General features: G+C 42.0%; 1 protein-coding gene across 5 annotated transcripts; it reads left to right on the forward strand.

Moving 5' to 3' along the window:
* Positions 1-11,377: 11,377 nt before the first annotated feature.
* LOC122069956 (probable apyrase 7) lies at positions 11,378-52,599 on the forward strand. 5 transcript variants are annotated; one of them, XM_042634043.1, is made up of 4 exons: positions 11,378-11,960; positions 14,093-14,155; positions 14,234-14,337; positions 50,189-52,599. In XM_042634043.1, exon 4 carries the CDS (start codon positions 50,414-50,416, stop codon positions 52,445-52,447), a length of 2,034 nt encoding a protein of 677 aa, XP_042489977.1. In that variant the 5' UTR covers positions 11,378-11,960; positions 14,093-14,155; positions 14,234-14,337; positions 50,189-50,413; the 3' UTR covers positions 52,448-52,599. The 5 variants fall into 5 exon arrangements, with proteins under 5 accessions (XP_042489977.1, XP_042489980.1, XP_042489978.1 ...); XM_042634046.1 differs by lacking the exons at positions 14,093-14,155; positions 14,234-14,337 and adding an exon at positions 43,302-43,455 and having other exon boundaries at positions 11,378-11,778; positions 11,925-11,960; XM_042634044.1 differs by lacking the exons at positions 14,093-14,155; positions 14,234-14,337 and adding an exon at positions 43,302-43,455.
* The last annotated feature ends 19,490 nt before the right edge of the window (positions 52,600-72,089 follow it).

The raw sequence follows: 72,089 nt of genomic DNA on the forward strand, positions 1-72,089 counted from the left end.
GATTTCCAGTTTATGGCCCCACTGCACATAGACATATTAGGTACAATATTAGAGAGATACAATTTTGCCACCCACCCTAATAATGATGACGAATAGGGAGTGATCAAGGTTCGTGCTCTGTATAAGAAGAGAATCGAGGCCCGTTGTGATGATCTGGATATCGGTAGTAACTTAAGGCCCGACGGTCAGCCCAAAATCCTAATTTAGCCCAAAACCCTAATTCAGCCTAGAATTGGTTTCGGACTTTATCTTATGGCACATGATATTGACATGTTATATATTAACGAATCAAATCTAAGTACTCTCCTATGGTGCGGGAATGGCATGAATAAGGATTGCCAAAAAAAAACCCCATCTTGTAATAGGGCAGATGGCCCTTCCTTGTTGACTCTGAATTTTTATAAGTGGAAAAGGATCTCGAAACCCATGCCATCAGATGGTGCTCAAAAATACGATTCTGACGATATATTGCATGTGAAAAACATACTGCCAAATCTCCCAAAATCACTCCCGAAAGTTGGAACGGGGATCGATCGAACGATTTCTTCCCAGATTTCTGGCAAGCTCATCACTTTCTCTCTCCAAAAATAGCCCTAAAATTGGCTCGAGCCCCTAGAAATTTTGATTTTTCAGGTGATAGACCTGCCAATTTTGGGCGTGCCCACCACATTCTACTTGAAAATTTACTCAAAAGTTGTTTGGGCCTGTGAAAAGTCACCATATTTGGGTGGCAGACCTGCCAGAGAATTTTCTAATTTTGGTAGGCCCTCCAAACTTGGTCTGGAGGCCTATAAATAGTGCCCCTTTTCAACAATTTTAGTGCGTGAAAAGAATTTGGAGAGATTTCCCCCATTTTTGGTCTGAGAGAGTTCAGTGTGAAAGGAATAGTCCCTTCCCAAAGTAGCAGTCCCCTCTTGCCATTTTTAGTATCCTTTTCCACCTAACCACCAACCCTTACCTTTTATCCTGACCTAGTGGACCTAATCTAAAGTTTGCCCCGAGGCTAAAGTTCTACCTGAGTGAGTCCAACTTTCGCTCCTGCACGTCAAAGTTCTACCCGAGTGGGCCCAAATTTTTCTTTCGCATGTTAGAGTTTTGCTAAATTTTTTAGAGGTCCTTGAGAGATGTGCCATATAATGCCCCGACCCTATTAGCCTTGCACAATATTTTCCTCTTTGGCCCATGGGCCTCAAGGTTTTAAAACGCGTTATGCCATGTTAGGGAGGCTAGAGGTTATCAACTAGCCCAGTAATCTCTCCATAGGTGATGTGGGACTAAAGTTTACACACCCTCATTGATCTCCCAAACCCCTTGGTACTTGCCGTATTCTTGGTGGGGACAGACACCTCACCGATCTCCCAGGCGGGTCTGGTACTTGTCGTATTCTTGGGTGTCACAACTTCCCCCCTTTCAGCATAGCATCCTTGCTGTGACCCCACACGTTGTCAGGGTCGGTTCTAATACCATTTGTAATGCCCTGGCCCCACTAACCTTACACAATATTGTCCTCTTTGGCCTATGGGCCTCAAGGCTTTAAAACACATTGTGCCATGTTAAGGAGGCTAGAAGTTATCAACTAGCCCAGTAATCTCTCCTTACGGGATGTGGGACTAAAGTTTGCAAACCTTCACTGATCTCCCAAACTCCCTGGTACTTGCCATATTCTTGGTGGGGACACCTCACCGATCTCCTAGGCGGGTCTGGTACTTGCCGTATTCTTGGGTGTCACATGCTAGATTTTTGATATATCATCAAAGGCCTAGATTATCCAAAGAAAAAGAGAGACCAACCAAGATTATTCCCACCTGAGTTGGGTTACTTTATCAGAATCATTTACGCGTCAACCAGACCCCACCCCTCTTGACCTGAAACAGGGGTCAAGATCACGTATAATTTCTTAACAGAGTTGGCATAATGTAGATATCTCATTTGATATAGTCCTTGTATAATGTTTTATATTAAATGTTTAGTCATACATGTGGGTTAAAATGTATTGGGGAATATTCGAATTCATTTACTAGGAAGACCAGTTCAACCGGGTGAAGTGGATGCCTAACACCTTCCCAACTTCATAACTTGACTCTTAGCCTAATCTCTGGACTAGACCGAATCAATCTTAGTCCATTCCTATGGAACAAGCCCACTTCCCAGGTCCTAGGCCCTAACCTTAGGTGGTGACTCCAAATTTTTATGATTCCCAATCCCTGTATTGGCCATTAGTTTATAATTGAAAAAGATCACCCAACAAAAGAGGGAATGAGCCATTTGCAAAATAGGCCCCCATGCATTATCATGAGCGATGATACGGTCCACCTTCTGTGTCAAACCCCCGCAAGAAATATTCAATGACTTCTTACCTTTGATTCCATTGCTTATGGAATGTTTTCTCAGTAAATTTGGTAAGAGGGACATTGGAAAGTTGGGTCATCCTTAGCCTCCAAGCACTCTACCATTGTCAACCAACCTTCAGAGGTGCTTCTCACTTTTCAGCTCCTCTGAATAGTAGAAACATGAACTGTATTAGACAAGGGTATCACAGATAAATTACATCTTCACGGACGGAGTAGATGAGATGCCAAGCCCGAGTCTATATGCGATTTTGATTCCGAGTCTTCACTAGTTTCATCTTCTGCATCTTCTTTCAATTCCAATTCTAAGTTAGAGTCTGATATAGATGCAAAAATTTCCTTTTGTTGTAAAGTGTCAGTGTCAGTACCTGTAATCACTTTCATTAATGCAAGTACAAATTCTATTTACACCTACTCTCCACTCCTTCCTGTTGATAAGGATGATCTTAAGATTCCACTGAGGATTTCGTTACATATTGAAATACTAAAGGAAATTAAATTGTAATCCGTAGTAGAGGAGTTCAAGATAATAAACATTAAGCTTGCTGCTTCCTCACATAAGAGGAAGTGAAACCATTAATAGAACTTAAAAAAAAAATTCAAAGAATTTTATGCATGGTCATACGATGATATGCCCGATATTAGCATAGACATTATGCAACTCTGACTACTTTCTATCCAAATGCTAAGTCGGTGAAATAGAAGCTAAGGTGCATGAGACCACAATGGATACTAAAAATCAAAGAGGAAGTTACCAAGAAACTTAATGTTAGTTTCCTGGAAGTCACTGAATATCTAGTGGCTAGCAAACATTGCTCTAATTCCAAAGAGGGACGGAAAGGTTAGGATGTGTGTGGACTTTAGGGATTTTAAAAAATCGATTCTAAAAGATGACTTCCTACTACCCCACATAGACATTCTAGTGGATAATATAACCAAATATGCTCTCTTATCCTTCATAGATGGATTCTTAGGCTATAATCAAATCAAGATGGATCTCGAGCACAAAGAGAAGACATCCTTCATTATATATTTGGGCACTTATTGTTACAAGGCTATGCCTTTTAGACTAAAGAACATCAAAGAGACTTAGATAGCAGCTGCCACCATCCTCCATGACCTTATGCACAAGGAAGTAGAGGCATACGTCCACGACATAATAGTAAAGTCTAAGGATTGAGACAGTCATAGGACAACTTTGAGAAAGTTCTTTTCAGAGAATCAGCCAGTACGAGATGAGACTCAACCCACAGAAGTGTGTTTTCGACATGACAACTGGAAAGTTTTAGGATTCATGGTCAACCAAAGAGGAATTAAAATTTGACCATTCCAAGATTAAGGCAATACTAAAAATTCTGCCTCTCATAAGGGAGATTCAATACATTAGCTGGTTCATCTTGCAACCATCCTATCTCTAAATTGCTTAAAAATAATGAAGCAAAATAATGGGACGAGCATTGCCAAGAGGCTTTCAATAAGATAAAGGATTTTGGACTTATCTGCTTATCTTAGTGCCTCTAACTCTAGGATTGGCTCTACTACTATACATATAGATAACCAAAGGAGCTATGGAGTAATGTTGGCATAAGATAGCCTAGAAGGAAAGAAAGAACATGCTATATACTACCTCACTAGAAATTCTTAGCCTACGAAGCCAACTAATCCGCATAGGAGAAGATGTGCAAAATATTGGCATGGACAACAAGGCATTTGAGACACTACATACTCTCCTTCCTAGTGACCTTGATCTTAAGAATAGATCAAATAAAATACCTCTTTGAGAAATCAGCCTTGACGGGATGACTTGCAAGATTGTTTTTGCTTTTGTCCGAGTTTGATATTCAATATACAACAAAAAAGTCTATAAAAGGAAGTGCAATTGCAGATCACTTATCAGCCCATCCCACGATTGAAGCAAGGCCTCTCAAGGATGTATTTCCTGATAAAGACGTGATGAGTTGGACAACAGAAAATACACAATGACAACTATTCTTTGATGGTGCAGCCAATTCTAAAGGATATGGAGCAAGAATTTTACAAATATCCTTTGACAAGCCGCAGGCCACATTTGCATTCAAGCTACAATTTTAATGCATCAATAGCATGGCAGAGTATGAAGCATGCACAACAAGCCTAGAAATTGCAATAGCCACATGCATGAGAAGGCTCGAAGTGTTCACGATTCTTCCCTAGTGATATGTCAAACACTGGGAAAATGGATAACCAAAGACGAGAAGCTCATACAATATTAAGATCACACCAAGCAGCTAACACTCTATTTTGATGAAATCTCATTCGACTACCTGTAGAGAGATAGCAACTAGTTCACCGATCTCTTGGCTACATTAGCATCAATAGTCAATGTCTAAATAGAAGTAAAAATCAAACCTTTTGAGGTTCAAGAAAAGGAAGTGCTAGCTTATCACATGGTTTGTGCAACAACTATAGATGGATGACCATGGTACACCGACGTCATTGACTTCATCCGAGATAAAATACCTTGAAGATGCAATAGACAAGGAAAATGATTCCTAATGAGATACGCTACCTAATTCATGGTGACCTTCTATACAAACGATTGTACGATAGAGTACAATTTGTTTGCATAGATAAAGAATAAGAACTAGAAATCATAGACCACATTCATCAAGACATATATGGACCCCATATGAATGCCAGGATGTTGGCAAAGAATATCCCAAGATTGGGTTACTACGGGAACACCATGGGGGCAGATTGCATTGAATACGAAAAGAAATTCCATATGTTAGATATATGCAAACCTTATCCATGTGCCACCTTCGGGTTTACACACTCCAAGTTCACCATGGTATAGAAGTCATTGGTTTAGTCATCCCTAACTCTTCCAATTGACCCGAGTACATTCTTGTTGCAATAGACTAATTCACTAAGTGATTGGATGCACAATCGTATTCTAAGCTAACAACCACTATAGTGGCCAATTTCATCACATATAACATTGTTTGCAGACATGGATTACATGGATTACCACAAGAAATTATCTCCGACCAAAGAAACCATTTCCGAGGAGAAGTTTAAAAGTTATGTGACTGTCTAAAGATCCAAATACATAAATCTCCACCATATCGACCATAAACTAACAGAGCGGTCGAGGCTGCTAACAAAAAACTCAAGAGAATCCTACAAAAGATGGCCATAACAAACCGATAAGATACCATATGCATTATGGGCATATAGGACTTACATTCATATATCTACCAAGGCAGCTCTGTAATTAGTATATAACATTGAGGCTGTACTTTCAATAGAGCTGGAATCCCCCCCTTCCGAGTTCTCATGGATATCAAACTCCCAGAAGCCGAATAGAAGAAGTCAAGATATGAAGAAATCAACTTGATCAAAGAAAAGAGGCTATGCGCCATGGACAATTTGAACAAAATACCAACAACGCATGGCTGGAGCCTTCAACAAAAATGTTGTACCCCGTACAATGCAAGTGGATGATTGTGACTGTAACAACCAGAAATTTGGGATCCTTAGCCCACTTTTGGGCACATTTGTAGCCCCATACTACCGCATCGCCACTCAGAGATAGTGGGGACCTATTTTATAGAGGCTCTTTCCATTAGAATTTTCTAAAAGGAATATTAATGATGATGGAAAATATTAGGGATTGAGAAACATTACGTTTGGAGTTGCCACCAAGGGTTAGTGCCTAAGATCCGATGTGTGAGCTCAATCTATATGGAAAGGGATCAAAAATTGGTCTGGTTCAAAGATAAGGGAAAGTGTCAAGTTATGGAATTGGGAAAGTGTTCGGCATCCATTCCATCCATATAATGGGTCTTCCTACTAGATGCTTAAAGAATGAATGTTCTCCCCTAATTTATATCGCATGCATGGCTAAGTTATTACTATGCTACTATATACACTACCAAATAGGGATTAAAAGTATATATTTTGCTTATTGATTTGAGGAGTTATACATGTGCTCGGCCCCTGTTGTCATGGGTGAGAACTTTAGTGTCCTCCGACTCAAGCAGAGATGGCTAAGTTCTAGATCTACCGAAAGGGAAAAAAAATTGGGTGAGAGAACACTACCTGATAGTGCACATACACACCAATGTCTGTGACCAACGGGAGGCCACGCCGGGGCAGTGTGGTCTTTTTCGCACTTGCTATGTCTTAGTGCACGTACACAGTATTAGGTACTGTACTTTCTTCCATATACATATGTACATATAAATATATATATATATATATATATACACACACACACTTGTAAAAACATACATGCAAATGAATGTGGGGACAAAAATTACAATAAGCAAACAAAAGCCACACGTGTGGTCTTACATTTATATATATATATATATATATATAGAGAGAGAGAGAGAGAGAGAGAGAGAGAGAGAGAGAGAGAGAGAGAGAGAGAGTTGATAGTTTAAATAAAAAGTTCTATAAGCAAGGGTAACTCAAAGTGAAAAACATGAAGATAGAGATTAAAGATTATATGAATAGTTGGAAATAAAATATAATCTTGTCATAGATCCAAAATTGTCCTAACTACTTAGTCATATAGTCAAAAGTTTATGTCTTTATTAAGAGAGATATGACGTGTGTATGAAATGGAGAAAGAAAGATAAGAAGGAACAAAAGACAGAAGGAAGGAGAAAGTAGTAGGTTTTCCTTCAACCAATGTAAAATTGAAGGTTACAAGAATCATAAATCAAACAACAAGAAAACATATAAAATTCTAACAAGAAAACTTGCTTTTCCAAAATATTTTTGAAATTCTCAATGGGGAAAAGGTTTGAAACTTAATGTCTAACCACCTAGATATGAGAAGATCAGCAATGGAAAGGGGGAATAATTATTGTCACACCCCATTCCATACGGAACCAGACCGGTGACCGATTAACACCTGTTAACCCAAAACTTGCTAGGATCATCTGATACAGTAACCACAACACAGTATACACACACTCTAAACCAAGAAGATTCTATATATATGAGAAGTCTTACATGTATTTACCTGTAAATACCCCAATACTCTTGATACCCAAATTATATTGCATAATACCTTTACATGTGGGCCCGTAGGCATAATATATACACAAAAAATACAATTTAAACATCTAAAGTACAAAAGGGGTAAAATTTCAAAATGAATTCGGTGTCGAAATCAGTGTTGCAGTCCCGTAACACAACTCTCGCACGGGCACTTAGCCCCGTGCCCAAAATCTTCAAGGACCCACTAGTCCTCAGCTGAAAACTCCACAGTGGGTCCGGGCTCTAGCTCCTCCGTTGGATAACCTGTAAGATCATCTCAAAATGGTGTGCACGTGGGATGAGCTCACTAGCCCAGTAAGTGAAAAGAAAGACCAAACAAGTATGCACAATACAATGAACCTATATGCGTGCAGTTCATTTTATTATCTTAGTCCACCTAGACAACAATTCTAAGTCATAGGTTATGTGTTACTCGCAATCACAATGCGCTTATGCTCCGGGTACGAGCCGTGAACCCCATCCCACGATACGCCTATAGGGTTGCCGGAGAAGGCTAGCCGTAGGTACCAAAAAAGTAAAGTGCCGACCTACGACGACATTGAAGTAAAACGGGTCTTACCCTGTATTAAATTAAAAACAGTACGATTGGCCCCATTAATATATCACCAAAGTTACCGACAGTCCTAATGATCAGTCGGGCATACTTCTAACTGCCACCTTTAGTTCACATGCTCGGGCTTCCCCCCATGATATACCTAGCACTTAAACCCCTACTGAGAAGGGTCGTAGCACAGGGATATGTCATTCCTAACCGTATGCTCCTATGTGAGATAGTACGACTGCATAGTGTGATCGCGTCCTATTCCATGGGTCACCAATGCATTCTTGTCCAAGCAGTCTATGGCATCTAGTCTAGCAAACATTAGATTCAATAGTTTAAAGTCATCCATCTCATATCACAGGCAATAATAGGCATTTAGCAATTAAAGATATCAGCATGTTAAATCATAATTGAATTTCATAATGCACACGTCAATGCATGCAATGGCACTTGTGGATGACTAGTCTACAGAATAATAATATGATGACATAGCTAGTCTACAACCAGAATGACATGATGCAATGTCCTCTTCCCACTTACCTAGTTGTGTACAAAGATCACCCTTGGTATGAGGAAGATCCGATGCGCGTTGACACTAGTTCCTAGTACAACCTATCATAAATGAAGTCATGTTTAGTATAACTCCATTTTAGGCTCATAACCATTGAGGTATGATGATCACAATGTGTTTAGAATCACTAGAGTAGGTTACCCGATAAATTTGGGCCCAAACGGGACCCGATAAGTCTGATTGGTGGGTCAACCGGCAGGTAAGGCACCCAGTAGTCCTTGCTCATTGCTCAACCTAGGGACTCTATCTGGACTGATGGGCCAGGATCGACGGGCCAGGTCACCCACCGGTCTTGCTTGCCTATCGAGCCACCAGCCTACCTAGGACAGGCGGGCGCTAGATTGGTGGGTCCGATCATTCCCAGGCACCCACCAATCGGAACTGGGATTTTGTTGTTCTCTCCCATTCTTCACTCCACCTTTTCAATCACATTTTCTACAAATCTAAGGCTCCAAATCATGATTCCAACCTAGATCTAGGGTCGATCCAAAGTCTTAAGCATGGATCTTACCTCTTTGCTCAAGAATCACCTCAAAAATCTCAAATCTCCTCTTTAGCTCAAGAGATCAACAAATGCTTCACAAATCTTGCAAGTCTTCCTCTAAATCATTCATAAACAACATATAGAACATTTATTAAACCTTAGATTCACATTCTCAAGCGATCATAACAAGATCCAAAGGATTGCTACCCAAATCAAAGGGTTTCACTTAGGGTTTCATAATGGTTTAAGGAATATGGACTTTACTCACCTCAAGTCATAGATCTTGAGATGAGGATCGTTAATCTCATGTCGGATCCAAGAGATCTGACCACGGTGACTCACAACGATCATCTTCTTCTCCATTTTCTTCTTCCTTCCTCTCTCCTCTTTCTTCTTTTTCTCTCTCTTCTTTACTTTCCTCACCCACCATGTAAAACAATAAATGAGGTGAAAGAAAGGTAATAAATGCTATTTATAATCGGGTCAAAATATCTAAAGACCAGAGTGGTAGGTCACACTGGTGGGTCCGACCCACCTATAACCACCCACCAGTTGGCCAGAACTTAGCCTAAACATTGGGATTTTCGATGGGGCTCGGCCTCGACATGTATTCACTCCTGGTAATTGATTAATATGCATACTTGACATAAATATATGGCTACGTACTTTTATTGTGCGTACATGGCCTCGTGATACGTGCAAGTGCACGGTTTGGGTACGCGAACTTCACTAGGCACTAACTCCAACTCATTTGGCCAGCCCGAGTTCAGAGTCATTCTTGCCATCATGTTCTATAAAGTATTCGAATCGATCGCTTGGGTTCAGGTCCTGCATGACCAAACCGAACCAACCAAAAAATTGTTTAGAAAGTAGGGTATTACAATTATTATCAAGCAAATTCATGAATCTATTGAAGAAAATATACACTCACTACTCAAACTTCATAAAAAAAGAAAGAGATTCAGGGATTTACCTATAATTGCTCAACCAGAATAGCAAGTTAATAATAGAAAATAAAGTTTGCTGCAACCACTTTAGATCATAGAGATCTTAGTTCCAATGTAGTGAAAAATTTCATAATCCATTGCCCAAAAAAATAAGAAATATACTATAATCCATTATCGAAGAAAAATAAATTCAAGTGAAGAAAGTAAGATTTAGAACCTCAAAAATTAGAAAAAAAAGAAGCAAAGTGCTCAAATGTCTGAAGCCCAAATACTTTGAGTGTGAATGATTACTTTTGGGAAGAAGGGTTTAACCATGAGTATTCTTGAGAGAGAGAGAGAGAGAGAGTATAAAAGGAAGATATGGTTTTCTAAGTTTGAAAAAAAATTAAAGATTTAGTTTTGATAAAGATGTTAAATGAATTAGGAAAGGAGAGAATATTTTAATAAAAAAATTTCAGAAGAGAGACTATAGAAAAATATAGATTGTGATAAGATTTACCAAAAAAGAAAGAAGGAGAGAGAATGGAGGGCATGTTATTGACAAAGAAGGTAAATGGAATTCCGAATTAGGAAATGAGAGAATATTTTACCAAAAATAAAAAGAAATTAGGGAGAGGCACTATAGAAAAATATAGATTGTGATAAGATTTATCATAGAAAAAAGAAAGGAGGAGAGAGAGTGGAGGGCTTGAGTGAAGATATATATATATTTAAGATAGAGAGAGAGAGAAACTTTTTAGAGAAATAAAATAAAAAAATAATATTAAAATATTAAAAAAGAAATTGTGCCGAAAATAGAAAATAAAGTGAAAGATAAGCTATTGAAATAAATAAAAATGGTAAAATAGTTCAAGAAAAGATTAGTCACCAAACATTAGTACATGCACTTATATAATAGTATAATATATATATATATATATAATTTGGTAAGAGACATTTATATTTGAGTGTGAGATTTTGAGGGCTGACTTACCAATAAAGAAAAAAATAAAGGATTTTTTGAGGGCTAAGAACCATAGGAATAGTTTTAATTATCTTGTGATTATAGAAATACATATTTGAATATTTGAGATTTTAGTATATTTTTACCAAATTTACAAAAAAGTATATTTTTATGAAAAAAGATTTTATTATTTTAAGGAGTCACTTACCACTAAAAGTGGGGGCCAATCACATCTTACCTAATTCCTTATAAGAACTGGATTGTCTCATTGTTATAAGGAATTAGGTAAGATGTGATTGGCCTCCACTTTTAGTGCTAAGTGATTTTGTATATAGTGTGTATCAAACGTTATTTTTGCTCTTTTATTGTTTTAAGGACATTTTTGAAACAATTTTATCAAGTGTTATTTCTATTTTATTAGATTATCCCATAGTATGGAATCGAAGATCAACACTTATATGGAAAGAACATTCTCCAGGATGGTATTGTGGGCGCCCGCGCAAAGGCTTTTCTCCCATGGCGGTGTTGGGAATCACTCTCCTGAGATTCCAATCCACGCGGATTTTGTTCCATATAGACAACCGAGACCCGTTTTGATACTCGCAAAAGCCAAAACCATCCCTCGACTCTCGTCTCTTTCTGCGTCTTCACTGAACCGAAGACGAGTTTGTCTCCTTCCATGCGAGACAAACACTTTTGATTCAATCAGATTCGACTTCTCTCACTCTGTTAGTCTCTCTCTCGCATCTTTTCGGAGGTGAGTTCGTCCCTCACAGCCATCTGCAGCTGTCTACCTGCTGAAGTGACTAGTGAACTGAGGTTTGTCCCTCAGAACCATGGCTTCCAGTCAACAATCGCCGGTGCTTCCTTCATTTCTCAGGCGGAAGAAGTAGAGCCTCGTCCAATTTATGTTCATTTTCTTTTCTCTTTGCCTCCACGGCAGATCTCTTAATTTTCGGTTAATGTTCTGCAATGCCTCCTTTTTTCTTGATCGTTGGTGACTCATTTAGCTACATTTTTTTTCGAGGGTGCAAGTCAGTGAAGATTCAGAGACCAAAGAACCAATTTCAGGTGAATTTCATACACAATTATAGATTTTGACTTGTATGCCTGTAGTGTCGAACTTATTAAGTTCTATGCGCTGTTGGCACATATTTCAATTGCTATATGGGGGAATAACACAAAAATGCAATCTTTGTTGGGTATGATTTCAATTTGCATATACCATTGTAGAGCCTTTCTGGGTAGAGAAAATTAGGGGTCTAGTACTGTAGACTGATTGTATTCACTGCAATCTGTGTTTGAAGCTACTTATTTATTAATGTCACTTAAACAAGTCGAGCTCTATTAGCAGTAACTGAAGACTGAAGAGGGCATCTTTCAATTAGTTAAAGCTTTGCAGAGCTTCAGGTTATACATATATAGGGACAGGGATAGTATGCACATCGCCCATGTGTGGCATCAATGGGGGTGCGGGACAGGTCAGGGGGGTCATTTCAAAAGAGGGGGGGAGAGATAGACATGACGCCTGCGGCCTGCCCAGCCTTTTACCATTATTGTGTATATATATATATATATATATATGGAGAAGGCAGGAAGGGTTCTTTGAGCCTAAAGCATGTCCTATGCCATCTCAGAATACAAATTTTAATTTTTATTGTTTAAGAGAGAAAAAATAATAGAAAATTGTATTGTGAGATGGTGTAGGGTATGCCTTAGGCTCAGAGACACTTTTCCCAATATATATATATATATATATATGTGTAATTTTTTGTTCTAAATAGTTTGGAGGCTCATTTGAGTGCTTTTTCATGGTGCTGAGTGTTGAGCGACAAAGCAAAACACATAAAAGAAAGCAGCATAGCCAAGATGAGGATGTTGGCATGGATGAGTGGAAAAATTGGAAGAGATGAGATGAAAAATTAACAAATTTAAGGTGATTTAGGTGTGGCCCCGAAAGTTGACAAGTTGGAGGAGAGTCATTTGAGGTTGTTAGCACATGTATAAAGGATGCCGTTGAATGTTGCATATTGAAAGAGTTAAAAAGTAGAGTCAGGCCATAGATTACTTGCAAAGTATTGGCGAAAGATATGGATACATCAGGTTTAATAATAAATGTTTCTGTAAATAAAGTTGAATAGTGAAACATGATTCATATGTGTATTGTTTGTCTCGAATTCTTGATCCGTTTTGAAGATTGACTCGCTCCGACATATTTTGGTGGTGACCCGAATGAGAATTTTTTTTCCTGAGGTCTGTGATGGTAGTAGAGGGGTTGGGCTGATATGCCCAAGCCCAGAGCCCAACACTGATCTCTTATGGGGGTGTAGGGGCGTAACCCCCACAGTACGGTACAACCCAGCTTGGAGGACTATATATATGTACTATCGTCTTGTTTAGCAAGCATTGTGAGATTTGGGGGTTTTTCGTTTTAGGGTTTATGGGCAAGTGTTCTTGCCGCAAATTTAAGTGTTCTTGGGTGATCTCCGTTGTAATCTTCTTCCAATATAGTGAATCACCTTTTTCTTCACCCGAGGATGTAGCACACCACATCGGTGTGTGAACCTTGTGATGCAGATTCTTCACCAAACTAGGCTTGTTTTATTAGAAATAAGCCTAGGGTTGGGTTCCATACATGTTGGGCCTTTGATCCCATATGTTTTGAGTGTAATAGGCCACTTTCATGGGTCTAAACTAGGGGTTCTAAGATTGAGTACGAGATTACTAGTTAGTTTCCTTTTTCATTAGTTTCTTTTTTAGTGGGGATTGATGGGGTTATTTAGTTTCTAAATCCAGTTTATTTGGTTTTTAATTTCGGTACTTTTAATTCTTAGGTTCTATTTCCAATTTTAATAATTAGAGGATCTTCTATTTTGTAAGTTTCTATTTCAGTTTTGGAAACTAAAGTTAGTTTCTATCTTATATAACCCCCATCATTATTGTAAGTAAAGAAGTGGGCTCCCGTAAAGGGGGTTAAGGCTGTCTACCTTAAGTGCGAGAAGCCTTTGTGTTTAAGTGCGAGAAGCCTTTGAGCACTGGGTAATGGCCTTTTTTTTTTTTTTGAAAGAAGAGGCTCCCATTAAGCCTCCAACGATTTATGAAAAAAAAAAAATGCTTATGCATTTTGCTATTTGATTGTGCTTTGTGTTTGATCAAATTGTTGGAATTGGTGTTCGATCCAATTGACTCCTTACGGCGTGAAGTCCAGGAGGTTTCTTCAAGTTCTTCCTCTTATTTTCAAGGTTATTGAAGGTTCCTCAAATTAGGTAAGAGATCTGAAACTATGATTGAATTCTTGTTCTGGAAATCTCCAGATTTCTCCTGACCGCCTCTACTCTGTTCAGGAGATCCAGCCAGACGATGGTCCTCCCTTTTTGATCGATTGTTGGGTGTATTAAGAGAGAGGTTCGACCCTGTTCTCAAGTCAATCAGACCAGGGAATCTTGAGGTATCTATATTTCTTCAATTTTGGCCGATTCTAATCTCTGTTCAGAATGTTGGTTTGAGTTGTTCTGATTATTGATGTTTGATTGCTGATTTATTCTTCAATGAGTTGGTATCATTAGCTAGGGATTTAAGTCCTTAAACCCTAGTTGTTTTTAGTTGCAGAATTAGTTGATTTATTGGTATCGATTGGACTGATCTTAGCCTATTTAGTTCAATTCTGTTATTGCACTATTGTTGTGTTGTTGGGGTAGTTCTTTGATGAAAAGTTCCTGCAGTTGAGACTTGGTTAGACCCCTACCCTAGTCTACATTAAGTGGTATCAGAGCATGGCAGAGAACACCCCTCCCACTTATTATACAAAGTCCTTAGCTTCTATTATGGAGATGTTACAGACTGTGAGAGTTGAACAATAAGCTCTTAGTGAAAAGGTGTTGGCTATGGAGACCCAACAACAACCTACACATGATACTCAAATACCACCTAAAGTGGAAGCCCCTATGAACTCAGTTGCTCAGTTGGCTAATAGGAGACCTAATCTTAATCTGAGAGCACCATAGAGGATTCCTATAGTGCACAACTTACTTCGGAGGAACACCTAAGGGGTTACTTTAAAATTGAACGTTCCATATATCAGAGGAACTCTAGAGATTCACAGAAGGTCAAGCTCGATCTGAAGGAGTTTGATGGTAGACATGACCCCCAATTGTTCTATGATTGGGTAGTTGCTTTGGATGACTATTTTGACCACTATGACCTGCTTGAGGAACGAAAGATTAAACTAGCTTGTGTTAAGCTAGTTGAGGCTGCTCGTGATTGGTGGAGAACCTATGAGCAAGAGTTGGAAGACCATAGTAGAGAGCCTACTACTTGGGAGGAGATGAAGTTTGAACTATCTGACAAATATTTGCCACGTAACTTCAGATCTCGCATACAAGATCAATTGAATTCTCTTCGTCAAGGGACTATGACTGTTGCAGAGTATATGAACAAATTTGATGCACTTTATTCTCGCATAGGCATTAGGGAGAATGAGAGGTAATTACTATCTCGATTTCGACTGGGATTGTGAGTTGAAATCAATAGGGGAATTGGTGTTGTAGATGTGTACTCAGTGAGGGATTGCTTTCACAAGGCCTTACGAGCAGAGGAGCTTATAGGTTTGGTTATCAAGCTGGGGAGGTCAAGGAAAATTTTCCAACCACTAAACCTAATAGGTCAGCACCCCCAAAGGCCACATTTTCTCCACGGGATTATTTCAAGGGAAAGGAACCTATGACAGGCAACAACAAGGTACAATGTTTTCATTATCAAGAGGTAGGACACTTTGCTAAGTCTTACCCACATAAGCAGAGGGTTAATGTAGTGGCTGAAATTGAAGAACCCAATGGGGAGGATGAGTCAGCTCTTTACCTATACCCCTTGGATGATGAAGATGTTAATGACTATGACCCGGAAGATACTAATGATGATGGCACTTATGGCATTCATGTGATTAGTAATGTCTTGGTGGTTGAAACCATGGAAGAAGACTCCGCTGAAGGATTCTACATTGAAGAGAGCATAGTAGACAAGACTAGAGCTGTGGAAGATGTGGTCGCGATTGAGAGCACTGCACAACAAGTCCTTGAAATCCTTGATGAGAAGGTTACCAACATTGATGACTCTATGCATACGACATTCACAGTTGGTATTGATTCAGAGGTCGAGCATATGGAGTTTGTTATGCCATCATGGTTTTTTGAAGAGAAAGCTCCATGCCTTGAGACTACATTCTGAAAGTTTACAAGCAACTAGAATTTTGTTTGGGAATGGTCAAAGCTGCTACTCACATGTTGTTTCCCCCTTATCACTGCAAAATTCGAGGACAAATTTTTTCAAGATGGGGAGAGTTAATGCAGGTTCTTCACTAAACTAGGCTTGTTTTATTAGGAATAAGCATAGGGTTGGGTTCCATACATGTTGGGCCTTCCGCCTATGATCCCATGTGTTTGGAGTGTAATAGGCCACTTTTATGGGCTTAAACTAGGGGTTCTAAGATTGAGTACGAGATTACTAGTTAGTTTCCTTTTTAGTTGGGGATTGATGGGGTTATTTAGTTTATTATTAAGTTTCTAAACCCAGTTTATTTAGTTTCTAATTTTGGTACTTTTAATTCCTAGTTTCTATTTCCAGTTTTAGTAACTAGAGGACCTTCTATTTTGTAAGTTTCTATTTCAGTTTTGGAAACTAAAGTTAGTTTCTATTTTATGTAACCCCCATCATTATTATAAATAAAGAAGAGGGTTCCCATTAAGCCTCCAACGATTTATGAAAAAAAAAAAAGAACAATGCTTTTGCATTTTGCTCTTTGATTGTGCTTTGTGTTTGATCAAAGTGTTGGAATTGGTGTTCTATCCAATTGACTCGTTGTAGTGTGAAGTCCAGGAGGTTTCTTCAATTTCTTCTTCTTTTTTTCAAGGTTATTGCAAGGTTCTTCAAATCAGGTAAGAGATCTGAAACTGTGATTGAATTCTGGTTCTGGGAATCTCCAGATTTCTCCCTACTGCCCCTACTCTGTTCTGAGGATCCAGCCAGCCGATGGCCCTCCCCTTTTGATCGATTGTTGGGTGTATTAAGAGAGAGGTTCGACCCTGTTCTCAAGTCAATCAGACCAGGGGATCTTGATATATTTATATTTCTTCAATTCTGGTTGATTCTAATCTCTGTCCAGAATGTTGGTTTGAGTTGTTCTGATTATTGATGTTTGATTGCTGGTTTATTCTTCATTGAATTGGTATCATTAGCTAGGGATTTGGGTCCTTAGACCCTAGTTGTTTTCAGTTGCAGAATTAGTGGATTTATTGGTATCGATTGGACTGATCTTAGCCTATTTAGTTCAATTCTGTTATTGCACTGTTGTTGTGTTATGGGATTGTTCTTTGATTAAAAGTTCCTGCAGTTGAGACTAGGTTAGACCCCTACCCTAGTCTTCATTACCTTGTTAAATCTCTGTGTCTTGTGTGAATGTTTTGCTTTGCTTGATGTTTTCTTTGGTGTTTGTTCTAACAATATGACAACCCCATTTTGTTGGGAAAATGCTTAGTTGAGTTAAGTTGAGAATTTGGAGCCAATTAGATAATGCTTTGATAGTGTGAGTCATCGAGTTATTTGAATGGAGACCCTATAATACATGAAGCCAAGTTCTCTAAACTTGATTGCTTGTTGAGCATCTAGTTGTAGCAGTAACAACTTTGGGAATATAATGTTTGAAGTTCCCAAAAATCACTTGGGATTATCGGTGGTAGTTCCCTAAGTGATGCTGGCTGATTATATCCATTGATTCACAGGAGAGAATATTTGCCTTCTTTAGGCTGACAACGAACTAGAAGCCAACATCCATAAACTAGAGCTACATGCATATAACCCAACTGTTCAGGCTTTGTATTCTACCAGTCCTTTCATACGAGTAACGTGTGCTTTAGCTGAGGAATGCTTAACTTCTCAAGTGCTTTGATCATCTCTAATCATTCTTTACTTCTCAAGTGCTTTGATAATCAGTAATCATTCTCTGTCTCTTGCAAGTGCTTGATATATTGAGGAGTCAGTGGTAAGGTTTTGAAGTTCTTTTTTAATCTCGTATTGAAGATATTTTTTATGCTTGAGAAGATATCTCTTAGACCATGGTATTATTAGCTTGAGCTTTTAAAGCTTAACTTCTATAGATAGTTGTGTCTATAATCATGTGCCATTTTCTAGTGGTTGGGGGGGGGTGTTAGTAGTGTTAGTGATAGCAGAAGAGATTACCCTTTCAACGACTAGCCTTTCAGCCACTACAAATTTTCTTTCAGATTTATGAAGCATCTGCAACTCAAGACAGAGAGCTGGAAACCAATTTTTGATCGGGAGAAGAGAAATCCTTTGTCCGTGTCGTGATGGTTCTGCAATTTTGGAGCAAGGGTCTCCACCCCAAGCCCTATTGATTCCAAGTGTAGTTAATCGAAACAGCAGCCATATACCAAAGTAAAATGCCTGAAATAGAGTCAGGCGGTGATTACAGAGCTGGGTGCTGGTCTGAAATGTTAGAAGATAGGACACAGCGTAGAGATCGATTGAGGAAGAAATTCTAGGGCTTTGGGTTGCCCGAGGGATCTGTATTACCCTCCAAAATTTCAGGCACAACAGATTGGGGAATTAATAGTCCAATGTGTAATCACCACAGGTAATAGGGGATGAGGGAAAGACAGGCACTATACATCACAGAACCCAAGAACAGAGGGAGGAATAGATGTGTAGATTGATAAGAGGTACAGGAAAAGGAAAAGGAAAAGGAAGAGGAAGAAATAAGGAAGAAGAAGGAGCTTCAGAAGAACTCACCGAGAGAGGGAAAGCAGGGAGACTCGTATGGCCTACTCAGGGCTCACAGCAACTCAACTTTTTCTCAAATCACTTTTTATTTTAACTGAAGTCCATCATAAGTACATGATGCACATAAGTAAGAAAAGATTCCTACGTATCTAGAACAGATTTAGAAATAGTCTCAAACTAGGAAACTGCAAAAGAGCTACCCTTCCGATGTATCCAACTTCCTAGCGACATAAAAAAAAATAAATAAAAGAGAAGATTACAGGTTATCCCCCAATATAGCAATAAATCCCACCAACCCTTGGACCAAAAATCTGGATTGCATCAGCTATGCCTTAGTGTACGCTTCCACAGCAGGTCGTTCTGGTCCATCCACATCAATGCCACTGCATCATTGTTCCAGAGACTGTTCCAGGAGCTTTGTATGCCTGATACTAGTGAATTAACTCTTCATTTAACAAAATCATCGACTCTGCTTCCATCAAAGTGCATCTTAGTGGATATACTTTGATAATCGATGGAAGGATCACCGTGCATCTAAGGGTCGTCTGTCAAATCGATTTTGTTGCTTCCATGAATTATTTGAGCTGCACATTAGAATCTTAGCATCAGTCATAGTAATTGTATTAACAATGCTAGAGAGCAAAGAGAACATTATTAAATTAGCTATTCTCAGTAACTGGAATTTACATCAAACTCAGACTTTCTGTGTTAGCAATGTGGTTTCGATGGGTTTGTTATGAAAAGCATGAAAAGTCATGACCTTAATGCTCATAGCTTGTGCTTTATTTTTTTGCCTCTTCTAAAGCTTGGGGAGTGACCTGAAAGGCTGAAACTTGTTTGAGCTGTTGCTGTGAACTGGTATAGTCTCAACACTAGTTCTCCACCTTAGGTCGTCGTTGAATCTGAGATGATTTTCTTATACAATTACATTAGTTAACAGACAGATGCAAAAGAAAAAACAGATATTTAACATTACAAGGTCTTATTTTGTGCATGAATTCTAATAAAAAGCAATGTACTTGCATTCCTCTGTGTATTCTTAGGCTGTGTTTGCTATGCATTCTTGGAATGCATTCTGGACCAAGAACGTGTTCTAAATTATAAAAAAACAATGTTTGGTATACATTCCATTCTTAAATTCTTGGAATGTGATCAAGAATGCAGGCCATTCTGAAATGGGATTTTTCCCATTCTGCATTCTCATTCTCGAGCTCGAGTTTCGAGTCACCGCTCCCACATCAACGACCATTTTCTTTTTCCTGCAACTTGTAAAAGGGAGAAAATGTGTGGAGTCACCGGTACCTGTAGACACCCAATTTTGTCACCCTTCTCTGGCTATGATGAAATAGGGATCTTGGATGTGGCTTCCGGCTTCCGATCAATAGAGATGATGATGGAAACGTTCCCCTACCCAAAACCCTGGAAACCCCACGCAGGAGAGAAGGGGGTCCAATTTTGACTTTTTATATACGAAGGAATCCGGTGAAGATGACCGTACAAATGGATAGTGTTCGAGAATACGATTCCGACGATATATGGCACGCCAAAATCAGACCAACGGATCTCCTGTAATTGTCACCAGAAAAACCCATAATCACGCGTGTAGGCCAGCCCACACGCATGCTTGCTGCCCATGGCCGCGTCCCATGGCTGCTGCCCACCCAAGCCAAGCCCTTACCCGCTGGCCATACACCTGCCATACACCTACCATGCACCTACCATGCACCACCCAAGCCATGCCCTTGCCCACCAGCCATGCACCTACCATGCACCACCCAAGGTAAGCCCCTGCCCACCAGCCATGCACCAGCCATGCTTCCCCAGCTTGTGCCCCCGTACCAGCCTACCCCCGCGCGCGCCTCACAGGCTTGCACCCCGCTCCCCTTGCCTGCACCCCCGCACCAGCCTACCCGTGCGGGCGCCGCATAGGCTCTCGCCCCGGCGCCCCTTGCCCGCACCCCCGCCCCTCATCTCGCGACCCCGCGGGCATAGACCTGCGCCTATGCAGGCACTGGCCTATGCCCATGCCATATGCCTGTGTGCTGACTTGCGGGCCAGCCCACGCATGTGTGCGCTGGCCAGCAGGCCAGCCTGCATATTCCCACGCACCATGTACTGCCCAACCTTCCCATCCAAGGCCCATGCCCGCGCCAATACCCGCTCGCCATGCGCCGCACACACATGACCCTCTCCCGTGCACTTCGGCCTAATCATTCGCGCCACCGACAACGGCCAAGATTGTTCTTCCGCTGGCTCGGTAGGCAAGGGGATTCCCCCTTCACCCACTTGAAGCCAAAAAATCTCTTTTTTGCTAGTGTTTCTCTCTCCCACGAACCCACTTTTTACCCATTGGACAAAAACCTTCCCCCACCCATTTTGGTCCAAACTCCTCTTTTACCTAGTGTATAAAGGTCCCCTGCCCCCACTTTATGCAAGAAACCTTCTTTTGTCTGACGGACGGAGAGGTTCCCCCTTTCCTATTGGCCGAAAAAACCTATAAATACCCCCTCCTTTGGATTTCACACACCAAAACCCCACCTCACTCCCTTGTAGTGAAACTCTCCTCCCCTCCCCCTCTTGATTTTCTTTGGGTCTTCGGAGCGATCTTTGTCAAGATCCGAAATCTTGTTCGGATCTTTGAAGTGTTCTTCGGGACTTTGAAGATCTTCAATCCAAGTTATTAGTCCGATCCAGTTTTTTGTCAAAAGTAGTTTGTTCTTCAACCCCCTCCTGTGAGTGTTCTTGAGTTTTACCCGAAGTAGAAACCCCCCCTTTGAGGTTCTTCGGGTCTACGGAGAGATCTTTATCAAAATCCGAAACTCTATTCGGATCTTCAAAGTGTTCTTCATGGCTTTAGGGATCTTCAATCCATTTTTAGGTTAATCCGTTTCTTTCCAAAAATAGTAGTTCCTAGCGGAAGCCCTGTCTGAGTGCCACTGGAATCTTTCCAGAAATAGCCATTCCCAGCGGAAGCTTTGCCGAAGTGCCACCTCAGCCTAGCCCTCCCCTAGCCTATCCCCAGCGGAAGCTCTGCCAGAGTGCCACCTCAGCCTAAGCCTGGAAATAGCCTTCCCTAGTCGAAGCTCTGTCTGAATCCAAATCCGGAAATAGCCTTCCCTAGTCGAAGCTTTGTTCGAATCCAAATCCGAAAGTAACCGTTCCTAGTTGAAACCCTGTCCGAATACCATCACAATCAGCATCTCTCAAGAAAGGAAGTTAGAGGTCAAGACCATCTTCCCCTGAGCCAGGAGAATCCGAAAGATAGTCCGAGCCGGTACTAATCAGGGGCCCACCCCTCTTGACCCGAAACAGGGGTTAAGTTCAGGTATAATTTCTTAACCAACTTTTCATAATGTAGACTTTATATAGACCTTATTTTAGTGTATATAGTAGTTTAAATTCAATTAATGTATATAGGTGTGATAACTTAGCCATACATGTGGATGGTAATAATTGTGGAAAATATTCGTTCTTAAGCATCTAGTAGGAAGACCGGTTAAACTGGACAGATTGAGTGCCTAACACCTTCCCAATTCTGTAACCTGACACTTACCCTAAATCTCTGAACCAGACCAAATTTCGGGCCCTTTTCTCAGGAATTGGGCCCACCCCTGGGTCCTAGGCCCATAATCCTAGGTGGCGACTCTAAACCCCCCATTTGTGTGACCCGATCCCCGTATTGGACCATCATCAAACCCCTGTCTCGAATGACGAATTTCACTCTTGCGAAATAGGCCTCCATGTATCTCTGAGTGGCGATACGACGGTGTGGGGCCTGCAAGTAAAGCACACGATACGAACCTCTCCCCTCACATGAAAGAGAAAGGAGAGAGGACGGGGTGCAAGTCCTTTTCCCCCCAAGGGAAGAGAGACATCTCATCATCTCCTGCCGCTACCCTCACAGTGGAGACTCTACTGGGGATTAAATGTCAAGCTTCTGATACTAGATGCTACCTTTAAATGCAAAAATATTTTCCACCACATTTATTTGAAAACGTGTTTGGCTAACCCCATGTATGTAATTGTATTCACTAACTGCATCATGCATCGTGCTCGAAGTGAAATCATTTGGCGATGGTACTCCCTGTCATACCCACACTCTCGGGGAGGTCAGTGCATGACATACTAAGTACTCTGAGAGCTAATGATACCCGCTTCCTGTACAAGAATGGAAGGTATCGTCAAACGGCAAGGATGTTGTAATTGTGCCAGCACCCTCGGGGAGGTCCGTGCACTTTACGGCATTCTGAGATCGAATGATGGTTACCCTATATTACACTATTGCACACAATCACTTACGGTTCCACCAACCCATGGCCAATTGCTTAACCTCGTGTGTAGTCACTAGTAATGGGCAAGGAAGTCACCCTTTGATCTCGTACCTATAGGTATATCAAAAGGATCACATACCTCGCGTATATAGATCCTATCAAGGAAGCCTTGTCGGTCTTATTGCATCCACCGTATGTTCGCATCATGTAGAAAATAGATGAAGAAGCTAGGAGTGCCACAAGCTAACTGTAGAACTTGTTTGCAGTCTTGAAAAGGAATGTCCCTATATTATATTCCCGTCGTAAAGAATTGCTTTCCTAAGTGGGTTTCGAATAATGGGTGTCCCTCCTTAAGGAAAAAGTCCAGATACGTGACTCAGGGGCAATCCCGTCAGTCACGTCAAGTCCCGAGAAAATCAGGAGGAAGGACACCTAGTGGGAAAAAGAATAAGGAAAGCATGACTTTATTACATGGAATGTCTTATAGGAATATTCTCGACAAGCCATTTGTATGAATCTCTCGCTTATGACATTGGGTGGACCAGGGGCATCGAACCCTAGCCACCGCCTATCATTAAGCGGACTAACTTTGGATGGATCATTGGTTGTTAATCTAGTGAATGTGTGAACAAGGGGTTGGGAATTTAAGAATCCTAAAATAAGCCACTTTTGGTTCAGGCACAATTCCACACCTTAAGTATTCTCCGCGGTCCCTTTGGACGCATCAGGGTAATCGATTGACTCGCCTAAGTCCAGTGTCACCTCCATCGTCTCCTCGAGATTGTCTACCACCAACTGATTACAACCCAGTTAGTATGGATCCACACGAATCTGAATCACCCGAACAAGCTTGGGTCCGTCCTGTGGAGACCTTACAAATAGAAATGGCTGAAGTCAAGAGAGGGATAGCTCAGATATTGCATGCACTTCAGAATCCTCCCAGAACTGATCCCAGGAATGAGCCGACACTGGCTAGGGGAGATGTGGATCAGAATGGGGCTACGGGTTATCGTGGGAACTCTTCTTGGGTTGACTCAGTTGAACTAGAGCAAGTTAGGCCAACCGGTCAAAGAGGATCTTCACCTACTCGCCCAAATGGTCAACGAGGGATCTATTCCAGGGTCCCTCCTCTCAGGGTAGTGATTGAAGATGAGGAGTTTGCCGCACATATCCGAATGGAGCCTCCAGAGACGGAGAAAGAAAGGAAACTCAGAGAGCAGTTAGAGAAGTTGGAGAACATGATTCGAGGGGCAAAAAGGTCGGAAGGCCAAGCAGTGGATTTAGAGGAAATGAGTTTCTTCTCTGGGGCAAGAATTCTCGAAAAATTCAAGTGGCAGACTGATAGGTTTGATGGGTCAGGAGACTGCAAGGCTCATCTCAAAGTTTTCCTTAGCATCGCCAAGTCGTGGCAACTTGCAGATAACCAGATGGGGCAAGCCTTTATGCTAACCCTATCGGGACCAGCACTAAGGTGGCTCACACAGTTGGAGTCATCCCAAATTCAAAATTGGGCGACGGTGGTGAAAGCCTTCACCAAATAGTACTCATGCAACACCAAAGTGGATGTGAAGCGATGAGAACTTGAGACTTTGAAGCAGCAGCCTAGAGAAGGATTCACCACCTTTTTGATGAGGTTTAGAGATGAGGCTGCCAAGATGGCAGATCGGCCTTTAGAAGCAGAGCAAGTGGAGATGTTGATAGAAAACCTGTCAAAGCCCTATTATGATGTTCTTTACTATCAGCATTTGCAAACTTTTGATGCCTTAATAGCCACTGGAACACGTGTGGAGAATAGAATTTTGAGAGAGGCCCAGTATCAAGGGTCCTCCCAAGATGCAGGCAAGAACACCCGAGTCGGACGGGGAAAGGGTCCAGAAACTAATATGGTGAGTGCAGTTCAGCAGTTAGTCTCACCAGCCACTTCTTCACAGCCCTTCATAATACAAGCAGATGCACCCGCCCAAAAGGCCCCTCGCCTAAGAAGGCAGTTTTCTGATTTGGGAATGCCCGTAACGGCCGCATATGAGAAGTTAAAGAAGTAAGGATTGCTAGGGACAGTGGCTCTAAGAGTGATTAGCAACCCTCCTCCAGCTTGGTATAGGGATAATGAATATTGTGCCTACCACACTCAGAAGGGGCACAATACTGAAAGATGTTTGGGTTTACAACATGCAATTCAGGATTTGGTAGACAATGGAACCATTGAGGTCAAGGTCAAGTAGCCTCCCAATGTCAATACCAATCCACTCCCTGATCATGTGAACAATTTAGATGAAGAAACTACAGAGAGTGATCCCACTCAACTTATTGTACCTAGAGTTCGGAAGAATTATATAAATGCCCGAGCTTATAGGAAAATCATGAGTCAAAGGGCTGGAATCATAAGGACTCCCAGAAGAAGAGAATCATCAGAAGAAGAATCAGAAGATCAGACACCCGCTGTTCATCCTTCCTCATCAACAGAAGGGTCCACAGCACCATATTGTCAACCCCCACCATACCTTCCACCTTCACCATATTATCAGCCTTCGCCATATCATCAACCTTTCCCCCACGAGGAACCTCTTCATCCTATCAACCCCAATCTTCATATCCTACCTCCCATATCACTTTGTCTTTATACCATCCCGCTTCATATCCCTCATCACCCTCATACCAATCCCATTCTCAAGGTTCGGTGTATAACCCGAAGGAAGGATGGACGGACGGGTATGATTGGAAGGATATGCTTGCACTACCAGATTCCCTAAAAATGACCTCATCAACAGGGTCAGTGAATGCATTAGGGGAAGACCAAGAAAGTGATCCCACTTCTCTAATTCAGCCCATTATATCTTCAGAGGATGATCCAGAGGTAATTGAAGAGGTTACAGTTGATCTTCTTAGAGCAGTAACCGCATTGGCCATAGGGGAACAGGTTAAGGAACACATCTCCCTAATCCACATAGGGAGTGACACAGGATGATGAGTCAGGATTGGTCCAACTTTGAGCCATTGATGTCAAGACCAACCCTATGGAAATCTTCTGGTCCATAGGCTCTGAATACTATGAGCGTTTGGATGCCGGAGAGTTTGATGGTCCAGAAGAATCTGATGAGGAACCAAGTGAGGGGGAAATCAGTGAAGAATAGGATGATGACGATGACGATGAGGACGAGAATGAAGATGAGAGGGATGCGATGACTCTGATTCTCAAGAGGGTGATGGGTATCCAGACTGGGATGACTACCAAGGGCCTTGGTACAATGATTATGATGATGAGTCAGAATACTACTCACTAGAACATCCGACATGTTTCTCAGTCTATGCTATTGGCGGTGATGATCTAATAGCTGATCCGACAGGTGGTATTTACCCTTTCCTTTGTATGGGAGGAGATGATTCTACGTCAGATTCAGAAAGTGATGAAGGATCTAGAGCCGATGCAAGTTTATCTGGATGAACCCAAATCCGCATTAGAGATGGAAGAAAAGCTGTGTGAAGTGTACTCTAACACATTGAAAATGCAGGAGAGGGTGGAAGAAATTGACAATATGCTGGGTGAAGTAACTGTTAGTGATCGTTACTACCGTGAGCAGTTGGATGATCTGGAGCATATATGGCCAGATAACACTTTCGCAGAGGCAGTAGACGCTGCATTCCAACAGCTTTCCAATGCAGTCAAGAAGCTCCGAGCCAAGGCTGTGGATATTTGTGGAGGACCTCAACTTCCCACCCCATGCAGGGAAGGAGAATCAGAAGAAGAAGATGATTCTATGGTAGGGATAATCACTCTAACAAACAGTGATGATGAAGGCTGCTATCCCAGGGAGATTATTGTAAAGAAACCTGTCGATGTGATGGAAACTAGAAGTGGGAAAGATTACAAGGGTAAGGCTCTAGCAGTAGAACATCTAAGGGCTAATGAGGCTAGAACTAGCAGCTTGAAGAAAGAATCAGAGAACCCAGTCTTGGCTCAACTCAAGAAGTCTCAAGCAAACATCTTAATTTGGGGATTGTTGATGGCATCCCCCACACACCGTGAAGCAGTCTTGAAGTCCCTCACTAATGTGCAGGTGCCAATCGAAATAAATCCGGCACATCTCGCACATATAGTAGGGGTAACATATGCTGTGCAATCTCTGATGTTCTCGGATTCAGAGCTTCCCAAAGGGGTCCAGCACAATCGAGCTCTCCATATCACAGTAGAATGCCTTGACAAAGTGGTTCCCCAGGTTCTTGTTGACAACGGGTCTGCTTTGAATGTGCTACCATTGAGATCGGCAAAGAGTATTGGCATTAACTTGGAAGAAATGAGGCCAACCACCCAAACCATACGGGCGTATGACAATACCAAGAGGAAGATCCTTGGCATCATTACCCTTGCTGTAAAGATTGGCCCGGTGAAGTTCGACATTGATTTCCAAGTCATTGACATACTAGTAGCTTTTAACATGCTCTTGGGAAGGCCCTGGTTGCATCTTGCGAAGGCAGTGTCCTCTAGTCTCCACCAAAAAATGAAGTTCATCTATGAAGGAAAGGTGATCACAGTCACTGGAGATCCCGAAGTGGTGAATACGTTAGCCAACATTGAAAACAGGGAAGAACAAAAACCAGGAAGTCCAACTAAGTGGTTTTGAATTAGATACAACTTGTGCAGCCATTGCCAAAGAAACACCTAAGGAGGAAATCCCAGCTAACTATGAAGCCATCTGGAGTCCACCGGTGAATTAGATGATGAAGAATATACAATATTTTCCTGGTATGGGACTAGGGAAATATCATCAAGGAGTTCCAAAGCAGTCTAGTTTGGCAGTGAACAAAGGAAAGAATGGTCTTGGGTACACTCCTCCGACCACCCAAGGGCACAAAGTGTTGAGGATGACTAGGAAGATCTCTGTCTCTTATTACCCTACTCTTAATGGATATTTTGTAAAAGGAGAGGATTTCCCCTTTTTTGGAAATATGGAGCCATGGTTTGATGAAACCGCCGCAAAAATGCAACCAGGATTTGAAGTATTTTTCGGAGACGAGTTCGACTAGGTGACTCATGAAGTAGAACAACAGAAAATGCTGGTCAATGAAAATGATCAAGACAGTTGCATCACTGGGATAGCAGAAATTGCCCTAATTGAGACTGGGTCTTCCTCTGGTGACCTTACAACATTGATCTAATCAAAGGAGGCACCAAGTCCTCGAGTCCTGAAAAGAGAATGGGAAAAGAAGATAAGACTCACCTGGAGTCTGCCGCTTCCCATTGATGTGAAAGGCTTCATTTGCTCCCTCCTACGGGAGCTAAAAACCCGAGAGCTATATGAGCTCAAGCCTCACCCTTTCAGAGGAAGAAGCACGTATGCAAAGCAAAGGAGAGCACAGAGAATGATGGTCTGTATGTACTGTCCCTGTACCAATTGCAATGGGAAGGCTCGTGAAGGTGGTCAAAGATGTGACCAAGGCACCGGGATGGCATCTCTCAGCAGGCTCGAAAAGAAAGACTTCATAGAAAAGGGATTGAGCAGTCTCCACCAATCTTCACCCCTCAGAAAGTTCGGCTTCCAAGAGCACGAGATTGACTAGTTGGTATTCGTGAAGCGGTCACCTATCCAGAAGAACCATTGCGCCACTGAAGAAGTAGCAACAACTTTCTCAGAAGGAGAAGAAGGCCCTTTGCCACACCTCTTCATTCATCAAGCCATTGAACAACTCTTGAACTGGACAAGCATTGGAGAGTCAACCAGCCTGAATACCCCTGGCGAAAGCATCAAGCCCGTTATCAAGTCTGTAGTCGAGTCTATTGTTATGGTTTCGTGTCCACCTTCCCTCTTGAGGAGAGTCCAGAGTCCTTGTATGTCGAGTCTGTTACTCTTTTCATGAATGAAATTTTTGATTCCGAGTACGACTTGTCTCCTTTTTTCTGATGATGATCTTAATAAATATCAAGAATTAATAAAACAATACAAACCAAAGAAAGCCCAACCCATCCGTGAGGATACTTGGGTTATTAATCTAGGAACCAACCAATGCCTTCGAGAGGTAAAAATTGGCATTACCCTTGATGACAAAGAAGCAGAACGGATGATTAGTCTTCTGAAGGAATTCGCCGAGGTCTTTGCTTGGTCTTATGAGGATATGCCTGGTATTAACCCTAACATCGTGCAGCATCAATTGCCGACTAACTTTGGGGCAAAGCCTGTAAAGCAGAAGCTCCGAAGAACACGGCCAGAATGGAGTGAGAAAATCAGAGAAGAAGTTGTGAAGCAGTGGAATGTGGGGTTTCTACAAATGGCGAGGTACCCCCAATGGTTGGCCAACATTGCACTAGTACCAAAGAAAGATGGCAAGGTACGAATGTTCTTGGACTTCCGAGATCTTAACAAAGTGAGCCCTAAAGATGACTTCCTATTACCTCACATTGATGTATTGGTGGATAACACGGCGGGGCATGCTTTGTTATCATTTATGGATGGATTCTCGGGATACAACTAAATAAGCATGCACCCGGAAGATTGTGAGAAGACAGCCTTCGCCACTCTGTGGGGAACCTATTGTTACAAGGTGATGCCTTTTGGGCTGAAGAACGCCGGGACCACTTATCAGAGAGCAGCTACGACCATATTGTATGACATGATGAACAAAGATGTGGAAGTCTATGTGGATGACATGATAGTGAAGTCAAAAGATTGGTAGGGGCATATTCCTGCGTTAAGGCATTTCTTTGAAAGAATCAAGAAGTATCAGCTGAAGTTGAACCCTCAGAAGTGTGTATTTGGGGCAACAACTGGAAAGTTGTTAGGTTTTTTGGTGAGTGAAAGAGGCATTGAAGTCGACCCTATCAAGATCAAGGCAATTCAAGAAATGCCCACACCACGGACTGAGAAGCAAATACGAGGATTTCTGGGTCATATCTAGTATATTAGTAGGTTTATAGCTCAATTGAGTACAATATGTGAACCAATTTTCAAGCTGCTAAAGAAGGATCAGCCCACGGATGGAATGACCAATGCCAACAAGCTTTTGACAAGATCAAGGGATACCTCATGAACCCACCAGTATTGACACCGCCGGTGGAAGGAGAACCGCTTCTGTTATATCTGTCTGTAGGAGAATGTTCCATAGGCTCTTTGTTAGCCCAGAAGGAGACAAAAGAAAGGGCAGGCCATAGCCGATCATTTGGCAGCCCATTCCACAGAAGATGGAAGATCCTTGGATGATGCCTTTCCCGATGAAGGAATTGCTACAATAGATAAAAAAGACACAATTAATGAATGGCAGTTATTCTTTGATGGAGCAGCCAATCAAAAGGGATGTGGTGCGGGAATATTGCTTGTCACTCCTGACGGTCTGTATTTGCCTTCGTTATTCCGCCTCGACTTCCCCTGTACCAACATTGTTGAGTATAAAGCTTGTGCTTTGGGACTAGAAACTGCCCTGACCATTGGGGTTAAAAGGATCAAGGTGTATGGAGATTCATCCATTGTCCTTTGTCAGACGCAAGGAAAGTGGAAAATTAGAGATGAAAAGTTGAAGCCATATCAAAAACATCTGGAAGAGGTGGTTGAACAATTTGAGAAGATCTCGTTCAAATACTTCCAGAGGGATAACAACAGGTTTGCTGATGCCCTTGCAACCTTGGCTTCCATGGTAGAATGCAACCCTATGGCTAGGGTCCGACCATTCTTGGTAGAACAAAGAAGCAGGCTCATTTATCAGAATTCGGTGAATTCTCTCACTATGGATGGTCGGTCTTGGTTCGCTCACATAGTGGATTCATCAGGGAAAGGAAGTACCCGGTTGAAGCAACTGACAGAGAAAAGTAGTTTCTGAGAAGATATGCCACCTAGTTTATTCTTCAAGAGGATCTGTTATACAAGAGATCCTATGACGGAATACAGTTGTGTGTAGATGAAGAACAAACTACAACCATCATGGAGGAAATTCAGCAAGGTCTTTGTGGACCCCACATAAATGCCAAGATGTTATCCAAGAAGATTCTCAGGTTGGGATACTATTGGAACACAATGGAAGCAGATTGTGTGGACTTTGTCAAGAAATGCCACAAGTGTCAGATATTTGCTAACATCATACACATCCCGCCAATAGAGTTGCATTCGCTCAGTTCACTTTGGCCATTCTCCACTTGGGGCATCGACATCATTGGAAAGGTCAACCCTGAAGCATCCAATAGTCACAAGTTCATCTTGGTAGCCATAGATTATTTCACCAAGTTGGTGGAAGCTCAGTCCTATGTAGTTCTCACGTCTGCTAAGGTAGCCAAATTCGTATAGGAAAATATCATTGCGCAATATAGAGTACCTCAAGAATTGATATCAGATCAAGGATCCCATTTCTGGGGTAAGACCAACAAAATCTACACAAAGTTCGGTATCAGAAGACATCGCTCTACCACTTACAGGCCACGGACCAATAGGGCAGTGGAAGCAGCTAACAAGAACATCAAAGTCATCCTGCAGAAAATGGAAGAAACACACAAGGATTGGGCTGATAAGTTACCCCTTGCCTTATGAGCATATAGGACTTTTGTACGATCCTCGACGAGGGCCACCCCTTTCTCTTTAGCATATGGGCTTGAGGCGGTTCTACCCGTGGAAATCCTGGTATCATCCCTAAGGGTGCTTCTTGATAGTCAGCTACCTGAAGGAGAGTGGGTGAAAGCCAGACATGACGAGCTCAACTTTTTTGATGAAAGGGGCATAAAAGCCATGGATAATTTGAAGAAATATCAACTGAGAATGGCCAGGGCCTTTAACAAGAATGTGAAGCCTCGTCACATAAAAGAAGGCGAACTTGTTCTTTGAGAACAAAGAGCCCCAATTCATAACCTAAGAAGAAAATTTAGGCCCAATTGGAGCGGCCCATTCACCGTCAAAGAAATTCTACCAGGCAAAGTTATGAAACTCATAGACCACAATGGCGAAGAAATACCCGGACTGGTCAGTATGGATCAACTTAAGAAATATTATGTCTGAAAGGGCGAATAGTCTAAACTATGCTAGACCTGATTCCTTTCGAAGGATACGTAGGAAATTTGACATGTGCAAGTGCGGTCTCAACCATCTAAAGGCAATAAATTGGTTCCTTGATTAATAATCAAAGTATCTTAAAAGATCATCATAGTTTGTCCCCCAAAAATTGCCATTTGGCATGAAAGGCCATTAAGTATTTGTCATCCACCCATTGGTCCGTCACTTCTCATCCAGGATTCTATCCCCCCAAAAGTTGCCACCCGGCACCAGTTTATCAAGGTCAGTTTATTCTCCACCCTTGATCAGTAAAAAATAAATAAATAAATAAATAGCTTAATGCAACAGTGGTAAAGGCTTGGCTGAGACTTAGCTAATGAGTAACGCTTTGATAAATCATCGAATATCTCTTGTTTGTAATGGTTTCAAGAAAAGTCATGAGCTCATTGGATGAGATGTTGAGGAAATGGACATTGGACATGAGCATGAGGGCGCCAGGATTGCTGGATTCCATGAATGTGTCATTTCTCAGCCGGATTGGATGTGTGAAGCTACATCACCAATTACTCCGACAGGTGCCTCAACACTGGGATGCCAACTTGCATGTATTTCGGTTTGGATTAGTAGAGATCTACCCAACTCTCGAAGAATTCCGGGTTTGTATGTTATCTCCGCCCAAAGGTAGTTTGCTCCACCCATCTTCGAAGAAAGATTACTCGGAGGAAATTCAGGACTTCTTTAGATGGAAAGAAGAGGAAGTGAAGCAATTTGTCAGGTATGGGAAGATTGACTTTTTGAAGGTGGCCCAGATCTTCATCCAATATCTACCAATGGGAGGAATCCATCAACAGAGATCACAGGATGCTTATTTACTTTGCATGATAGCTCGTTATGTTCTCCGCACTCCCTGACGTGGTGCACCGTCGATTCTGATTGAGGTAGTAAAACAGTTGAAGGGAGGTGACATCATCCCTACGGTTCTTGCAGAAACAGTCAAGGGATTCGATGACATGAGCCATGGCCATAGATTCAGACTAGATCATTATTAAGGGAGTCCTGCTATTTTCCATATTTGGCTCCTTGAGAAACTGAAGTTAACCAAGCCATTAAAAGGAGGCCCACTCGAAGTTCTTTGTTACCAGGATAAGAGGGAAGTTCCAGAATTCAACCTTTTCACTGATTGGGAGAAGTACCTGCAGGAAAGGACTATGCAAGATATCACATGGAGGTGCCCAGGGAGGCTGCAAGAAGATTTTTTTATGAAGACCCTTGGTTACGATTATGTCAGGTTGATGGGATTGACTCACACATCCTTTTATTTGCCTATGTACATCAACCGACAATATGGACTCGAGGAGACAGATCCAGAAGAGTTAGTGAACTTTCACCCACCTCAAGAATTGTCTCCCCATTTTATTACTCACCTATCCCACCTGTGGTAGGAACATTGTTCTCCTTTTCATATGATTCACTTGTTAATAGAATGAGGAAGTATTTGGATTCTCGTGTAATCCCAATTATTCTAATTATGACTTGAGTTATGGAATTGATTATGCATGAACATTGCAAGCAAACAGAAAAAAAAAAAAGGAAAAGAAATTTTCTTTGTGCCAAAAGTAAGTTTTCATAAGATGCTGAAATAAAATGAACAAACAAGGGGAGGGGAAAAGAAAGAAAATATCCATATGTTTGTGTTTTCAATAATGCAAAAACAAATCCCTATAAGTCAAAAGTCGTCATCTGAGCTGTACTCTGAACCATCCTCATGGAGCGCTGGGGAATCCGTAGATGCTAGTCCAGCCTACTCCAGCCTACTCCAGCCTCTGGGTCAGGTCCTGAATCAATGCGTCCTGCCGTGCAATCTCCCTATCCTTGGCAACTATCACCCCGTATAGGCCGTAGTGCATCCTCCTAATCTTAGCATAGACCTCCGGGGACACCTGAGAAAGAGCATATCAGTCAGAGGAAATCAAGAGTTAATTGGAGGATGATCAAATACTCACATAATCATAAGGAATAGGCAGCCCAAGGGAAGCGTCTACATCTGTGTTTGGCTCCAGAAGATGAGGGAGACTAGGGATAGGTCTAGGCAGGGAAGCCACGAAAGGGGATGTTAGCAACCCTGAGAGACCGGCCGACATTGGTAGAGTGTCCTGCTTGTGAAGGATCGGTAGCACTGGCATGTGACCAAATAGCAGAAGGATCTACACGTCTCTCTCCCTTGAAAGAACATCAGTCAAGACTAGAATAGCAAGGGATTTGAAGGAAATACTCAAGAAAGGGTAACATACCACTGGACCATCAGGACCAAGAGGGGTGCATATTGTCTCCTCCAGGAAGGCTCCGTAGTCCCTATCCTGATCCAGAAATGAGTCATCCCATACTCCGCCAGCCAAATGCTCCATCTCGTCTGCTAGGATGATCTCTGGGCAATGTATAGTGGGTGGAGGAAGACCGGGAGGAGGGTGTGGCTCGATATCCGACCACTGGGGTACTACTCTCTCTCCTAAATACCAGGCATGACCCCATATTCCCTGAAAAAGGACTCGGTGCTCTGATAAGTGCTTAACCAAGGCTAATCTTTCGAGATTTGGAAATACAAGGTCATGGAATGGTCTCTAAGTAACCTGCGAAACCAAGGAGAAGTAAGTACAGCAGAAGATGAAAGGAATATCAGTGTGAGATCGTTCAAAAGAGAACGAGTGGTGGTCCCCGGAGGATGGCGTCGCCTTGAGCACCTGATTATCTCCCCACTTCGTGGCTACAGGGAAGAAGAATGCCTTAGGGTCCCTCAGTTTGGGAGCTATGGTCCCCAAGTGCTCAAAGCACCAAGGCTGTTTCAAGAAATTAAAGTAAAAAAGTGCAATCCAAATGAATGAAAAGAAATGGGTACAAGAAGGAAAGTTACTTGAATAATGAAGCCTGCCCCCTTGAGGCCCCTGTCTCTATAGGACAGCAGATCTAGGGATTGCAGGAGATATGCATAGGCAGCCCCACCCCAGTCCCAAGAGTCTATTGTACCAAGATCTCGAAGGAAGTACACCAGACGGATATCCACTCCCCTTTGGAGGTCGTTGAAGAGGCATTGACCCACAACAAACAGCAAGAAGGAACGGGCCACCTGAGATGTTACCTGGGTTCTCCCCCAGGCCGACTTTCCACCATCGGGCACTAATCTCCCCTAGGCGGATGTGTCTGACCGGCCACAATGGTGATGCCAGTCAGGTCTGCGAACTCCTGGACAGTCGGAGCCCTAGGTAGGGTCATGGATCTACTCCCAAATGGAATGCCTGTCAAAGCATAGAAGCACAAGGGTGTGATGGTGATCTCGCCAACAGGAAGATGGAAAGAATGAGTACTCGGCCACCACCGCTTCATGAGGGCTCCCACCCGTGCTGGGGTTAAACTTTCGGGTCTCTACCAAAGCTAGCCGGCCTTGGTATGACGCATCAACTGTCTGCTTTACTCTACGAGGTAGCATCTTATGCCAGGATTGAACCATGTTCAGATGGCCATACGAGGCCAAGGTTGGTGGTTCTTTCCCCTTATGCTAATGGAAAAAAAAATGGAAAAATAAATGCAAAAAAAAAAAAAAAAAAAAAAGAAGCAAAACAGCATAGAAAGAAAGACAAAACAAAAATAAAAGATAATCAAAATAATGAATACAATATAAAGACTTACCCAAGAACCCCATATAGAGTTGCAGATGTGATTCCGACTGTTATGAAGGGTCTGCCCGGAGTACTAGTTGGCCAAGCCCTCGTCCCTGCATGAAGGATTGCTGCAACTCTCAAGCTAGACTTCTCGCAAAGTCTTTCTTTTTCTCCTATCAGTCATATTTTCTGAAAATTGAAAGAAGGCCCAAAAACTTTTTGAAATTACAAGAAGCCCCTGAAAGTTTCCAAAATTGCACAAAAGCCCACAAGAATATCAAATTCTGCAAATGAATCCTCCTTCAAGAACAAGATGAAGAATCCTCAAGAACTTCAAGAACAAGATGAAGATCTTCAAGAACTTCAAGAGCAAGGTGAAAAACTCCAAGAACAAGTTTATAAAAAAAAATTCGTTTCACCCCCCTAAAAAAAAAGATTCTAAATCAAGCATCAAAATTCAAAGCTCAAATCAAAAGTAGAGAATCAAATATTTGTGTCTTTCACAAGGTTGAAAGAGCAGTGAATTTCTTTCCTATAATTGACAATACCAGATAGCCCAGCCCGGTTTGAAAGAACCCGCCTGGAAGACTAAATGGTCCAGATTGGTTCAAAAGTCCCAGCATGGAGACCATAATCCTTGAACTGGCACATGTGAAGCCCAGCTAATGAAAATCCAAAAATCAAGTATTTTTATTTATTGCAAGACTGGAAGAGCAGTGAATTCCTGTCCTGTAACCACCAGTCCCAGATAGTCCAAATTGGTTCAAAAGACCCAACATGGAGACCATTTTCCCTTAACTGGCATATGTGAAGCCCAGCTAAGGAAGAGTCAAAGATCAAAGTACTAACCTTTTTTGCAGGTTTAGAAGAGTAGCGAATTCCTTTCCACAATTGGTAGCCCAGGTAAGTCCTAAGACTTTAAGATATTATCTGTTGTATTTTTCAACTCCGTCATAAATAAGCAAGAAGACGGCAGTATATGCTCTGGGTGACAAAATGTGGTCGTTCTTTTCTTTGTCCTTCGGCCGTTGGCACAGGCCTCGGCCAAAGAGGGGCATTCTGCAGACACCTAATTTTGTCTCTCCTTCGGCTATGATGAAATAGGGATTTTAGATGCGGCTTTCGGCTATCGGCTTTTGGCTTTCGGCTTCCGGCTTCCGGCTTCCGGCTTCCGGCTTCCGGCTTCCGGCTTCCGGCTTCCGGCTTCCGGCTTCCGGCTTCCGGCTTCCGGCTTCCGGCTTCCGGCTTCCGGCTTCCGGCTTTCGGCTTCCGGCTTCCGACTTTCGGCTTTTAGCTTTCGACTTTCGATTAATAGAGATGATGAAAATGTCCCCTACCTAAAACCCTGGAAACCCCACGCAGGAGAGAAGGGGTCCAAAATACGATTCCGATGATATATGGCATGCTAAAATCGGACCAACGGATCTCCCGTAATCTTCACCAGAAAAACCCATTATCACGTCCGCTGCGCGCGCTGGCCACTAGGCCAGCCCGCACATGTGCTTGCTGCCCATGGCTACAGCTCATGCCTGCTGCCCATGGCAGCAGCCCATTGCATGGCTGCTGCCCATGGGTTGCAGTGCATGCTTCCCACCCAAGCCAAGCCCTTGCCCGCCAGCCATGCACCTGCCATGCACCTACCATGCACCACCCAAGCCAAACCCTTGCCCACCAGCCATGCACCTACCATGCACCACCCAAGCCAAGCCCTTGCCCGCCAGCCATGCACTTACCATGCACCTACCATGCACCACCCAAGCCAAGCCCCTACTCACTAGCCATACACCAGCCATACATCCCTAGCCCACGCCCCAAGCATAGGCTCGGGCCCTTGCGCCCCGCAGCCCATGCCCCCGCAGCCCGCAGCCCGCACCCCCACCCCTGCACCAGCCCGTGCGCCTCAGGCTGACGCTCACACCAGCCTACCTGCGCATGCGTCGCATAGGCTTGCACCCCATGCCCCTTGCCTGTGCCCCACCCCTCATCTCTCGCCTACACGGGCATAAACCCACACCACGTGGGCACTGGCCTGTGCTCATGCCATATGCTTGTGCAGACCCACGGGGCCAGCGCACAGGCCAGCACACACATCAGCACACACATCTGTGTGCTGGCCAACAGGCCAGCCAGTGCATGAGCGCGCTGGCCAGCAAGCCAGCCTGCACATACCTGCGCACCATGTATTGCCCAACCTTCCCATCCATGGCCCATACCCGTGCCCCCTTTGCCAGTTGCTGCCCGTGCCATGGTACAACACCACTACCTGCGTGCCATTCGCTGCACACCCATGACCCTGTCCCATGCACTTTGGCCCAATCATTCGCGCCACAGACAACGGCCAAGATTGTTCTTTCGCTGGCCTGGTAGGCTAGGGGATTCCCCCTTCACCCACTTGAAGCCAAAAAAATCTCTTTTTTGCTAGTGTTTCTCTCTCCCAAGAACCCACTTTTTACCCATTGGACAAAAACCTTCCCCCACCCATTTTGGTCCAAACCCCTCTTTCACCCAGTGTATAAAGGTCCACTCCCCCCACTTTAGGCAAGAAACCTTCTTTTGTCCGACGGACGGAGAGGTTCCCCCTTTCCTATTGGCTGGAAAAACCTATAAATACCCCCTCCTTTGGATTTCACATACCAAAACCCCACCTCACTCCCTTGTAGTGAAACTCTCCTCCCCTCTCCCTCTTGATTTTCTTTGGGTCTTCAAAGCGATCTTCGTCAAGATCTGAAATCTTGTTCGGTTCTTCGAAGTGTTCTTCGGGACTTTGAAGATCTTCAATCCAAGTTCTTAGTCCGATTTAGTGTTTTGCCAAAAGTAGTATGTTCTTCAACCCCCTCCTGTGAGTGTTCTTTAGTTTTACCCAAAGTAGAAACCCCCCTTTGAGGTTCTTCGGGTTTACGGAGAGATCTTTATCAAGATCCGAAACTCTATTCGGATCTTCAAAGTGTTCTTCGGACCTTTAGGGATCTTTAATCCGTTTTTAGGTCAATCTGTTTCTTTCCAAAAATAGCAGTTCCTAGAGGAAGCCCTGTCTGAGTGCCCCTGGAATCTTTCCAGAAATAGCCATTCCCAACGGAAGCTCTACCGAAGTGCCACCTCAGCCTAGTCCTCCCCTAGCCTATCCCCAGCCGAAGCTCTGCCAGAGTGCCACCTCAGCCTAAGCTCGGAAATAACCTTCCCTAACAGAAGCTCTGTCAGAATCCAAATCCGAAAATAGCCTTCTCTAGCCGAAGCTCTGTCCGAATCCAAATCCAAATCCAAATCCAAATCCGAAAGTAACCATTCCTAGTTGGAACCCTGTCCGAATACTATCACAATCAACATCTCTCAAGAAGGAAGTTGGAGGTCAAGACCATCTTCCCTTGAGCCAGGAGAATCCGAAAGACAGTCCGAGTCGGTAATAATTAGGGGCTCACCCCTCTTGACTTGAAACAAGGGTTAAGTTCAAGTATAATTTCTCAACCAACTTGTCATAATGTAGACTTTATATAGACCTTGTTTTAGTGTATATATTAATGTATATAGGTGTGATAACTTAGCCATGCATATGGAATAGTAATAATTGTGGAAAATGTTCGTTCTTAAGCATCTAGTAGGAAGACCGGTTAAACCGGGCAGATTGGGTGCTTAACACCTTCCCAATTCTGTAACTTGACACTTACCATAAATCTCTGGACCAGACCAAATTTCGGGCCCTTTTCTTAGGAATTGGGCCCACCCCCGGGTCCCAGGCCCATAATCCTAGGTGGCGACTCCAAACCCCCTATTTGTATGATCCTGATCCCCGTATTGGACCATCATCAAACCCCCGTCTCAAATAACGAATTTCACACTTTTGCGAAATAGGCCTCCACGCATCTCTGAGCGGCGATACGGCAGTGCGGGGCCTGCAAGCAAAGCACACACGACACGAACCCCTCCCCTCACATGAAAGAGAAAGAGAGGAGAGGATGGGATGCAAGTCCTTTTCCCCCCCCAAGAGAAGAGAGACATCACCATCTCCGGCCGCTACCCTCACAGTACTCTGTTCTCTCTCTCAGGCGAGCGACCTAGTGTGTGAGATCCTCGAACTCGTTGGAAAAGACGATGGAAATGAGGTCACATGCATTGTGAGCAGCGATGACGGATGTTTCTTGCTGGAGTCACGAGTTGTTTTGGGGTAGCGATGTGTTTGATGAGGTGGTTAACGATGCACCAGGTGGTGTTGCCAGTGGCGACCCAGGACTCTATGCTGGATCGATCGCAAGTATGGCCTGTGCTAATGGATCCTCATACCATCGTTTGCCTCCATATCGCTTCCTTCCTCAAGAAGGAGGCTGGGAGAGGCCTAGAGATCATTCGCTGTTTTAGTACCCACAAACTTGTCCTCTGAGACCCTAGTTCCAAGTAAGCGTTTCCATTAAAATCTGTCGCTTTGTGTCTTCATTGGATAATCACTGCTTGATTTTGAAAATTGTTCGAGGCTTGATGGATTTCATTGCTTAAATTTTTTTTTTCAAACCTCATAATGACTCTAATCCTTCACCATTCTATGATTATCATGGTCGTCATTAATATTCATGCACTGCTGGAATCCAGAGCATACCAACAGTGAAGCACTGCTCCGATCTGACTCCACACCTGTTCACTAATTTCAAGCAGAACGTAACCCTTACACAGCGACGAATCAACGAATGTTGATACTGTGCAATTTTTTTTTTCGATCTCAATATCGGGTAGTGGAGATTTTTGCTACAAATTGTTTGTTGAAATGTCTAACAAGTGTGAGCATTCTGTAATTAAGAATACATTTCAGTCAAATCTGTGATCTTCATTCTTAGAATGGGAATGCATACCAAACACAGCCTTAGTGTGTCTATGTGGGGGGTGTGACCAACTTTGGTCATGTGTAGGTTCACAACCGTGAGCATTGCACGTGATTTGCATTATAAAACAAACATTTATAGATTGTCTGTATTTTTTTAGCACCAAGAGATGTAATGTTGAGCAAAATTTCAGGACATTTGTAGACACCAATTCTAAGAATTTGTCATCCACTTTCAATGAATTCTGCAACTTCAATAGTTTGCTTATGTAGATCAAACTATACTAGCATCACTTTGTACTTGAGGTTGTTCCCCTTTTACTCTCTACTGTTGCAGCTTTTTCCCTTGCTTTTCCAAATATATATTGGCATGCGCATTACGTAAATTATGTCTATGATATATACAGTACGTAGGATTTTATGTTTGGATTTGGTTTTCTGGGAAGATTTCTTTTTCTTATAGAAAAAAATGAAGAAAAAGAAAAAGATTAGTTGATCTTCTATGTAGGGATAACAATCATGAAGGTCCACGTACTAGGACTCAACAGCATGAACTTTATCCTTAAATGTTCTGTGTCATGAAAGAAAAGTAAAAATGAACATGGGAAAAGTGATTCATTGTCCAGTGGCTTTGGCCTATAATAATGACAGTGTCTTCCCCTCCCCCCCAGGTGATATCTTTGTAGCCCTTTTGGCTTCTTTGTTTTGTGTTGTTGCTTTTGCTTTGTTGGCTTGATTTAAGCCCTCCCCCCCGCCCCTTTTACTTCTCTTCCTTTGTATATTCTTTTCTCTTATGGTTATATATTTTTATTCATGTAAAAAAATTGAGACATGTATCAATCTGTGGTCTTCAACAGCATGAAGATTTATTTGACAGAAAAAATGCATTGAAGATTTAATTCTTTAGAATTGTTGAGATTGACGCTAATCCCGATAGTTCCCTGGACCGATAGGGTCAATTCTGTCCTATCGGCCCAATACTTTTGGTTAGGGTTACTTCTTTATGTCTTGGGGGTATTCTTATATTTTCATTCATATGAAATAATATTAATGTTAGGGAAAACCTGCGATCAAACGATTCTGGTAAGATCGCAGGTCTCTTCTCATCTTTTGGGAGTCTCCTTCGGTTGTACCTCTCTCTTCTCTCTTGTCTTCTTCTTCTCTTCTTTCTTTCTTTTTCTTTTGGTTTGATTACAAGGTATCTGGGATTGTAACATGGTATCAGAGCCTCTGTAATCAAATCAAACTTTTCAAAATCCTCCCTGTTGATCTCGGTTTTGTGTTGAAATCTTCTGGTGTGCAGCCACCTATTGATGCATCTACTATGGATAAAATCACGTGGAGTGATTCATTTGGTGTATGGATCGTGCTCTATTGGTACTATGCTGAAGATTTAAAGAATTTGAACCACAACCATCTTTTTTTTTTTTATCGAACCCGGGTCTCTTGGGTGAAAGCTAGATGATATCCAGTCGTTGTGGTTCAGGTTGGTTTGCTATTTTTCTTGGTATTTTTGGGTGAAGTTTTTTTGGAGAAAGCCAAATATTGATGACTCTATTTGTCTACTTTATTTTTGGTTCTCATAGTTGATACCAAGTCTACTACCTCTGTGACTATTGCATCTGCCTCGGACATTGTCAATGTCCAAATTACTTCTATTAAGCTCAAGGGAAGCTCGAATTACCTACTTTGGGCTCAATCTGTGAAGGTTTACCTTATGGCCAAAGATAAACTTAAGTATACTACTTCTGATTCTCCTTCATCATCTGATAAGGGTTATGATGAATGGATGAAGGAGAATGCTTTGATTTTAATCTAGTTATGGAATAGTATAGAACCAGATGTCGCTGCCAATGTTATGTCTCACTCTACTGCAAAGGGAGTATGGAACGATTTGAAAGAAACTTACTCTCAAGAAAAGAACATGACCCGTATTTATGATATTTATGAGAATCGTTTCGCCAGTCTGACGGATCTCTTTCAGAGTATTGTAGTACTTTCAGGGGAATGGTTGAAGAACTTAATGTTTTCCAGCCCTTGACCACAGACATTGACAAATTGAAGGCTCAGCGGAATGAGTTTTTTGTTTCCAAATTTTTGGCTAGTTTGAATAATGATTTGAAGGCAGTGAAGGGCCATTTTCTTACAGGCAATACTGTTCCTACTCTGAATGATAGTTATTCGCAACTGCAGTGTATCACTTCATCAACTAAATTTGATCAGTCTTCCAAAGACAATTTTGCCTTCCCTTGCCAACCTTGGATGTGGTCGAGGTCGCGGTTGCGGTAGTGGGGGGGTTATGGATCAGCTGGTCGAGGTTCTAGGGGACAACCTTCTGATCGTGCAGCCTGCTAGTGCACTTATTGCGGGAAGCCCAACCATAGTATTGAGACTTGCTGGGCAAAGCATAGCAAGCCAGAGTGGGCAACCCAATTAGCTAATCATGCAGTGTCAGCTGATGGTACTGACATAGTGTCTTCCGTTGATGCTAAATCGAGAACTTCAGGAGTTTATCTACTAGTCTGCATGATGACATCAATTAGTTGCTCCGGTGCTTGCACACTATCGAGGCATTCTCTAATACATCTAATGGTGGGTTTACATTTGCTGCCACCTTAGCTCATGCAGGTACCTCAACCCTTTTTACCACTATCTCTACCCCCTGGGTCATTGATTCAGGTGCTTTTGCCCTTATGACTGGTAAGTCATCACTTTTTGAAACCTTTTCTTCTAATATCAATTTTACATATGTTATTCTTACCAACGGTGCTTCTACACCGGTTCTCGGTCATGGTATTATATCACCCACATCCTCACTGAATTTTTTTGTGTTACATGTTTCACAATTCCCATTAAGTCTTCTTTCTGTGAGCCAGTTAACTAGCTCATTAAATTGCTCAGTAACCTTCTTTCCTTCTTACTGTGTTTTTCAGGATCTTCACACGAGGAATATGATTGGTGGAGGGCGTGAAAAAGATGGTTTATATTATCTCAAATGTGGTTCTACTTCTTTTGCTGCTGCTGGTACTATTGCTGGGGATGTGACTCCTTTCCAATGGCACTGTCGTTTAGGACATTTATCTTTAGGTAGGTTGAAACTTTTATTTCCTAGTTTTAAGTCTGTGATTAGGTTAGAATGTGAGACCTGTGAGTTGGGAAAATATCACCGTGTGTTTTTCCCATCTTGCTGTGTCTCGTAGTCCGTCTTTATTTTCCTTAGTCCATTATGATGTATTGGGTCCTTGCAGAGTTAGTAATAGATTTGGTTTTTGTTATTTTGTGACTTTTGTGGATGATCATTCTCGCCTTATATGGCTTTACATGTTAAAGGACAGATCTGAATTTTTATTTGTGTTTCAGCAATTCTATAATGAAATAAAAACTCAGTTTGGCATTTTGATTAAGAATTTTCGTCCTAATAATGCTTTAGAATATGCTCAAACTGATATTTATGATTTTTATGCCAACCATAGGATGATACACTAAACTAGTTACACCTATACTGCCCAGAAAAATGGGGTAGCAGAGCGCAAGAACCGACATCTACTCGAGGTAGCCAGTGCTATTATGATTCATATGCATATTCCTAAGCATTTTTGGTGTGATGGGGGTTTTAACTGTATGTCACTTGATTAATCGCATGCCATCTTCAATGCTTTCAGATAAATCCCCTTTTTCTATTATGTTCCCTACTTTGCCAAGTTTTCCTATTCCTCCCCGAGTCTTTAGCTGTGTGTTTTGTCTATAATTTGCATGTGCAAGTAGATAAACCGTCTCCTAGGTCTACTAAGTGCATTTTTTTGGGTTATTCACGTACTCAGGAATGGTATAAGTGCTATGACCCCATTACTGACAGGAACTTTGTTAGTGCCGATGTGACTTTCTTTGAAGGCACATCATTCTTTTCTCCTCAGGTGTCCCAGTCTGGTATAGAGTGGACTTCTCCATCTCCTCAATCCATTCCATCTCTCATACCCTTCCCTGATGTGCCCAGTGCCAGTGATTCACCTCCTCTACAGGTTTGTCAGCGCAAGAAGAAGGTTGGACAACTGAGTGGAGAAACCAATACTCCAGATGATTCACTTCCTCCACTGCTGCCTTTCTCTGGTGAAGCTCTTCCTCCTCCGTCTGATGACTTACCAGTTGCTCAAAGGAAAGGTACACGTTCTTGCACTAAAAAATCTATGGTTGTGTATCCCATTGATAACTTTGTTTCCTTGTCTCATCTTCCCTCTCCCATCCATTGTCTTGCCTTGTCACTCTCTACTACCCCTATTCCCCGTACCTATGATGATGCTCTGACTATTCCTGGATGGAAAGCTGCCATGGATGTAGAAATGGATGCTCTCTTGAGTCGTGGTACCTGAAGTCTGGTAGATTTACCTCCTGGTAAGGATTTGGTGAAGTGTCGCTGGGTGTACACTGTTAAGTATCACTCTGATGGCTTTGTTGAGCGGTTGAAAGCTCGTCTGGTTGCCAAGGGGTATACTCAGACATATGGAGTTGATTATTTTGAAACTTTCTCCCCGGTTGTTAGATTGAACTTTGTTCGTCTACTTATTTCTCTTGCTGTCAACTTTGATTGGCCTTTGTTTTAGTTGGACATCAAGAATGCTTTTTTGTATGGTGATTTACAGGAAGAGGTGTATATGGAGCAACCTCCTGGTTATGTTGCTCAGAGAGAGAATAAATGTCGTGCGTGTTGCTTACACAAGGCTATCTATGGCCTTAAACAGTCCCCTCGGGCATGGTTTGACAAGTTCAGTGCTACCATAGTTACTTGTGGATTTTCTCAGTGTTATTCTGATCATTCTGTCTTTGTTCATCGCAGAGGTGATAAACTGGTTGTCTTGGTAGTTTATGTTGATGATATTATACTTACTGATAATGATGAGGTAGGAATTTCTGAAGTGAAAGCTTCTCTTCAGCAACACTTTTAGACCAAGGACTTGGGTCAACTTCATTATTTTCTTGGGATTGAGGCGATCTGATGCAAGAAAGGGATCAGTCTATCTTAAAGGAAATACGTGCTGGACCTTTTATTTGATACTGGTATGCTTGCTTCCAGACCTGTTGATATCCCTATGGATCCTCACCAGAAGTTTGGGGCTGATGATGGCGAACCCCTCCAGGATGTGCATCAATACAGGAGTTTGATCGGCAAGTTGATATATCTTACTGTGACATGTCCGGACATCTCCTATGCCGTTGGAGTACTTAGTCAGTTCATGCAGTCTCCTTAGAAAGCTCATTGGGATGCTGCTGTCTGTGTTCTTTGCTACCTGAAGGGTGCTCCTGGAAAGGGGCTGATCTATCGTCCTTATCGACATATGGAACTAGTTGATTATTCTGATGCTGATTGGGCCGGTTTTGCTAGTGATCGGAGATCTACTACGGGCTATTGTACATTTGTTGGAGGTAATTTGGTTACTTTGCATAGTAAGAAGTAGACTACCATTGCCCGATCCAGTGCAGAAGTAGAATACAGAGCTATGGCTCATACCACGCTGCTGAGTTGATGTGGTTACGGTCTTTATTCTTGGAGTTGAGATTTCCCGTGACCAAGCCTATGAAGATGTATTGTGACAACCAACTTGTGGTGTACATTGCTAGCAACCCGGTCCTCCACGAGAGGACCAAGCACATAGAGGTGGACTGCCATTTTGTTCGTGATGCTGTTCTGAAGAAGCTGATCGAGACCTCTTTTGTTCCTTCGTCAGATTAGTTGGCCGATATGTTCACTAAGTCTTTGTTTGCTTCTAGTTTTCGTAATAGTTGTACCAAGCTGAGCATGGGTAATGTGTATGCTCCAGCTTGAGGGGGAGTGTTGAGATTGACGCTAATCCCTAGTTCCCTGGACCGATAGATTCTATCCTATCGGCCCAATACTTTTAGTTAGGGTAATGTAGGAATGGATTTGACAAGTCAAACCAGCCCCAAACTGCAGGAACTTTTAAACTAAGAACAACCAAAACCAATAGCAAACTTATAGCAGAAAATCAGACTTCAGCCACAAACCAGAATTGATAAACGATCTCAATGAACAGTAAATAGAAGCGAAATAAATCAGCAGCAGTCTTAGGATTAAACCAGAAATTTTAATAACAATATAACACCTCCAGTAGGTTCAGATCACAGATGCTAATAGTCCAGAATGTCACAGTAACACAGAACAGAAAACAGAATCTAAATCTGTGCAGGTTTTGACAATCGACCAGAATTGCTTGACAGTTCACTTCAGCAGATCCAGTGGTCTGATTGACCCCAAAATTGGATCGATCCTTCCTCTGGATAGGATTATCCTTCAGTCAAAATATGGAGGCCATCGGATGGCTGGTTCTCCAAAAAAAACTAGGCCGATAGGAAGGAACACAGAAAAAACCAACCCTAAGCTTATTCCTAATAAAACAAGCCTATTTAGGAAACTAAACTGCATCAACTCTCCCCATCTTGAAAAAATTCGTCCCCGAATTTTGCAGTGATGAGGGGGAAACAACATATCAGTAGTAGCTTTGACCATTCCCAAACAAAACTCTGGTTGCTTGTAGACTTTTGGAAGGTAGTCTTCAAGGTGTGGAGCTTTTTCTTCAAAGAACCATGATGGCATAACAAACTCTATATGCTCAACCTCTGAATCAATACCAACTGTGAATGTCGTGTGCATAGAGTCGTCAATGTTGGTAACCTTCTTATCAATGATTGGAACAAACTCTTCCTTTTCATCATGAATCTCAAAGACTTGTTGTGGAGTGCTTTCAACCACTACATCATTGTCCACGGCTTCAGTCTTGTCTACTATGCTCTCTTCAATGCAGAAGTCTTCTATGGAATCTTTTGTCACTTGACCTTCTGTTTTTGAAGCTTCAAGAACCATCTCTTCAATGTGAACCTTGACTTCAAGTTCTTTTGGTGTGAATAGAGGTATCTTCACTTCACATAGAGGAGTTGTGGCTCTTGGGGGTGCTAAAGTGTTAGGTTTAGTGGCTGAAAAAATTTTCTTGACCTCCCCAGCTTGGTAACTAAACCTTTTACATGGCTGTGCCATAAGTTCCTCTGCTCGAAGAGCCTTGTCAAAGCAATCTCTCAATGTATACACATCAGCAACACCGATTCCTCTATTAATTTCAGTTCGTAATCCCAGTCGAAACTGAGAAAGTAATTGCTTCTCATTCTTCCTAATGCTTGTGCAAGAATAAAGTGCATCAAATTTGTTCATGTATTCTGCAACATTCATATTTCCTTGACGAAGAGAGTTCAGCTGGTCTTGTATGTGAGCTCTGAAGTTGCGTGGCAAGTATTTATCTGATAATTCAAGCTTCATCTCTTCCCAACTAGTAGGTTCTCTACCACGGTCTTCCAACTCTAGCTCATAGGTCCTCCACCACTCACGAGCAGCCCCAACTAGCTTAGCACGAGCTAGTTTCATCTTCCGTTCCTCGGGTAACTCATAATAGTCAAAATAGTCGTCTAGTGCCACTACCCAATCATAGAACAATTGGGGGTCATATCTCCCATCAAACTCCTTCAGATCGAGCTTGACCTTCTGTGAATCTCCAGAATACCTCTGTTGCACGGGACGCTCAGTCTCAAAGTATCCTCTAACATGCTCTTCAAAAGTAGGTTGTGCCATCGGAACCCTCTGTGGTGCTCTCAGATTAGGGTTTGCTCTCCTATTAGTCAACTGAGTAACCACATTCATTGGAGTGTCCACTTCGGGTGTTGTACGTGAACTGCCAGTAGGCTGTTGGGGTGGGGTCTCTTCATTCAACAACCTGGCATCCAATTCAGCCTTCAACTCAGCCTTCAATTCAGTCCGTAAGGTTTGCTGTTCAGCCTTCATCTCAGTCCTCATAGTCTGTAGCATCTCCATAAAAGAAACTAGGGTGGGGGTGTTGTTCCCAGCCATGCTCTGATACCACTTAATGTAGGAATGGATTTGGACAACCAAACCAGACCCAATACTGCAGGAACTTTTAAACCAAAGAACAACCAAGAACCCAATATACCAGCAATAATAAATCAGCAAAAAACAATAAATAATCAGCAGTCCATCGATCTCAGTGTTTCAGAATTTCTGTAGCTGAATAGAGACCAGGAAAAACAGAGGCTTAGTAGTCCAATAACAGAGGCTGAACCATGAACAGCAGCTACCAATTTTAATACATCAACAGCTGGAACAATCAAACCAGAATTCTGGATAGAAGTGAGTTAGAACAGAGATCGACCAGATTTGAAAGATTTAATATATCAGACAATCCCCTGGTCAGATTGCTCTAAAAATTGGATCGAGTCTTCCATACAACAAGGGTAACACTCAACCAGAAACTCAAAGCCATCGGGTGGCTAGAACTCCAAATAGACTAGGTCGACAGAATAGGAAACAGAGAGTTTAACCCAGAAATTTCTGCAGAAAAATTCAGATTACTTGCCTGTACTGCTGAAGAAGATAATCCAATAAGAGAACCAGAAAAGAAAAGACCCACCCGGACTTCTCGCCGCAGAGTGTCGATCGGATCACACACCAATCCCTAACCCTTGATCAAACACAAAGGTATAGCCATGGAGAAAACCCAGCGGCAGCAGCATAAAGCTTCTTCTTTTTTTAATTGTAAAAATCGTGGCTCATTAAAGGAGCCATAGCTTTATTTATAATAGTGATAGGGGTTACATAAAAATAGAAACTAACTTTAGTTTCCAAAAACTGAAATAGGAAACTAAAAATTAGAAACTCAACTAGTTACTAAATCTGAAAATAGAAACTTACAAAATAGAAAGTCTTGTGACTGAAAATTAGAAACTAATTTAAGACTGAAAATTAGAAACTAAATAACCCCATCTAAAAAGGAAACTAAAGAAAAAGGAAACAAATCATTGAATCCCGTATGCAACCTTAGAACCCCTAGTTTAGACCCATAAAAGTAGCCCAATATACTCCAAACCACATGGACTGAAGGCCCAACACGTATACAACCCAACCCTAAGCTTATTTCTAATAAAACAAGCCTAGTTTGGTGAAGAATCTGCATCATAGGGTTACTTCTTTATGTCTTGGGGGTATTCTTGTATTTTCATTCTTATGAAATAATATTAAGGTTAGGGAAAACCTGCGATCAAACGATTCTCAGGTCTCTTCTCATCTTTTGGGAGTCTCCTTCGGTTGTACCTCTCTCTTCTCTTCTTCTCTTATTTCTTTCTATTCCTTTTGGTTTGATTACAAGGTATCTGGGATTGTAACAAGAATAATAATGGATTGTTGTTGCAGACAATTACAGTGTCATTTACTACTTCACTATCATCTTTAAGTGAATTGGCTATGGATCATGATGCCAATTAGATTATTGTGATCTTGATCCTAGAGGTACAGCACACAAAAGCAGAGTCTAATATCTATTTTTCTGAGACAGAGAAAGAGACAATCAGATAGAGGAATTGTAATATCTTTTGGCCAAATGTAAAATCATGGGTGTATTCATTACATTCATTAGAGAACTTGAACATTTCAGCATTGATTGGTGGTGTTGTAAATTTCATTCTTTATCAGGAAAGTAGTGGAATCAGCATACCAGCTTGTCTGCCATCACAAAATTAAACAAAACTCAAAAAACTACTGAATGTCAATGTGTGTTAAACTTTAATTCCTGCTAGGATATATAACTATATCCAAGATGTAGGTTATTATTATTATTTTTGGATGACTTGGGAAGGTTTAAAATGATGCTGCAGATTCATAAGTTAATTCATCACATTCCATCCTTGAGAAGTGAAGTAGAGTTTGTCTTTATTATTTGGCTAATTAGATTTTGTAATGAAATTATTGCAGGTTCCATTTGTATCTTGCCCTTTGCCTCTTCTGCAAGCTTTTCACACATATTGGAGAGAGAAAGGGAACACTCTCTGATTCTGCCTCTCTATCAGTCTTCTGATGTTTCTCTGAGCAAAAACGTTTCCTTTTCTTCAACGATAAATTTTAAGACGGAGAAGGGAAATTCTTATAGCCGGTGAACAGTGAAGGGAAATTCTAATAGCCAGTGAACAGTCTTGTTTAATGGCATTTAGCAAAGTTTCCGATGTTCTTTCTGCTGCCGCAGGTCATATGGCTTCCTCACGTTCTGTATCTAGATCATCATCATCATCTGGGTTGCTGCCCCCTGCTGGTCCAGATCTAGGTTTTAGTACATTCGGTAGTGGACAAAAGAATAACTTGCGATACTCATCATCACTCCAAGATTTCTCAACTTATCATGGACTTGATCCAGATGAAGGAAATCTAGACCTTGTAGTCAACAGGACTGCATCACGTGGAAAAGTGCCTTATGCTTTGCAGAGAGAAAGTGCTGGAGCAAGTTTATCGAAGGAGAAATCCTTTCCAGGAATACCATTTGTGTGGAAGAAATGGACCCGAGTAATCATGGCTCTCATATTCTTACTTCTTTTATTTTTCCTGTTTTCCTTGTGTGCAAAATATTTAAGTACTTATTGGTCTCAAGAAACATCAAAATTTTATGTGGTACTAGATTGTGGAAGTACGGGAACTCGTGTGTATGTATATCAATCATCTATTGATCATAAGAAAGACGGAAATCTTCCTATTATCTTGAGATCATTACCTGAAGGTACTCAAAGAAAATCTATTGCACGGTTTGGGCGTGCATATCTTCGATTGGAAACTGAGCCTGGGTTTGACAAGCTTGTTCACAATACATCTGGCTTGAAGGCAGCAATAAAACCTCTCCTGCGGTGGGCAGAGAAGCAAATACCCAAAAGTTCTCTTAAGAGTACCTCACTCTTTCTTTATGCCACAGCTGGGGTTCGTAGACTTCCAAGTTCTGATTCCCAGTGGCTTCTTGACAATGCTTGGTCAATATTGGAGAATTCTTCATTTTTGTGCCAAAGGGACAGGGTTAGGATTATCACAGGCATGGAGGAAGCTTATTATGGATGGATAGCTCTTAATTATAACATGGGTATGCTGGGTTCAGAACCAACAAAAGCAACATTTGGTGCACTTGATTTGGGTGGTTCATCCTTGCAGGTTACTTTTGAGACCAAGGAACAGGTTCAAGGTGAGACTGGTTTAAACTTAAATATAGGAGCTGTTAATCATCAGCTTAGTGCCTATTCTCTGTCGGGTTTTGGTTTGAATGAAGCCTTTGACAAATCTGTAGTATATCTCCTCAAGACGGTTCAAGGAATCAGTAATGCCGATCTAATCAATGGAGAGGTTGAACTCAAGCATCCATGCTTGCAGAGTGGGTACACAGAAAAGTACTTCTGTTCCCGGTGTGCTTCATTAAACCAAGAAAGTGGGAGCCCTCTAATGGTGGGAGAAAATATTGTTGAGGGAGGAAAACCTGGAATAACTGTCCGCCTTGTTGGTGTTCCACGGTGGGAAGATTGCAGTGCGCTTGCAAAAGTTGCAGTTAATTTGTCTGAATGGTCAGATTCAAATACAGGAATTAATTGTGAGCTCCAACCTTGTGCTCTGAGTGATAGCTTACCTCGACCCCATGGGAAGTTTTATGCAATGTCTGGCTTCTTTGTGGTGTTTCGGTTTTTTAACTTGTCCTCAGAAGCCACACTCGATGATGTATTAGATAAGGGCCAGGAATTCTGTGGGAAATCGTGGGATGTTGCACGGAATAGTGTGGTACCACAATCATTTATAGAACAATACTGCTTTAGGGTACCTTACATTGTGTTGCTACTGAGAGAGGGCTTACACATTACAGATAGCCAGGTGCTTATTGGTTCTGGTAGTATTACTTGGACACTTGGGGTTGCTCTATTGGAAGCTGGGGGGTCATTGTCAACTCGAATGCCACTTCAGAGCTATAGAATACTCCGAATGAAGATTAGCCCAACCATTCTTATTGTTCTGGTGTTTATTTCGCTGGTACTTCTAGCCTGTGCCTTATCATGCATTGGTGATTGGATGTTAAGATTCTTCCGTAGGCCCTATCTCCCATTATTTAGGCATAACAGTACGACTGCAACCTCTGTTCTTAATATGTCTTCTCCATTCCGATTCCAGCGCTGGAGTCCTATCAACACCGGTAAGCTTTTTTCTGAGGATTGTTGAGTCATGTACTCTCAAACCTATAGGTTTTATCTGTATCACTTCTTTTTTGTACTGTTATATTGTCAAGATGCTTTTCATAATTTCGTTAACAAATTATTTTTTATTTCTGTAATTTGTTTGATGGAATTGTCTAAGAAGATGTATTAGCCTCTTATTCTGCCTTTTGTTTCCATCTTCTTATGACAGGCATGACATTTATCACTTTGGATGTACTAGATGTTTTAGATTTAACCTTGGATGGGGCGGAGACTAGTTTCCAACAACTTTGACCTTCAAATGATGGAATACGATGTATTGTCTTGTTAGGACGCTATACAACATAAAAGCCTGATTGGATTCATAAATTTTCCAAACTGTGATATTGACTTCATTGCTAAACAAGAGAGCTTAACATTTAGACTGGTGTATTGGTAATTTCAGATAGGGTTTCCTTTGTAGCCAAATTGAATTGGACAATAGCTTTGCTTCCTCCTCCATAGGGGGAAGAGAGAGAGAGAGAGAGAGTCTTTGTAGAGTATTTGATGCAGTAGCACTCCCATGGATTGGCCGTCTGGACCCAGTCTGGAAACCCAGGCCGAGAAGAACCAGGTCCAAGTCTGGATTTTGGTTCAGTAGAGATTTTAGGGAATTGTCCTTTTTACTTAGGATCATTTTTGTAATTTCAGATTTATTATTGCTTATCAGTAAATTACTCAGACTTCCCCTGTAGTTGACCTAATTCCACGCACCTCCCCTATAGTTTCAACAATTACTCCCCCTTCCTCTAATTCTCAAAACTTGCTATAGTCAGGTCCACCCCGTTAGTAGTTTATTGTAAAGTGATAACGTCATATGGACCTAAACATTTAATTGATGAACGTACTGTTATATGTTAGGCTTGCCGCTACTAGTTAAGAATGGAGGGGAAGCTTTTCATGTACTAGTAGTAAATGTCGTTATGTTTACTTGTGATACAAATAAATGAGCATAATCGAGCAGCTTAGGTCCTTGATGCAGTTTTCAGCCGGTAGATGGGAGAGGAAGAAGGACTACAGTTTTGGGTTTGGTCAGTTTGGTTCAATTTTTTGTTCAAACCTGACCCAATTGGTTCATGTTCTGGTTCACTTAAAAGCATCTCCAAATCGTGGGTTAGTTTATAGGAGTTTTATTCTTCTTATTTTCTTACTATTTTAAGGTAAGAGCTTGGCTGGATTAGGATCTGTAAGTCCAGCCTTAGTGGGTTATTATATCAAGTTGAGAAGTAAGAATGCTACCCGCTAGTGTGTCTACGCCTAGACACAGTGGGTGCAAAAAGACCGTGCTGCCCCACGCTGAAGATGCTCGTGCGTGCCCACCCTCCCATTGGCATGTACCTGTGCCTGCGGGTAGCGTTCTCTTGCCCATTATGTTGTTAAGATAGATTAGGACACCAATCACAGACTCTGGCTGTGAAAAAGGACCTTTTTTTGTTTGGTTATCTCTATTATGATGGTGGTTGAGTTAAGGAATGACTCTCCAAGATAGCCCGCGAGGGAGGGGAGTTTCCTGTTTAGTGGGGTCTTTTATGTATTTTATTATTTAGTTATTTGGTTAGTTAGATACTCCAACAGAAGCGTACAGTTAGAGAGAGTCTTATATTTTCTGTTGGTTTACAGCTTTATAAGTGCATGTAATTGCTAGACAGCCCATTCGATTTTATTAATGGAATTTTGGATTCAGCTATCGATTCTGTGACTCAGAGCTTTTGATGTGTTGATTCAGCAGGTACTTGGTGGTGATTCCAAGGTAGTGTTTCAGGTGGAATGCCTGAACACATATCCTCTTGATCGCCGTTGTGAACAAATCAAAATAAACCCCAACTAAACTATGAGATAGTGGTAAGAAAGCAGTCGAACCCGTAGAGAACAAAAGGCTAAATTTACTAATATTGTTTTGAAAATCAAATTTGTAAAATTCAGAATTCAAATTAAAACTAAGTAAGATAATTAAAAGTATGTGAATAAACGAGAAGAAACCATCCTCAGGTCTTGAATCCGTTTTGGTATTATCACGTAATCTTTGGTTCATACTTCGGTTCATTGAAACTACAAGTTCCATTGCAACTACAAAAATATAATCTCAGGCCACCCTAAGCATAACCTATCCTGTCAAGCACTATCGTCTATCACCTTCCACTTAGCATGCTTAGTTTGATTGGTTAAAGGTTATCGTTAGTGTTTGCCAAAAATCAACATAAAATGCCATTTTTTGAATAGAATAAATGAATCACAGAGACAAATATTTTAAATTAATTTAACTATTAAAAATCATCCACAAGGAAAGGGGTCTTTAACATCAAACAATCAAGTATGCATTACAACCAAAAATCAAATAATAATAAATTAAAACTTCATCTGAGCCTAAGGATAGAAAGGGGACTTAGCCGCTCATGGTGTGAATGAACGAAGGGCAGAAATGACAATATTCTTCCATGGAGACACGAACACAGGTGAAGAGGTTCAACGGTGATTCGATGGTGTTGATGGAACCTTGGTGCAATGACAATGATCTCTGTGCAATACTGTCCAGGAAAATCTGTCCAGAAGAAGGTGCGATCCAAGAAGAAGGGAGAACCATAAGAAAAAAAACCCCAAGAGAGCAATTAATGAGAGAAGCACTCCTTAAATAAGAAGTGTGTGAAAGAGCCCAAGGAGAGATGGCGTGAGTGGTGGTTGTAAGAGGAGATGGATACCAAATTCTGGTTGATCTGTCAGGATTTCAGTTCCCTAGTTTCAGTAGGATTCTTCTGTAATTTGAAATATGACCATTGGATTGCTCCCTAATTTTGATGGTTTGATCTCTATACCTAATAGAGCAATTCACCAGAATATTGGGCCAATCTGAAACTGCGTTGACTTTTTCTTTACTGGTTTGGTTCCTAACTTCTTGGGATTCTGGGAAAACACTCTTGGCTTTCAAAACCTTAATCCAGTGATCAGATCTCCCCTCCCCTCTTCCCCTCACCCTCTCCCCACCCCCCCCCCCAAAAAAAAAGAAAAAAAAGAAAAAAGTGCCGTCTGTTTAGAGTAGCAAACCCATGTTTAGAGTAGCAAACCCATGGATAGTTTGTCTCGTGCTTAATGCCACGGATGTATTGCATGGAATGTACTCCATATTTTTGGAATTTTTTTTTTTTTTTTTTTAATAATGAAGTCCAACTTGTAAGCGAGTTGATCTTGCTGTTTGAATGAGTTATTAAGACCAAACTTTTTTCAAAGTAGATAGAGTTCTGCTTACATGAAACAGGAAATTGAAATGTTTAGTTGAAGGAAAATCAAAATGTTTGATCGAGTCTTTGGCATCCTCAGGCATACCTAGAGCTGGAAGCTTGAGAGATTTGTTGGAAGCAAAACAAGATGCTTCTTTTTATCCTTAATATTTGGGTTCCAGATAGCTCGGTTGAATTTGTTCTCATTTGTATTATGCTTGCATTGCACAATTTTACTGATTTTGTATTACTAGTTACCCAAATTAACAAAAATCCGGAAACAATGCAGTTCACTTGAGCAGATAATGGTCATTTGATTCCAAAGCTGGACCTTATGTTGATGAAGTTCCCATTGAAATTTTTGCTGAGAGTCTTTATGTATCCTCATGTTGGTGTATGATGTCTTGTATTCCATCGCAGTTTAATCCAGGGAGTACTGGTGCAGCACCTAGACAGCCAAGACGACGGTCCCGCTAGCCGGTTAGCGGGCTGTGGGGGTTGCAAGGGGGGCAGGAGGCCCCCCTGCATAGCAGGGGGTGTAGAGGGGCGCAGCCCCCGCTCGAATTTTTTATTTGAGGGCAATTGTAGTTTAATCCGGATTAGGGTGGCAATTGTAGTTTAATCCGGATTAGGGTTTTTTCTCACTCTATATTTGTAGCGAGGGTTTCTTTCTCTGTAATGCAAGCAATACTGAGAGGTGTGAGGACGAGCGTTGTAACCCTATTCTCCATTGATAGTGAAGCAGGATCTCATCTCACCGGGGATGTAGGCAACCTTGCCGAACCTCGTAAAATCCGTGTGTATTGTTTGTTTTGTTTTTCCATTATCTTCTGCATCGTTTTAGGGTTACGTTTCTACAAATTGATATCAGAGCTCTAGGTTTCCGTTTTCTAGGGTTTACTATCACGATGGCAGGGAAGGGATCGAATGTCAAGTATGACATCGAGAGGTTTAATGGGAAGAACAATTTCACCCTCTGGCGTCAAAGGATGAAGGATCTTCTGATACAGCAAGGTTTGGCGAAAACGTTGTTGGGGAAGTCGAAGAAACCTGAAAAAATTACTGACGAAGATTGGGAAGAGATGGAGGAAAAGGCGGTAAGTGCTATTCGATTAAATCTTTCTAATGATGCCCTACAATATGTTGTGGGTATCGATTATGGACCGCAGTTATGGGCGAAACTTGAAAGCATCTACATGACGAAGTCCTTAACGAACAAGTTGTTCGTGAAGAAGCAATTGTACTCTCTACAGATGGAGGAAGGTACGGATCTATTAGAGCATCTTAACATGTTCAATCAGATCGTAAGTAAACTTGCAAACCTGGAGGTTAAGATCGAGGATGAAGATAAGGCGTTACTATTGCTGTCGTCGCTCCCAGAATCATATGATCATCTAGTAACGACTCTCTTGTACGGGAAGGAAACCCTTGAGATGGATGAAGTCGCAGCCGCCCTCATGTCCAATGATACAAGGAAGAAGGCCAGTAGTACGAAATCTCAAGGAGAAGGTTTTTTCGGAGGTGACAAGGAGCAGGAAAGAGGGAGATCAAATCAGAAGGGATCTGGGAAGAGTCGATCGAAATCAAAAGGGATAAAGACAAAGGTCTCTTGTTACTATTGCAAGAAGGAAGGTCATCTGAAGAGAGAGTGCTTGAAGAGGAAGGCGGACTTAAAGAAGAAAGGTGTAGATAAGGCATTTGAGGAAGCTAGCGTGGCTGACAGTTCAGATGGAGATGATGGAGATGTACTCTCTATATCATCAGGTAAGAATCAACCTTCTGATTCTTGGATTTTAGATTCTGGATGTTCATATCACATGTGTCCACATAAGGATTGGTTTGATACATATCAACCATATAATGGTGGGTCTGTCCTAATGGGGAATGATGCCGTATGCAAGACCATTGGAATAGGTACTATCAAAATCAAGATGTTTGATGGGATAGTAAGAACCTTAGCAGATGTGAGAAATGTACCAGAATTAAGGAAAAACTTAATATCTTTGGGGGCACTCGACTCAAATGGTTGCAAGTACATAGCAGAAGGTGGAGTTCTCAAAGTTATTAAGGGTGTAATGGTTGTCATGAAGGGACGGCTAGCAGGAAACCTATACAGACTCATAGGGAGCACAGTTATAGGTGGAGCATCTGTGACTACAGATGCAGTATTTGATACAGATGATACCTATCTGTGGCATATGCGGTTAGGGCATATGGGAGAAAGAGGATTGATAGAGCTTCATAAAAGGAAAATGTTAAAGGGAGTAAAAACTTGTAAATTGAACTTCTGCAAGTATTGTGTGTTCGGAAAACAGTGCAAGGTTAGTTTCAAAACTGCAAAACATAAGAGTAAAGGGGTGCTTGATTATGTACACAGCGATGTATGGGGGTCCTTCAACAACAAAATCTAAAGGTGGGGTAGAATACTTCGTGACCTTTGTTGATGATTACTCAAGGAAAGTCTGGATCTACTTCATGAAGCATAAAAGTGAGGTGTTCACTAAATTTAAGGAATGGAAGGCTGAGGTAGAAAGGAAGACAGGAAAGAAAATTAAATACTTGAGAACAGACAATGGAGGAGTACACATACAAGCCGTTTCTAGAATTGTGCAAAGCTGAAGGGATTACATGTCACTTCACAGTTCCAAAGACACCACAACAAAATGGTGTAGCTGAAAAGATGAACATAACACTTCTAGAAAGAGCTCGGAGTATGAGGCTGAATGCAGGGTTGAGCAAGAGATTTTGGGCAGAAGCAGTGAACATGGCATGTTTCCTCATCAATAGGTCTCCATCAAAGGCGATTGATTGTAAAATTCCTGAAGAGGTATGGACAGGAAAACCAGTAGATTATTCTATTCTAAAAATATTTGGTTGTCCAACCTATGCGCATGTTGAGAGTGAGCAGTGTTCCAAGTTAGACTCAAAGTCTAGGCAATGTATCTTTCTTGATTTTAAGAAAGGTGTAAAGGGATTCAAGTTGTGGGATCCAAGTTCACAGAAAGTTGTGGTTAGCAGAGATGTTGTGTTTGATAAGTCTCATATAGTGAAGTCAAATTACAATTCACAAGCAGTTGATGAAAATAAAAAAGGTTCTACTGTGCAGGTGGAGTTAGGTGAGTTAGAAACAACAAGAGAGAATGAGTCATCAAGTGACTTACCAGGACAACAGGAAGCAGTAGAAGTTCCCTATACTGTGGCAAAGGGTAAAGGGAAGCGTACTCACAAGGCACCTATGAGATACGGGTTTGAGGACATGGTTGCCTATGCCCTCACTGTAGGTACAGGTGATCCATCTTCCTACCATGATGCTATGAGTGATGCACAGCATGATAAATGGATGATAGCTATGATAGAGGAAATGGAATCTCTACAGAAGAACAAGACTTGGGAGATTGTGGAAAAACCCAAGGGAAGAAAAATCATTGGGTGTAAATGGGTCTTTCGTAAGAAAGAGGCAGAATCTGAGAAGGAGCGTGAAAGGTATAAGGCCAGACTTGTAGCCAAGGGCTATGCACAGGAGGGGATAGACTACAATGAAATATTTTCTCCGGTGGTGAAACACACTTCGATCAGGGTACTATTTGCTTTGGTGGCCATGTATGATTTAGAGCTTGAACAACTTGATGTGAAAACTGCATTTCTTCATGGTGACTTGGAGGAACAGATTTACATGGAGCAGCCTGAAGGTTTCAAGGTGCAGGGAAAGGAAGACCATGTTTGTCTACTTAAGAGGTCGCTTTATGGCCTTAAGCAATCTCCTAGGCAGTGGTACAAGCGCTTTGATTCTCACATGATGAAGATTGGCTACATAAGAAGTGAGTATGATAGTTGTGTTTATTATAAAGTGTCAAGTGATAATTCCATTATTTTGTTGATGCTTTATGTTGATGACATGCTCATTGCTGCAAAGAACAAACATGATATAGCCTCTTTGAAGTCTTTGTTAAGTGCTGAATTTGAGATGAAAGATCTTGGTGCCGCTAAGAAGATCATTGGCATAGAAATCCTTAGAGATAGAAATGCAGGTAAACTTTAGGTAACTCAGAAGAGGTATATTGAAAAGCTGCTAGAGCTTTTCAATATGGAAAAGGCCAAGCCAGTTAGCACTCCGTTAGCTGGCCACTTCAAGTTATCTGAAAGGGAATGCCCTACAACACATGAGGAGGTGGAGCAGATGTCTCAAGTCCCTTCTGCTAGCGCAGTTGGGAGTCTCATGTATGCTATGGTTTGTAGCAGGCCGGATTTGTCTCATGCAGTCAGTGTTGTTAGCAGATACATGAGTAATCCAGGGAAGGAGCATTGGAATGCAATTAAGTGGATCTTCAGATATTTGAGCAAGACTAAAGATATAGGTGTTATGTTCAGTGGCAAGGGAAGGTCTACAGAATTGGCAGGTTATGTTGATTCTGACTATGCCGGTGATTTAGATAAGAGGAGGTCTACTACAGGGTATGTGTTTACATTGGCTGGTGGACCTATATCATGGAGGGCGATGCTTCAGTCTACAATTGCATTGTCCACTACAAAGGCAGAGTACATGGCAGCAGTTGAGGCTGCCAAGGAAGGAGTCTGGTTGGCTGGACTAGTTCGTGAGTTGGGGTTGGAGCAAGGAGGTGCAGTGTTACATTGTGACAGTCAGAGTGCCATACATCTTGCAAAGAATCAAGTGTTTCATGCAAGGACAAAGCATATTGATGTGAGATTTCACAAGATCAGGGAGTTTGTGTCAGAAGGCAGTATTCACTTGAGAAAAATTCATACAGATCTCAATCCTGCAGATATGTTTACAAAGCCAATTACTACAGAGAAGTTCGAGTCCTGTTTGGACTTGATTAATATTACTCATTGTTGAAGATGAGGGACGCACCAAACAGGTGCGGGTTTGTGCCTCTAATGAGGTACAATGATGAAGACGTCTACAAGTTATCTTTACAAGAGGCTCGACAAAATTCAAGCCAAGGTGGAGATTGTTGGTGTATGATGTCTTGTATTCCGTCGCAGTTTAATCCAGGGAGTACTGGTGCAGCACCTAGACAGCCAGGACGGTGGTCCCGCTAGCCGGTTAGCGGGCCGTGGGGGTTGCAAGGGGGGCAGGAGGCCCCCCTGCACAGCAGGGGGTGTAGGGGGGCGCAGCCCCCCGCTCGAATTTTTTGTTTGAGGGCAATTGTAGTTTAATCCGGATTAGGTTGGCAATTGTAATTTGATCCGGATTAGGGTTTTTTCCGCTATATATTTGTAGCGAGGGTTTCTTTCTCAGTAATGCAAGCAATACGGAGAGGTGTGAGGAAGAGCGTTGTAACCCTATTCTCCATTGATAGTGAAGCAGGATCTCATCTCACCGGGGACGTAGGCAACCTTGCCGAACCTCGTAAAATCCGTGTGCATTGTTTGTTTTGTTTTTCCATTATCTTCTGCATCGTTTTAGGGTTACGTTTCTACACAGCTTGCATGAGAGATTAGTCAAAAAACAGTTACTGTTTGCATGGAAGATTATCTAGTTTCTATTTTGATAAATTGTGTTTAGTAGCTGTTATCTTATTTACTTTCTAATCTTGTTAGAGCATATTTAGTAGTTGCTAGCTAGATTTTAGTTGCTGTTTCATTTATAATCTCAGTTTAGGATAGTTTCTATTACCATTATGATTTCACTGGATTCTAATAGGTATTCCCTTGCAAAGTGGATCTTTTTTTTTTTAAATATAATTAAATTAAGGGGGTTCCATACACCCCATGATTTGATGATCGAGAGAAGACTTGCTTTGAATCATGGCTGAGTCAGTTCCTGTGAGAGGCAATGTATGGTGAGAGACACATTCCTATCCCCTCTTCTTCTTTCCCTTTTCTTCTCTTTCATACCTTTACCCTTAGTTACCATTTTCCGTGCCTGCAATCAGTGTACACAAAGGGTTTCATGGCCTTCTTATTTCACCCCTATTACTGCTGAATATATGTGAGCAAGGTGTGCCATTGATCCATCGACAGAAGTGGGGATTTGGACAGTTCAAATTCCCTGCGGCACCTTCAAATCTGAGTTCCTGGACAGAAGACTTCCATGGAGACTTCCTTCACATCCTATTGGTAGATGGAGTGTAGATTTTGGTATGATCTTTCTCTAACCCTTGTCTACCTTTGATTGAAGTTCCTTGTTCACACAACAATTGGATCTTCCTGAGAACTGAGGCCATCTAAGTGTTCTGAAGTGAACCACTAATTGGTGAAACAAGGTACTGTTATTAGTACTGAAAGATCCTGTTGTGGAATTATTTCCGAGTTGTCTAATTGGGAACTGGTTCTACATTAGATTTTGTTCCACCAGATCGATTCAATGGTTGGATCAGGAGTTATGAAGCAATCCTAGTGATACTGGGAAGGGGATATAACAGTCAAATCACCAATGAGAATAATACTCAGAAAACAGATTTATAATGTCCAATCGATTCTGATCTTATGACTTAAGTCTCAACAATATTAACCAACATAGTTAGTCAAGTGAAGGTAGTCAAATATAAGATCAAAGGGCAGTATAGGGAAACTTAAATATAGTCTTATCAGTCTCTAGTCATGGTCGAAGGTTTCCTTTAAGCATAAGAACAAGTTCCCAAAAGTTGAGGATGATCTGATGGTTAGATTTCCTCAACATTAATTCGAGTAAAAAAACACTTGCATATGAATTCTTAAACAGAACATAAGAGATTGAAGAAAGGCAAGGTTTACTTACTTGATTAATGGAGGGGAAGAAGGATGAAAGAAAGAGAAGAACAGGGATAAGAGTAGGTCACCTGGGCTTCTCACTGCAAGGTGTTTTGAAGGATCAAACACCAACCAACCTTGATAAAACATAAGGAAGATCTCCATGCATGTAAGAGAACAGCAGCAGTAGCTTAGCTTTCTAAAAACAAAAGGGTAAATGATATTTGGGGTACCTAATGTTTGGTGAAATTCCATCTAGGGTACCCTACATTTGGAATTGTATCATTTGAGGCACCTCACATTCATAAGTATGATGTTTGAGATACCTCATGTTTAAACAATATTACGTTTGAGATTCATTAATTTTTTATAATCCTAATTTTACCCTTGGTGATTTCTTGGGTGATGGAAGTGAATGAGAAAGAGAGCAAGGGAGGGAAGGGAAGCCCCTGTAAGAATGATGACCTTTAGCTGTAGAAGCCCTGTTCCATAGCCGTCTGCATCTCTTGGCAATTGGTGTTCAACAGTGGTGTTAACCAACTTGAAATCGCTAACTCCATTCACTCTCTCCCCGCCCCCACCCTCGCCCTTTGCCCATATTTCGCAAATCACAATTTGAGAGGGAGAAGTAACTGTTTCACATTCTTGCAACAACGGAAAAGTTAGTATTTTCAGAATGTCTTTGTTTGGGTGGGGGTGGGGCCGGTGGTGCATAAGGCTGGGGTTTTGGTTCCATATCTGGAGAGAGAGAGAGAGAAGATGGCGATTCAACAGCTGCTGTCATCATGGAAGAATTCACTTTCTGGAAATTTCGGAACTCACCTGTTATGGCTGACAAGTTACTGAACTGATTCTTCACCGGCAAGCTCGAACCTTTGGAGTTGGAGGAAGTCAGTTTCTGGAAATTTCAGAACATCACAAAATGGGATGTTCTTCAAGTTACCTCTGCGATCAATAAGAAGAATGGTGGGACGAGAAGATGTTTTCACCATGAAAGGACTTGCAACCTTTGGAATTGGAGCTTCTCTTGGGGTAAGCAAGGGAGCCTGTTACAGTCCCTGTTTGGTTTGTACTTCTGAAGTTTCCAATTGCAGCATCATACAAAGCATGGAGATGGTTGGGGGCGGGTGCAGGGCCAGCTTTGCAGGGAGCCCCTACCCTTACCTCCTCCTCTTTTCCGCAAAAGGTGGGTTGGGGCAGGCCACGCGTTCTGCAGGGATGGGGTGATGACCAAGTAGGTGATGTAATTGGCCAGGTTAAAATCTCCAAGAAGCTTAAATGCTTCCTGTACAACTGGTTTGAGTTGGAATCTGTTGTCCTTTCTGCCTATCAACATCTGGTAAGTCATGTCCTCTTTTAGGGAGAACCCACCTTGGCATTCACATCAACCACTGCACAAGATTCATCTTTGAGCAACTAAACAAAGAGACCAACTTCCTCGCTCCTAATCTACTTGAATGAATACAACTTTGGCACCACTAAGGAGCTCAATGGTGCGCAATTTGTGGATGTTACGTCAATATGGGTCCCATATGGAGAAAGGCAATGGCCATGTTCCTGTATGAGGTGTATTGAGAGCCAATGTTGTAAGGTCAACTGGTGAAGACAAGGTTGGTACGAGGCGGGGAGTGCAAAGAAGCCCGGGTGGGGCGGGGTTGGGTTGCAGGGGAGGGTGGGGTGAGGCTGGGTTGTAGGGAAGGGCGGGTAAGTAGGGTGTGGGGTTGCATGGGTGGGTGGTGGTGGTTGCAAGGGGAAGAGGATGGTGTAGGATGGTTCTGGGCGGCGGCGGCGGTGGCGGTTGTAGACTTGTAGTGGCAATGGTGGCAATGGTGGTTGTAGCGGCAGTGGTGGTGATTGGGGTATAATGGAAAATATAAAAATAAGTTCGACAAATGTAATTTCACAAACATTGGGTACCTTAGGTGGAGTTTCACCAAACATTGTGTACCCCAATTGTCATTTACCCAAAACAAAATTGTGGGGTATGTTGAACCCCCCATCTTTATTTATAAGGCCATTAAAAGGCCAAGTAGAAACTAAGAAACCACTAGTTCGAGTCCCATTACAGCTCACGCTCCTATTCAAAATATACTAGACTATTATCTTGACTTAAGAAGATTTAAAACAGTAAGGGAAAATACATAACTTAAATTGAACCATTGCTTCAACTAGATTGAACCAAAAACAACTAAAACGTTAAATAAAAATGTTGGTTATGGGGAATTAGGCTTCTCTCAATAGACAACAACCCCTCTTTATTTATAAATTATAATAATGGAGAGAACATTCCATAATAGGTACAAGGACTAAAATACCTCTTGAACCCATATTACAACACTCATCCTCAAGTTGGTGCATAGATATCAAATGTGCCCAACTTACTAAGAATTGGATGAAATTTTTTACTACCAAGTCCCTTAGTGAACACATTAGCTAACGGGGCATTGGATTGAACGAATGGAACACAAATAACTACTTGTTCCAGCATCTCCTTGATGAAGTGACGATCGATCTCTACATGCTTCGTTCGATCATGTTGTGCCGGATTATGAGCAATGTTGACTGCCGATTTACTGTCACAATATAGATGCATGGGCAGCTCAACTGGAATGCACAGATCCTAAAGGAGACCCTAGAGACAAAGAAGTTCAAAAATACCATGGGCCATAGCTTAAAACACCTTTTCCGCACTGGACCGACAACTATAGCTTGTTTCTTGCTTTGCCAAGTAACAAGCTTGCCCCCAACAAAAGTGCAGTATCTAGAGGTAGATCTTCTATCATTTTGACAGCCAGCCCACCGACATCAGTAAAAGCTTCAATTCACAAATGAGTATGTGGAGCGAAAAGAATCCCTTTATAGGGAGCAGATTTCAAGTATCTCAAAATCGGATATTCTGCCTCTAAGTGTGTTGAGTGAGGATCATGCATATACTGGCTGACCAAACTAATAACAAAGGTTATGTCTGGTTGAGTGTGAGAGAGAGTTATATCAATAGTCCAACCAACCTCTAATAATTGCCCTTGTCAACTGGTTCACCATCCTTGTTCTTGAGGTGAGAGTTAGGCTCAAGAGGGGTGTTGTCTGGTTTACAACCTAACATTCCTGTGTCTGATAGGAGATCAAGTGTTTGCTTTCATTAAGAGAGGAAGCTACCTTGAGCAGAATGAGCTAGTTTGATGCCAAAAAGTATCCGCAGCTTACCCAAGTTTTTAATTTCAAACTCTGTCCCCAAGTATGTCTTCAGTTGAGCTATCTCATCAGTACTACTCCCAATTATTACAATATCATCTACATAGATGATGAGAACTGTAAGATGCTCACCTGTCTTCTTGATGAACAAAGTGTGATCAACTTTACTTTGTTTATAGCCAATGAACACCATGGCTCTGTGGAAACGTCCGAACCATCCTTGTGGAGACTGCTTTAGGCCATACAAGGGCTAATTCAGCTTACACACCTTACCTTGGGTCTTCTGAGAAGCAAATCCAGGAGGGCTATCCATATATACTTCGTCTTCAAGCTCTCCATGGAGGAAAGCATTCTTGAGTCTTGACATCAAGTTGCTGTAGCTTCCAGCCTAGGTTGACCATGAATGAAAAGATAACTTGGATGGTGTTCATTTTGGAAACCGGAGCAAAGGTTTCCTGATAGTCGATCCCATATGTTGTAGTGAACCCTCTAGCAACCAGCCTTGCTTTATATCTATCCACCGTTCCATTTATTTTTTGTTTGACTGTGAATACCCACTTGTAGCCCATGAGTTTCTTTCCAGGAGGGAGATGCACCATGTCCCACGTGTCATTCTTCCCAAGCACCCTCAACTCTTCATCTATTGCCTCTGTCACCTTGATTTAGCTAGAGCTTCCTGACAGTTGTGAGGAATGGAAACATATGACAAAGGGGAAACAAAAGTATGGAAGGAGGAAGAAAGGTTGTCATATGAAACTATATTAGAGATGGGATGTTAAGTGCAAGTCCTATGAGGTTTATGAATAGAAATTGGTATGTCAAGACTAGGATCAATAAAAGGAGGTGATTCACCAGATGGAATAAGAACATTTTAATGGACTTATACATCCGGTGGAGACGACTGGCTGGATGCAGTGGTGGTGGAGGTTGAGTCAACTTGCTCATGCCGAGCACAAACATACACCTTTAAAGAATTGGGCCGATCCCCTTGGACTGAAGCATGCTCCTATTCTTGACTTGTCACACCCTCCTCAAGCTTAATAGAAGTATTATCATCCAATGGAGCAATCAAAGGCACATCTTCCTATAGAGTAGGCTCCCTCTGAAGAGGTGTTGTAGATGGATAATATGCTTCGTACTCGTGAAAGATGACATCCATAGTTACAAACATCAATTGGGAGGGTGGATGGTAACACTTATACCCCTTTTGACTGGTAGAATAGCCAAAAAAATATAGCAGAGCCCCTGGGGATCAAGCTTCCCATGCAGGTCATGATTACGAGCAAAAACCACACATCCAAAAACCTTTGGTGGAATAACAAATGAAGAGTTACCCAGAAGAACTTCAACAAGGCGGCGAGATTCCAACACATGGGAAGGCTAAGCTGTCAAGAGAATCGCTTCACTTCAATACCGAGGAGGGATGGTCATTTCAAACATGAGAGACCGAGCCACTTCCAAGAGATGTCGATTCTTGTGTTCAGGCACTCCGTTCTGAGCAGGAGTAGCAACATAACTTATTTGATGGAGAATTCCATGATCAGACAAATATAACTATAATGACCTATCAATGTACTCCTTGCCATTATCAATGTAGAGGATCTTAACCTTGGTAGCATCAAATTGGGTCTGAACCATCTTATGAAATTATTGAAAACATTGAAACACATAGCTCTTCTAATGTAATAGGTATATCCATGTGGTGCGACTATAACAATCAATACAACAACAAACAACATCATCCAAAACCTTATCCTAATTTAATGGGGTCGACTACATGGAGATTTCAAGCAAGGACGACCTTGAGGATCCATGCAAAAAGATTGATGGGTTATGGTTAATTATAATAAGTGTCAGTTGTCAACCTGACACACCATATAGATCGATTAAGCTAAGGCGTCCTACATGCATTACGTCCACCACCAAGACAATCCATCATCTAACCTACTTTTATGAGTGGAGGAATGAGACAACGAATTCTTGACAACCCCGCTAAGCATGACTATGACAATCAATAAAAGTGACAAACCACTGCAAGATATTGAAGCACATCGTGCATGGACCCAAACATCAGAATGTATCAAACCAAAAGGTACTAAAATTCTATTATCATAAATAGAATAAATAAATCTAGCAAGTCTTCATCCAGGTCCTTAACTAGCCTTCCCCCTCCCTCCCTTATCATTGGCTACGCTCGAAGATCGTCCCTCAGATCCACCCCCTCTGCTTCCCGAGCTGAGAAAGTGTTGCCTAATTCCCCCATCCACTTATGATTCCCTTTACTGTGTGGAATGTGCGGGGTCTCAACCCCTCGTCCAAACAAGCCGATATTTGATCCCGTATTCGTGCCTCCAAATCCAATCTCTGTTATCTATTGGAAATAAGAGTTCTTGAAGCCAATGCCACGCGCATTATCTCCTCCATTGCCCCGTCTTGGTCCCACATTTCTAACTACCTCCACAGTCCCACTGGGAGACTCTGAATCCTTTGGGACCCTTCCTCTCTCCTGATCACGACCCTTTCCTCCTCTGCCCAGGCCATTCATCTATCCATTTCCCACCCCTTGGGCCCCCACATATGTTACCTCTCTATCATCTATGCCTTTAATCTTGCCATCTGCCGCACCTCCCTTTGGAATGACCTCCGTTCCTTTGGTCCCACCATGGGGTCCAGTCCCCGGGCCATGGTTGGAGACTTCAATGTCATCAGTTCTAGTCATGAGAAAGATGGAGGAAACCCCATTGATCACCATGCTGTGGATTCCTTTAATGAATGTATTGAGGATCTTAACCTTGATGATCTCAGATGGTTGGGTGTCAAGCTCTCCTGGCACAAGAAAAGATCTAGCTCCCTCCGGGTTGCTTGCAAGTTGGACGGAGTACTTGTCAATGAATCCTGACTCACTTCTTTTCCCTCCTCCCATGCTTGCTTTGACCTCCTAGGAAATTCTGACCATAGCCCTATTTCCATACATGTCCTTCCTTTCCTCTCCTTTGGCCCAAAACTCTTTAAATTTTTTGACATGTGGTCCTCTCATCCTGACTTTTCCCCCTTGGTGAGAGAGGCTTGGAGCATTCCCATTAATCCTTCCCTCCCCCCTCATTGCCTTTGCCAAGAAACTTAAGAATGTCAAAGCTTTGCTTTAGCTCTGGAATTCCTCCACTTTTGGTAATATTTCCTCCCGTGTCTCTTCCTGCCAAGATAGACTTCTCTCCATCCAATCCAGAATCCAATCTGACCTCCTCAATCCTGTCCTTGCGACGGAGGAAAAATCCACCTCCTCGGAGCTCTCTCCTTCTTGCTCAGGAAGAAAGTTTCCTCTATCCAATGGCTAAGATCAAATGGCTAGATCTTGGAGACTCTAATACTGCTTTCTTTCATAGATCTCTCAAGGCTAGAAACAATGTGAATTCCATTCCCAAACTCATCTCCCCCTCTGGTTCTAAGCTTACCAACCCCGAGGCCATTAAAGCTGAGGTTGTTTCTCACTTCAAAGCAATCTTTCTCCTCCCATCTCTCCCCTTCCCCCCATTCCTCATCTCCTTCTTAACAAATTTATCCTTGTGGACCTTCTCCCTGGCCTGCAGGCTATCCCCTCTGAGGATGAGATGCTTTTTGCCATCCTCTCTCACAAGGCTAACAAAGCCCCTGACCTTAATGGCTTTAGCATGGGATTCTTTTCATTTTTCTGGAATATCGTCTGTCAGGATCTTATTCTTGGCATTCGCAGCTTTTTCTTCAATCCCAACCAGATCAGTGGTGTCAATTATACCTTCCTCTGCCTCATCCCCAAAAAAGAGGGTGCTGCCACAATGAATGATTTCAGGCCTATATCCCTCTGCAATCAGCTCTACAAATTTGTGGCCAACATTCTTTCCAACATAATCCAAAAAGTCATTGACAGCCTGGTGAGCCGAATTTAATCTGCTTTTATTGCGGGTCGAAACATTGCTGACAACATCCTACTTTGTCATGAGATTGTCCGCGATTTTGATTGCAAATCCCACTCCTTTGCCGCTCTCCTTAAGATTGACATTCATAAGGCCTTTGACACTCTCAGTTGGGATTTTATCTCCTCTGTCCTCCTCAACATGTCCTTCCCTCCCTCCTTCGTTCATTGGATTTACTCTTGTATTTCCACCCCCAAATTCTCTGTCCTTGTCAATGGCAGCCTCGCTGGGTTCTTTTGTTCTAGGAGAGGCATCCGTCAAGGATGTCCCCTATCCCCCCTCCTATTCTCCCTTGCCCTTGAAGTCTTTGTTCAAATCCATCCAATTTGCCACTGACCTTCACCTTATCTCCCTCATCCCCAAATGCAAATCCCTTCTCCTCACCCATCTTGCGTTTGCGGAAGATATTATGATCTTCCCTAAGGCTGATCCCACCTCCATCTCCTCTATTATGGATTCCCTCCATGCCTTTGAATCCATCTCTGGCCTCCGCATTAACTTGCTCAAATCAAAGGCCCGTTTGATAACGTTTTAAGAACCACGTTTCTGCCGTTTCTGTGTTAAGAAACTACAGAAATGGAACAAAAAGCGTTTGACAAACTGGTTCCGTTTCTCCTGTTTTTATAAATAGAAATCAAAATTTATGATCATTTCTGTTCCTAGAAACGGACATGGTGAAACAAGTATGACTTGTTTCGCCGTTTCCAGAAACAAGTGAAGGAAGGGATTTTGGGTGAACTCACACCTCTCTTCTCAACCTCAAATGACTCCATGGGTCTGCAATTCTGAAGATCGAAACTAACCAGTAAATATGAAGAAAAATATTTCGAAAACCCCCAATTATTTTCTTTCTAAGAAATTACCTGTTCAGGAGACACTTGTGGTAGAACTTAATGGTGCAAAACTTGCCATTCTTTAGATTCTTACAAGCTAACGAAAAATCCATGGTTTTTTGCCGGCACTGCAACGGGTTCATTCGAAATTTAACAAAAACGAAGGAAACCCAATTCCCTAATTCAGGTTTTAGGTCTTAGTCTAATTTACCTGATGACAACTCTTTCCATTCTCGGAATCGTAGATTCGGCCCTCGATAACTCGAATTCCTGAACATTTTCTACTCTTTGACGGCGAAGAACATGGAGATTGAGAAGGCAATGGTGGTGCCTCTTGTTGGCTCTGTCTAGCATCTGATTTTGCATGAGATTGGTTATGATTAAGATTAGGATTCTCCTCCTTATCCTTCTTCTTGTCCTTGTTAGGCGATGAGATGGGTTTTGAAACGGAATCTTGCGATATCGCCATTAAAGTAGCTTTAAGAGCTCTGAAGCTAAATAGTAAAGACACAGACAACAAAAAAGGGGTTTTGTCTAAGAGAAAATCTGAATCGAAGCCAATAATTGCAGCTCGAGTTAAATCTTCGAGGTCCGACTAGCTTCTCTTACTGCTACTCGAGTTCTTGCAAGCCCTACTTCAAGCGTCTCCAGTCTGCTGTATTCTTTCAAAATTTTTGTGATCTGAGGGAGGGTAAAGAGAAGAAGACGAAACGTTTTTAGAAACAACTTTTATCATACACCAAAAAAACTTTTTTTGTTCTTAGAAGCGCGAATTTATGTTTATGCCGTTTCTTGACACAGAAACGGCAGAAACGTTATCAAACGGGCCCCAAGTCTCTTCCTCTCTGGTGTTTCCCTTGTTGCCCAGGCTCATTTTCTTGGCATCATTGGATTCTCCCTTGGCTTTTTGCCTGTCAGATATCTCGGCCTCCCTCTCATTACTTCCAGGCTCTCTGCCCACCATTGCTCCGCCATGTTGGACCTTCTCAGAAAGAAGCTCCAACTATGGAAAGGTAGACTGCTCTCCTATGCTGGACGTCTCACCCTCATATGATTTGTGCTCTAATCCATGTACCTTTATTGGTATGGAATCTACTCCCTCCCTACATCCACTATTAAGACAATCGAAAGAATCTTCTGCTCCTTTTTCTGGAAAGGCTTTGAAGCCTTTAGATTCCTGTATCCCCTCGGTTGGGACAAAGTCTGTCTTCCTAAGTCTAAGGGGGGGGCTAGGCATTAGGAAAATCAAAGAGGTCAATTCTATGGCATGGTTCGAGAACTCGAGCATGTTTCGCAGGTATCAACCCAAGTCAAAACGAAACCTTAGGGGATTTTAAAAAATCACCTGTTTCGACAGGTTTTGACCATGTTTACCATGTTTCGGCCGAAACATGGGAAATTTCGACCTTCTCTTGTGCATTTTTTCTCCCAAGTGTGGGAAACTTGAGGAAACAGTGGAGATTTTCATTTTCCTAGAGGATAAAAAATCAACCCCCCAGTCTAAGGACAAAAACTAGATTTTGGTTATAGGGATGGTTTTCAACTTTTAAATGCTGGGGTTTTTCTCAATTATAAAAATTTTATAAATCCTATAATGCTAAAATATTGCTAAAAACCAAAAGTCCGGTAAAATAATCTTCTGTTTTGATATCTCTAAAATTATTTTCATTTAGGCGATTTTAACAACATTCGTGCACTTTAAAATAAGTTTGACCGGAGCATAACTATATCATTACAACTCAGATTTA

The sequence above is a fragment of the Macadamia integrifolia genome, unplaced genomic scaffold (genome assembly GCF_013358625.1).
Source record: "Macadamia integrifolia cultivar HAES 741 unplaced genomic scaffold, SCU_Mint_v3 scaffold779, whole genome shotgun sequence".
NCBI classification, from domain to species: domain Eukaryota; kingdom Viridiplantae; phylum Streptophyta; class Magnoliopsida; order Proteales; family Proteaceae; genus Macadamia; species Macadamia integrifolia.

Coding starts and splice junctions, on each gene's coding strand:
- LOC122069956 (XM_042634043.1), top strand. CDS start 50,414: ATGGCATTTAGCAAAGTTTCCGATGTTCTTTCTGCTGCCGCAGGTCAT.